This window comes from Pinus tabuliformis, chromosome 5_2 (assembly GCF_031772625.1).
Source record: "Pinus tabuliformis cultivar Carrire ecotype Pingquan chromosome 5_2, CPIR1, whole genome shotgun sequence".
Taxonomy (NCBI): domain Eukaryota; kingdom Viridiplantae; phylum Streptophyta; class Pinopsida; order Pinales; family Pinaceae; genus Pinus; species Pinus tabuliformis.
The window spans coordinates 671,963,735-672,035,823 of NC_142306.1; the positions used below are offsets into that span (position 1 = coordinate 671,963,735).

The 72,089-nt window shown below is 35.5% G+C and overlaps 1 protein-coding gene across 1 annotated transcript; it reads right to left on the reverse strand.

Annotated features, from left to right (window-relative positions):
* Window positions 1-13,647: 13,647 nt before the first annotated feature.
* Window positions 13,648-41,890, reverse strand: LOC149160883 (plasma membrane ATPase 2-like). Its single transcript, XM_089434730.1, has 11 exons — window positions 41,771-41,890; window positions 41,612-41,683; window positions 41,437-41,511; window positions 18,106-18,159; window positions 15,232-15,282; window positions 14,799-14,918; window positions 14,564-14,686; window positions 14,332-14,436; window positions 14,083-14,227; window positions 13,827-13,991; window positions 13,648-13,715 (listed from the first exon to the last, which is right to left on the reverse strand). Exons 1-11 carry the CDS (start codon window positions 41,888-41,890, stop codon window positions 13,648-13,650), a joined length of 1,098 nt encoding a protein of 365 aa, XP_089290856.1.
* Window positions 41,891-72,089: the final 30,199 nt, after the last annotated feature.

Below are 72,089 nucleotides of genomic sequence, written 5' to 3' on the forward strand. Positions count from 1 at the left end.
GGGGAAAGCCCCGCCCAACAAGAAAAGAGTGTACTCGACAACCCCTCAAGCATCAACAGTTATGAGGATTCGAATACCGCACAAAATAAATCTTCATTTAACAGCAAAGCAGATCTCCTAGACCAAACTTCTTCTCTGAATATCTTCAAAAGGATGAACACAATAGATGGCGAAGCTAAGACATCAATGTCCCAAGAACCAGAAGGTATGAAGGAGATGCAAGATAAAGAAAGTTGGAAGATCATAGAGAAAAAAAAGAAAGCTACAGCACCAACCTCGCTAAGAAAGACGAGGAGCCAGACAATTAGAAACTAAGAAAATTATAGGTCCGATAGACCAATTTGGTCTCAGTGGACCTTAACCACCACCATCATCATCATCACTAAAATAAACATGGTTGAATTAGTAAAGCCTATGAATCATAATAATAATAATAATGATTATTTTTTTTCTATGTTAAGACTAACCTAAGTACCCACGGGGGATTTGAACCGGTGACCTATCGCAAGGAGTGCCTTAACAAGGCACCCATTCACCGTCAATCCAAAGCCCCGTGGGCAATAATAATAATAATAATGATTATTATTATTATTATTATTAATTAATTAAAATTACTAATATTATTATGAGTTTATATTATTATAATAATATTAATATAATAATAATAAATATATAAGAATATCGTTGTTATTATTTATATAGTTATTAATTATCATAAATAGTTGGTCTTTAAATAATTACACATAATAATTCATTTATCACAATTCTAATTATTATTGGATCATGGTTGTTATTATTAGCTAATATTATTATTATAATAATAATTGAATATAATTGTGATTATTATTATTTTATATTATTGTTATAATAATATAATAATAATCATAATATATTATTATAATAATAATAATAAAATAACATAATAGTAATTATTATTATTAATATAATAGCTATTATATTATTATTATTATTATTATAATAATTATATTTATATATTATTATAATAATATAATGATATTATAATATTATTATAATAAGATATTATTATTATTAATTATTATTATTATAAATATTTTTTTTATTATAATAATAATACAATATAATTGTTATTATTATTTTTATAATTTTAGAGTATTATTATAATAATATAATATTAATTATATTATTATATTTTTTTTAATAATATAATGATAATCTATAATTATTATGAGCTATTCTTATTATTAATTAATACTACTTATATTATTAGGAGTTTATTTTATTAATATAATATTCATATAATAACATATATAAATAATCTGGTTGTTAATATTTATATAGTTATTGATAATCATAAATAGTTGGTGTTTAAAAAAATACCCATAATAATTATTAATGTGGTTGATATAAATCTATGGGCTTATATCAACCACATTGGAAAATGTGGTTATATATATGTTTCATATAGACTTATCTTGCCTTTTTCAACCACATTGGTAAATGTGGTTGTACTAGTTCTATAGTGATGGAGGCCTAAAGAGAGAGGTGGCACTTCGCACTACGGGTTGAAGAACATCATGTTGCGGATCACAAAAGAAGAAATCGTCAATTTTAACATTCATATCCTAAATTTGTACTGCAGAGACACAGTGTTTGAGTTCCAATAATTAAATTAGAAGTGAAATTAGATGCTTCGCAATTGGATGTCTCTGCTCTAGAAACTCGTCGCGTCGTATTGGTAGTCCGAATCCTAATCCCGTGGGGCAAACAACAGGAGTATGTTAAATTAAATAGAAGTAAATTTCTCTTAAGTACATCGCGAGCTATTGACGTGACAAAGCGAACTTTGGATACCAGTTGATGAGATTTTAGGCTTTGTCATTGGGTATGGCTAGTTTTTCAAGATGGTTCAAATTTCATTGAACTCTCTCCACATGCCTGATGTGACCACGCGTAAATCCATGTCGAATCCATACAGCCAAACTGAGTCCAATAATGAGTGTGCCAAGAGGACTGATACATCTACTTCAGTGTGATAGTTCTTGCGGGCCAACTCATTGTTTAGCTCATTAAATCTCACCACACAGCAGGATTGAAGGGGAACCGGATTGCGGAAGAACCTGTTTGTGGGAGAAGCGCGTGGAGCTGTAGCCGTAGTTGACGTCGCCCAAACATCTGAAATCTCAGTTTCATTGAATCCACTCCACCCGCGCCATATAAATTCTAGCTGTGGATAATGCTTCAGACGAAGCATATTCCCAGCACATTAAATCTTCCACCCTTGACTTCAAAAGTCCATGAACCCTGCCCCAGCTCAAAATAAATATTACATAAAAATAGCCTAAAAAATTGTTTCTATAAAAAAAAATTATAACACATAAATAAATTTGTTTTAAAAAATTATAACAAATAAATTAATTTGTTTTATTTTTAAGAAAATAATAATAATAATAATAAAACAATTCAGGGGACGTCATCCCTATGTTAAAACTTATTTTATTTTATTAAAAAAAATCACCACCAAACATAAATACTACGTTGAGTAGATGTAACATCACCCCATTAAAAGTATATAAAAATATCTTAATTGAACTCTGAAACAACAATTATTTCTAGCAGACAGTGGAGGTAAAGGGTATAATTTTATGAGCATATTCTTTTTGTTACTTATTTATTTTTTCTTTATTCCATTACTAATGTTGATGCCCTTTGGTCTTGTTGTTCGCATAATAAATATAGTTGTAGCTGGCGCAACTATAATGCACATTATTTTATATATATTATAGTTATTTAACCCTATAAAAGTCATTATATGTTGTTTTATATAACTTTACGCGGCCTAACTGTCTCGACATTTCTAATATTACCCTGGTTATTTTGGCTAATGCATTAATCACACTTGGAACTATTACAACGAACCCTCTGGATATCCTAGTTGTCACGAGTGTTCCGTCCTAGCACTATCTAGGTGTTGGCAGACCTTTCACTTAGCTCATTAGGGTTTCTATCTGACGACTAGGAATGAGCGGGGCTTGTTTGGGGTAACTACCCCCTCACTCTGTTGCGCTTGCAACTCTTACTTGCAACTTGTCGAGCCACTGGCTGGGCTCTGAAATTGGTGCTCAATAACTTTGATATGATTCATGGCTACATCGCTTTAGCTGTCGAAGAAAAGATGGTATAGGTAAGACTTATTAACTTCCTTATTTTTTTTTTCGTGCCTTTTATGTACAACTTGGGACATAATTTTTTAATCGATAATGTTTTCTTTCTAGGTTCTCAATATTATAAGTTGGAAATATATGGTTTCACCGTATTGTTCGACAATATCAAAGAGTTTGCGTTGCCTCCCATTCTACAAAGGTATAAGAGAAACCTCTCTTCATACTTCAATTTTGTTCTAAGGGTTTCTTTTCATTTTATTTCAATTGCAGTTTCTTCATTCGCATTGATGGTTGGCTATTGTTGTTTTCTTAGCATGGAAATAGATTTCCCTTGGGTTCTGCAATGTCACTACTAACTACAATTTTCATCTCCTATTCATCAGTGTTTACAGTCTATTGTGTTTCTTACCCATGCAGTCTATAATGTTATCTTGACTCGTTTCAAACCCTTGCAGGTAGTGTTTCCACCCTTGTGTCTCATACTTGATTGAAAGCACGCTTCCGAATTATGGGGTTTATTTCTAGTTCTTTAACTAGGTTCTCACAATTCTTCCCTATCTGCTTACAGTTTTTTAATTAAACACATGATGGTTTACCCATCATGGTGGAAACCCAACACATTCTCGCTTCTTCCCGTGAAGAAAGTTTACGACCTTCAGATCTTAGGTTACCTATTAAAGGTTTTGGGCTTGGAAGAAATGAGTGTCACATCTTGCCACTCAACCAATCTATAGTCTTCTCTCGTAATGAAAAACCCTTCAGGCGTATCTTTTTTATAGCATTCCTTCCATGGTTCTCTCAAGCGATAATCTATGTATAGTTTTTATGTAGATTTTTGTTGTTGGACTCTTCTAATGTACACACACATTGTATGGACCCTTGCTTTTATTTACATTCGTTCTCTAGGGCGATTAATACTATACAATGTTGATAAGTATGAGTTAGTATTATGAAACTATAAATATTGATGTTCTTTTCAAGTCTTCTACTTCCTTCTTATAAGTTTTATTAAGCAACCCTTCTTACTAAGGTTTCATATTTCCTTTTTAAAGTTCATTACTTGAGATACAAGTCTATACTATATTTTGATAATGAACCAAATATATTTCTTTTCGGTTGTATTTGTATTCCTTCTTCTCGCAATTTACAATGAATTTTGTTATTAGATACAATTTTTTTAGTATGATTAGTGGTTTTTGTCAAATATTTATACAAACTCATTTTAGGTATAAAACAATAATTACTTGTATTGTTTTTCCTCTTATATACAATCATACCTATTATTCTTTTTACCTTTATATACAATCATAGTTATTATTATGTTTATTAATTTGTTCTGGAGTAACCAATGCAAGCTTGTACTTGAGGATTGTTATTAGATACAATATTTTTTATATAGCCATTGGTGTCTTTCAAATATTCATACAGGCTCATTTTAGGTATAAAACAATAATTACTTGTATTTTTTTTCCTCTTATATACAATCATAGTTAATGCAAGCTTGTACTTTAGGATTTCCTTACATCTGTAGTCCTTTCCCTCTTGAGTTCAAAACAATTTTCCCTCTTCAGTTCAAAACAATTTCTAGGTTGTTGGTTCTCAACCAACTTTGTCTGGAAGCTAATCTTACTCACCATATAGTGTTAATTATGTCATTGGTCCTTTGTGTATCAAATTAGTACTAATTGTCTATTAGCCTATCTTTACATAAATTCATAGCAGTTACTTTTATATATTGATTAATTTTGTTATAGTAAGTCACCGTAGTTTACTGTCCATGAGCTATTAGTTCCATTTCCATGGAACATCCCACAAGAAAAGGGACAATATGTGCCTTCTCCTCCCCTTCAAACTTCCCATACACAACTTCAATTCCTATTGAGCACACCATTATTTTGTGAGGGAGATAAATGGGAAAAATACATGATTTGGATTGGTTTTTAAGCTTAAACGCAACATCAATAACTTCCCCTCCTCAGATCTTTGAATCCATGTCCACTCCTCCAAGTCAACCATATTTGCATTTTTACATTTATTAACATAATAAATATACATGGGACATTTACATGGCGGGTAGAAAAAAGGGTTGTTATAACACTCCTCTTATGTGACTCTCCTCTAGTCCCCCCTTTTTTTATGCTACACTTCCAATGCTCATTTCCTTTTCTAAGAATTCTAATGTTCTCTTGCTATGCTAAGATTCATTGCTCTTCTCCTATGTTTGTATCACACTTCTATCTATCCTCACTCTACATCCCCCATCCCTTACCTTTGTTTGGCTTATCCCTCCTTTCTTTCTCATTTTCATCTTATTCTACCTAATCAAATCCTTAATCCCGACCCTTCTCATGGCTTTTTGCTCCTTTCTTACCTCGACTCCTATAGATCCATATCTAATACTTATTTTAGATATTATTTCATATTTCCCCCATCATCCCCACCCACCACTTAGAATGGGGTTCTACTATTCCATTTAGGTGGGCTCCATGCTCATCAAGCCCATATCTAGAAATAACATCTTAATCCATAATAGATTGCTATCCAAAAACTTTCCTTAGGGGACATTGTTGAACTTTCTCTCTAGGTTGCATAACAATTCAAAACATTTGACTAATAATTCTGTCAAGTAACCAACTTTAACTTATTCGAACCAAAAATAGATATCATTAATACATGTTTTGTTCAATATCTTTAACCAATTAACCATCTCTTGGTTCCAATTCATCGGTTCTTAATTTTTTTTTGATAAATTACTAGTTTGTTATAGCTTTTTGGATATTTTTTACGTTCGTATTTGGTGATTTTTAGCATGAGTGTTTTCCCTTTAGCGATATTTTGGTGCATGGCTGTTTTCCCCATGGTTTTTTAAATCAGGTCAAAGGAACAATGGTTGTATTATAATCTAGGATAGTCTAGGATTAATGGTTTGGGGGCTTGTGAATGATATGGCATATATATATTGTATTCTGCTATTGTAAAGTGAACATATGAAAAGTCAAGCTGGTTTTTTCAGTTTTTCATTTCCGAGATAAAATCTGGGTGTTTATTTGTGTGTTTTATATTGCATCTTTCTATTTTATTTAATAATAAATTTGAAACAAATTATTTTGTACAAGGTTAAAGCCTACACAAAGAAAATATGGTGAATATCAATGTAAATATACCTTTTCCTACACCTTTCAATATTAATCCTTAATTTTTTGGTTCCTTGTTGAGAAAATTATTCTCCCTAAAAACTAATCATGTATAACTTCTTGTGATGGTTTCCACTTCATCAAATCATCCTCAACAAATATCAAAAACTTTTACATTCCAATAATGGAACCATTTTTTGGCAAGTATTTTTCCCAAGGTTTGAGCTCCTTAGCAAGCAAAACCTCTTAAGCATTAGTACTTTTAATCTCCAAAGGTTTGAGAAGGTATCACCTAAGACACTTACAGGAATTGCAAAACCAACTAATCATGATCTGGTGCAAAGAATTCATCTTTATAACATGGAATCTAGACATTCACATCTTAAACATTTATGTAAATATGGTGCTAACATCCTAACAATTGCAAAGAACATCACAGGGAATACTCATAGAAGTCAAACTAGAAATATATTTCATCAATTCATTTTAGAGCTAGGATATTTAGATGAAAAAACACTAGATACATTCTCCAACAAAACTTGATATATCTACAAAGACACCTCAAATATTATAGACTCTTATTCTCTACTAATACATCGATCCAGATAATCATTATTATTCGATCCTTTTATATGTTTTCCTCATGGGTATTGTACTAAAACATCCCAAATTAAGTTGCATAACAAACACAAAAAAGATTACCATTCATTTCAAGTGTTGAGTCTTCTGTGAATGCTCACGCAATATGCTCGATTATGGTGAATGGTGTCTTGTGCTAAGTCTCTCCACTTGTCATGTTGACCTTGGTACTTGGTACATTCTCCTCAACTTAGCATAGTGTTCTTTGACTTGTCAAAATCTTGGCCTTGTAAAAAATGTGGCCCTCCCCTAGTGCCAGTAAATGTAAGCTACCCATTTTGCAAATGAAAAGAAATAAACAATGGATGCATGAATTTTTTTTTTAGTTTTATAGGAATAGTAAAATTCTTCCATTATTAAAATTAAAGTTTCCTTTAAAAGGTTAGGATTTCAATTCTAAAATAGAGAGATTTTAATAAACAATTGTTCTCTTCATGCTCTAACTATTAAATTTGTTCATAGTTAAATTAGTGTGAGATAATAATATTATTCATTTAAAAATACCATGGAAATTTCTTCCAACTCTATGAATTTTCATTTAATCATATAACTCGATTTTTTTGATTTGAAGTAAACAAAAAAAATGAATTCAAATTAGTGTGGCATGGGTAGGTTTTAACCCTATACATAAATTACCTGCAAACAAATTCTTAAAATAGAAAAATATACATTGGTGAGAACATAAAATATACATAGATAGTTTCTCCAGAACCCAAACTCGGAAAACCAGATTGATTTTTTATTATATTTCTTTTAATGTTACAAAACATTATATACATGTTGAAGCATTCATAAACACAAATCCATTAACCCTATATTAGAACATAATCATAGTTTCCATAACCATATGTGCAAAACACGATGGTCAAAAAACCATCATGATCAAAACTATATGCAAAATCCATGGGTAGGTCCACCCACCATCCTTAGGTCTGCATAAAAAAAAAATCCTAGGGCACTACCCCAAAACTTGTGAAGGGGGTAGTAGCCCCCTACAAACTCCCCGACAAGGGGGGCTTCCGCCCCCCCCCCTTTTCGCCCGACATAATGTAACAACATCTACTACTAGTCATGGAAATACTATAACACATACCCAACATTCTCTCACTTGTTGTTTTATTTCCACAGAGGGGGCTACAAGAGTGCACAGTCGTTGGTCCCTAGCTACAACATCCATTGTTTCTCTACACCAAGAAAACTTCTCCTTGCTCAGAGGATTTGACAATGCATCTACAACATTCTTCAAAGTGTCCACCTTTACCAGCAACACCTTTTTTTCTTCAACCATATCCCTCACAATGTGATACTGAACATCAATGTGCTTTGTATTTGAATGATAAGTAGGGTTGTTTGATAATAAAATTGCACTTTGGCTATCACATTCTATCCTTATAGATGTTTTTACCAACCCCACACTTGAACACAATCTCTGCAACTAAAATATTTCATTTATTGCATGACTAGTGGCCATGTATTTGATCTTTGTATTTGAAAATGCCACGAAAAATTGTCTCTTTCCCATCCAACTAACTACTCTTCCAAATAGGTTAAACACATACTCACTTGTTGATTTTATTTGATCCAAGCCTCTAGCCTAGTCTATATCAACAAAGCCATGTATGTCCAACACTCTTTCCAATCCTATTCTTCCTTGGTGGCATAAACCATAGTCACTAGTGCCACAAAAATACCTAAAAACACGTTTGAGTGTTGTCCAATGATCCTTCCTTGCTTTTGACATAAGACTACACAATACTCCCATTGAATGTGAAATGTCTAGTTTTGAACATACAATTGCATACATCAGGCTACCAGCTGCACTCGCATATGGAACATGGGACATATCCTCTTCATCTTCATGTCCCTTAGGACACTATTCAAGAGATAAATTTTCACCTATTAGAATAAGAACCTTCATTGATTTACTGTCTTGCACATTGAACCTTTGTAATATCATCTCCACGTGCTTCTTTTTAACCAAGGCTTCCCCTTTACCAAATCTCATTTAATTTCCATGCCCAAAATATATTTTTCAAAACCAAGATCTTTCATGTCGAATTTAGAGGGAAATTAGGCCTTAAAATCTTGGATAATTTCTTTTTCATTTCCGATTAGCCATATATCATCAACACACAAGAAAAAATAAATAACAAGGTCACCAATTAAATTAAAATACATACATTGATATGCTTTTCTCCTAGTGAAGAAAATTCCTCATATATATGTATCAATTTCTTTATACCACATCCTTGGTGATTACTTTAACCGATATATAGACCTTTTTAACCTGCATACTAGTTTTTTCTTACCATTGATTTCAAAACCATTTATTTGCTTCATGTAGATATCTTATTTTACATCCCTTTGAAGAAATGGTTTCTTCACATATGTCTTTTCTACCTCAAAATCAAAAGAAATAACCACAGATACAAGTAATCTACTAGAAGCTAACTTGGAAAAAAAAGAGAGAATGTCACCAAAATAAATTCTCGGCACCTTGGAATAACCTTTTTCTACCAACCAAGCTTTTTATTTCTCCACCTTGCCTTTTGCATTAATCTTCTTCTCAAAGACTCATTTCATGTCAATGTGTTTCCTTCCAACTAGCAACTCCACTAGATCCAAAGCGTCATCTTTATCCAAGGGTTACATTTCTTCAACTATTGCCTTGTTCCAATGTTTTTCATCCTCTGAATCCAATACCTCCCTAACAGTTCATAGATCATCATTAGTAATAGATAAAGAAATTTTTTGAAACAAAGCATATGGACTATACCTCTTTGATTCCCTTCTCTCTCGAACTCGTCTCCTCAAAACTAGAGTGTGTGGCTCTTCCTCTTATGATTCTTGTTTTCTTGTAAAGTCTCATTCTTTCTCCTTCATTTCAAAATCTATTTTCTTTGGTTCCTTTTCTTTTGGTAGGATTTTGTGTTTCATAATATCTTTCACCTCTCTAAACACCACATCTCACTTATACAAAACCTCCGTTGCTTTTGGGTTCCAAAGCTTATAACCTTTTGAGCCATCCTTATACCCAATAAAGATGTGCCTTTCATATTTACTATCCAACTTGGTTATTTTTCCCTTTGGAACATGTACATATGCACGGCAACCAAATACCCTAATATGTGAGAGACAGGTTTTCTTACTAGTCCATACCTCATGTCGAGTCTTGTACTTCAACGTTGATGACAGTTATATGTTAAACAATTAACATGAAGTATCCACTTCCTTTGCCCAAAATTCTTGTCCTACTGTGACACCACTTAGCATGCTTATTTCCTTTTCCATCAATGTATTGTTCATTCCTTTTACAACTCCATTTTACTAAGGTGTGTATGGAGTAATATTTTGTGGTGCTATACCACACTTCTTACATATCTCTTCAAACTCCTTCTTGTAGAACTCTCCTCCATTATCTATTGTTAACACCTTAATCTTATTATCTACTTGGTTTTCCACTAGAGCCTTAAATTCTTCAAACCTGTCAAATACTTCACATTTCTTCCTGAGTAAATATATCCATGTATTCCATGAGAAGTCATATATAAATTAGAAATATTACACAAACTTACCTAGACATGGAACTGAGACAGGTCCAAACACATCGGTGTGCATGAGATCTAATATCCCTTTCGCCCTCTTAGCACCAAAGGGGAAACTCACCAAATTCTGCTTCCCATATACACAATGTTCACAAAAATCAAAATCCAAAGAGAAACTAGACATTCCTTGTATCATACCATTATCATGTAGTATTTGATGTCCCTTCTCTTCAATATGTCCAAGTCTTTCATGCCACAACATAGCCTTTTCTCCAGAGGCCACCAGATTTTTTGCTTCACATTCAGGAACCACATAACTATTGCACCCATCAATTACAGTGTCATCCATAATCTTATACGTAGTTCCAATCTGAGCTTCCCACATCAATACCATTACTCCCCAAGCCATATTGAAGGTGTGTTTCTCAAACAATGTTTTTACACCTCCATCATCCATCTTGCTTATAGAAATTATATTTATTTCCAATGGAAGAATGTGCAGAACACTAGGAAGTGTTTGCATCCTTTCACCTTACAACTTGAAATTTATTTTTCCATGTCCTATGATTTTTGTCTTCCTATAATCACCTAGGAAGACATCACCACCATCATATTTATTGTACTCACAGAACCACTCCCTATGGGGAGTCATATGAAAAGATGCACCTAAGTCACATCAACTATTCCTCATGATCTATGTGTGAAGTTAAAGAATAAGCCAAGTACACATCCCCACCTTCATCTGAGGTGGTTTTCACCTTTGTAGAAGGAGCATCATCAGATCCCTTTCCTTTCTAAAGAGTTTTAGGTCTATAATCCATTTTGTAGTTCCCTTCTTTTATGTGTTTCCATCATACTTTTACAGATGTCTTTGGAGATTTAGATCTCCCACTTAAGTACTTATTTTTGTTTCTATTCTTGTAGTGCCCTCTTATGAACAATACATCTCAATTCTGGCTTTCCACATTTTTTTGTCTCATCTCCTCTCACAACAAGAATGAGACTATTTCATCAAAATTCAAGATAGTTATATTTCTACCTATAGCAACAACCAAACTATCCCACATGTCTGGAAGAGAAGACAACAAAATGATGCACTTATCTTCATCTGAAATTCTAATATCAACAAATGACAACTGACTTACAACAGTCTTGAAGGCATTTCTTTTTTCATAGAAATGGTTTGTTCACCAAAGAATTAGATTGATACAGAGTCCCTAATGTCTGCCACAAAGCATTTTTCATAGCTTCCCCTGATACATTCAACAATACTGAATCGGAGAGGCAAAATCATATTGTGCTTTTCACTTTCTGATATAACTTTTCCCAGTTTTTTGCCAACATTATTTTTTGCGTTGTACTTGGATCTACAATGATTCACTAATCTATATCCACCAACAAATCCTACATCTTGAGCTTCCACAACTCAAAGCTTTCTCCATTGAATTTCTCGATCTCTATCTTTCCATTGTTCGCCAACTCGTTTCACCGCAAGAATCAATCATGTAGATCTCTCACTATAACAACGTCTACCAGAGGACTGAGAAACAAACCCCTTAGAAACAAAGGCGTCCCCTTGAAAGAAAAAACAACTCTAATACCAAATGTAGGTTTTAACTTTGTAGATAAATTACCTGCAAATAGATTCTTAAAATAAAAAAAAGTATACAATGACGAGAACATAAAATATACAAAGATATTTTCTCCTACAACCCGAACCGGGAAATGAGATTGATTTTTCATTATATTCCTTTCAATGTTACAATATATTATATACATGATGAAGCATTCATAAAAGCTCACTCTATTAACCATAGATTAAAGCATAATTATAGTTTCCTTGACCGAATCTACCAATATACTTAATAAAAAATTAAATTATTTAAAAAAAATAAACTACTAACCAATCAAGTAATTAAATAATTTCTAGTTCCTTAGGTAACGAACTCAATGATATTAATTGAAATCCAAAAATATTAAGAAAATAAGCACATTTATGATGTAATAATCAATTAATAAATGCAATGTTAATTAATTACTATAACATGTCATACATTTTAATCTTCATCTTAAGAATCTTAGTATATCAAACACCTAAAATAACAACTGCATGAGTTGAATTTATCAATATTTAATCTCCCTTAAGGTCCCTTGTCGCAACATCCTATGGATATATGACTACTTTGTAGTGAAAAAAATATCAATCTATTAAGAAAATAATAAACCCATGAAACACATAAAATAAATAAGGAATGTTAGGATTCCATAATGCATACAACTTCACAATTAATCATTCTAACTTTCCATTACATATATTAAAAATCACAATAAGTACCTATTGTGCTTATCGTACGAAGGACCATTAAACTAATGATGTATAATCCTATGATCTGATCATTAATCAAAATGGAGGTGTAAAGGAGGCATGTTTGGATTCCATAAAGGATACAACTTCACAATTAATCATTTTACATTTCAATTACATATACAACAAGGAGCCACTGTCGTGGCGGTAGTCCCTGCCGAGGACTGCAAGGAAGTGCAGAACTTGGAAAAATTGGCTTGGCGGAAATTGTTCCAAGTCTAGAAAGGATGGGAGGCAGAGGTCAAGGAATAAATGGAGTGAACCACAAATAAGTAATTAATAAAAGTCGTTGAAGGCGGGCAAGTACTCTCAGCCATAAATCATTTCACAATGGATGCAAATATTACATAGTAACAAAATAGCTATGGGGCCAGTTTGTTGACTGGCCTACATGCTACAGAGCAGTGACCATTTGCATCCATCTGTCCAGGTATGACAAGAACGATTATGAACTTAAAGAAGCTTTATTTGAATGAAGATGCTAAACAGAAATGCAGAAAATGATTTAGGAACAGGGTTTGGAGATACAAAGTGATCCCTTTCAATAATGCTCAACCACAAATAAACATTCTGTTCAATGTTGACTGAAAAATTAATTGCCTAGACTGAAAAATATCTTTAAATCTTAAAACCAATAATTCATATAAATCGATGTTTAAACCTTAAAACCAGTGATTCATATAAGTCGCTCAAGGCAAGCAGGTACTCTCAGCCGTAAATCATTTCACAGTGGATGCAAATATTACATAGTAACAAAATAGCTATGGGGCTAGTTTGTTGACTGGACTATGTCAGAAGCACTTCTTGTTGCATGAGTTGCATCAGCAACAACAATTCCTATGTCTGCCTTTTTTAGCCTGCAATCGTTTAACAATCTTGTACTTATGCTCTGCAATGACCAGTCAAAATCAGGAAGGATATGGAATCAAACACTAATTAAGGAAATGAAAAAATAAAAGTATCTGAAAAAACACAGAAGTAAAAGATAATTGTTGCTCACCAGGGAAAACACCAGCAAAACCATCAGCCTTCTCTATCAGTTCATCAACTGGCGAAGCTGCAATTGATTCATCTTTGTCCTGACCTAGTAAAGAGGATGATGGATACATGTTTGTACCCATGTCCAGTCGGCAAGCTGTCTCCTTGGCAATAGCCAATTGATCTCCTGATGAACATTTGCAAGTAAATAGTTAAATGTTGGCTCGTTGCATTACAAAAACAGTAGTGAAACTGATGACAGCATAACCTCACCATACCTGTGATCATTTTGACATTTACACCAAGATTAAGAGCCCTTGTGATTGTTTCAGCATTGTCATGGCGTGGGGGATCAAAAAGAGGCATCAATCCAATAAAATGCCAGGGCCCTCCTGGACTCTCCTTCCTGCCCTTTGGAACTTGCTGCAAAGATTTTGAGATAGCTATAAAGATATACATAATCAACAAGAAGAACTTACTGGGAAGATTCAGCCCACGGATAAAGCAAAAGAAGCCATATTATTAACCTGATATGCAACTGCAAGAGAGCGAAGTCCTCGTTCAGCAAAGTTGTCAATAACTGTATGAACTCGCCGGTCAATTTGTGGCTTATTATGTGCGAGGTTAAGAATCTAGCAGAAGGTATTTGGTCATTTCAGTTTTAATAAAATGTGTACAAATAAGTTTTGAAGCACTTTCTAAACAATACAGCCCATTACCAAGTCTAATGAAGAAGGTCAAATTTCCAAAGAATAATACCTGCTCTGGAGCACGTTTACTAACTTGATGCATTTTCCCTTCATTGTCAATATAAGTGAGAGTTGTCCTCTTGTCAGTTGGATTAAAAGGAAGAAAATAGAGCTCTTGAATGGCTGCCCGCGCCTTTTAGATGCATGGATGTTAAAAGCCACAACAAAAGATACAAATCAGTAAAATAAGCATAGGCCTGCTTATCAACTAAAATTTAATATGATGACATAAAAAAAATACTTGCCTCCTTAGGATCCGTAAGCATGCCAACAATTGCTGCATCAATGGCATCTTGATTCTCTGTTCTGGATGCTCTTGCAGCCATCAGGACAACAGCATCCTTGTCATATCCTTTCATGAAAACCTATTCATGACAACAATTAGTAATTGATACTTGTTTGAAGGAAACTAACAGTACTGGATCATCCAATATTACCATGGACCCTAACTAGCCAATTTGGTACAACTGCAGTATCACCAAAAATTATGTATTTATGAAATAAGAGAAAGGACAAAAAAAGAATCAGAAGTCCAGAATAAATACCAACCTTTTGGAAGTGGCCAACTTGGTTTGTACTGTTGACAATATGTGCTGGTTTACCAAAAAAGGTATGGACCCCAGTAGCAATGACAACACATTCAAGTTCACCTTGTTTGCAAGTAGAGCTAGAATAGACCCCATTGCCAGGACCCTTTGTTACTGGTAATGACTGACCACTGAGGGCAGACTACACACATTCAAAAATATTGTCATAAAACGTGGGTTAGGAGAAGTACCAAAACAGTCGAAGTTAATCCCAGAAACCATATAAAAGCATACCGAAAATTCCAGTACTTGTAATCAGAAATAAGAAGTAAACAAAAGGATTGGATTAAGACCTGATCAATCTTTAAAGGATCTCCTTCAAGAAGACGTGCATGCACAAGAACTATCACCACAATTAGATGTCATTTGCTTTGCGATTGTTAATTCATTTAAAAGCATATTCTCTGCAATATGCATCCAGTGGCTTTCAATATCTTTGCAAATAGGTGACAGGTAGATATTAGACTGGCTGCAAATGCATATTGGAAACTTTTGGTAAACCAATGGTTCATAATGACCACTAACAGGATTTGCATCATGAAAGAGAATGCAATATGGAATTGTATTTTCATGTTGATTAAAAAGCAAATATCTTGTTTTTCTTGTCAATGACCAAACTGCAATTGATATATCTATCCATTTAGCTAACCAACGTATGCAAAAGGTATCACCCCATAAACCTTGGTCAGACTCCTTTATATTTGTAGATGCAGAACAACACATTTTATGAAGATATGTACCAATATCATTAATACCATGTAACTCATATAGGAAGTCAGGTGCTAGTTCATACTCATATGACTCTATTGCTTCAACATCATTGTTGTTTAAGCAAAAAAGAAAGTGTTCTATTAACCCATTTCGCAGTTCATTTGAAGTATAATGAAAATGTAGAAGCATTTCGAATAAGTCAAATAGACAATCTCCTACAGCATATGAAAATGCATTTAGTCTAAAAAGACCATTTCTTTTTAATACAATATCAATATTGTCAGGCAAAATGCATTGCAATCTGAATTTGTAACGGTCAACATCTATTATTTCTTCCATCATTTGCAATTGCTTACCAGAGTTGCCTTCTGCAATTGTCTTCTACAGCTTTGCAAAAAATATTGATCAAATTAGCAAAAAGTGAAGATGATTGTTTCGAACAAAATATATATATTAAAAAAATAGGATCTTGCATTATGTTGCCAAACAAATATCAAATTTCTAGCAACAAGTCATATTTATAAATAACAAAGAAATTGGAAATGGAAACAGTGGAAAGACATAATGAAAAAATGCAGCATAACTTTAAGAATATTTCTGCAAGTTAACAAAAGGAAGCAGTGGAAAGACAAAATGAAAAAATGCACCATAACTTTAAGAATATTTCTGAAAGTTAACATTATTGTTGATTGCATTTGTGAAATAAAATAACAATAGATTGTCTATTGAAATCTATATTTTACTACTTAAACATGTTGCCCAATGTTGTATATTGCCTTTATAACATCACTTGGATTGTCATGAGTTATGAGCACTGAAAAATAAGCGATAGAACAACAGGAATTTGAGAAGCTTCAAGAAAAGATGTGAGATGTGAGTTAGCTAACATGCTTGCTTTTAATTTTTGACGATTGACCAAGCAGAACAATATAGGAACTGTTCGTATGCTTTAATTTGCAAATTACAAAGGAAACAAAATAACATAAACTTGATGAGCGGATACCTTAACATTAACAGAGAGTTAACCTGTTGTGTGAAATTAAGAAAAAACATACCAGAAATTAACAGTATTGAGAATCATATATCCTGAAAACAAAAATCTTGAACCTCAAAAACCTAATCTGAATGTTGACAAATTACTAATATTCATGGCAAAAACCTAGTCTGAATGAAAAGTGTTTCTGAAAAATAATACTGTTTGTCATTCTGCAAACAATTTGAGGGCATAATTGGTACAGGCATCAGACAATCAGAGCATGATCTGTAAAGATTTGATAGCCTGGAATTTTGCCCAACTATAATTCCCCTGTAATCGTGGCACACAGCAAATCCCGTCCATAACAACCACAGATCTAAACCAGAAACGACGGAGCCTAGGCACAGAAAGAAAGTTTTGTTTACAGTGATGCATTATGTGATGCCAAAGAGAGAAATGTTGTCACTAGATTTATTTTTCAACACGAAAAAAACTGTATAATTGTAGTGAGCCAGATAAGTAAAACTATCTTATAAAGTGATTTAGAAAATCTGTTATGTATTTGTATATATATATCTACATGTCGAAGTTACTAGACTGAAGGAAATTATATATCTTCATAAATAATTATATCTACAGGTCAAATGCTCTTAGAGTGTAGAAAATGACAGATTACCATGAGAAATAGTAGGGTAGTCTACAAATAACTTTTATGAAAATAAACAGGTAGAAGGATAACAAGAAATGGTAAAGGTAGCAATTAGAATGAGAAAGCTTGTAGAAAGAAATAATAATAAACAAAATATAGAGTTTGAACGTGGGAATTCCAACATTAAGAAAGGAAAACAAGTTAGATTATACTAGTATTAGAAATTAGGTTATCGAAGGTGTAAACTCTGTAATGAAAACCATGCAAGTATAAGGGAACAAAGACTTATTCATCCAGAATTACTTTTTCTTTCCAGAATTACTTTTCTTACGGACATTAACACAAAAACTCCGGCTAAAGTAAACAAATCCTGAATAGTAGTAGGGTCATAGAAGAGCAACCATATGGTTGTATAACAGTTAGCTGAAAGCATTCACTATACCATAACAGTCATACAAATACCACACATATAAATATATTCTAGACAGTGATGAAACCCTGAGTTTAGGGGAAACAAACCAAGACAAACAATCTTCAGAAATTCCTTTTGTTTAATCATTCTGGGTAATGCGAAGGAACAAAGAAAAGGAAATTATTGAATAAAAATGCTCTAAACAAATTATGAATACTGGAACAACTACAACATGGCAAACGCCAACCTCAGAAGTCTCGGATAGGCATTTCTGCAAGGTCAGAAACGAACAATATTATAATACTCAGAACGAACAATATTATAATACTCAGAATGAACAGTTGCGATATAAAATGGAAAACACTAAATAATCTTCATAAATTCCTTTTGTTTAATCATTCTGGGTAATGGGAAGGAACAAAAAAGGGAATTTATTGAATAAAAATGCTCTAAACAAATTCTGAATACCGGAACAACTACAACGGCAAACGCCAATATCAGAAGTCTAAGTAGGCATTTCCGCAAGGTCGGAAATGAATAATATTACAATCCTAAGAATGAACAGAGAGTTACAGTTGCGATATAAAACGGAAAACATTATATTTTCATTTAGAAATCCCCGATGGGGTTATCAAAAAAATAATTACGGTTAAAACATCTGAATATTTCAAATAGTGGCTAAGAGTCAATATCGAAGCCTAAAGACTGGCCTCTAGAGCATATCCGCGAAGGCCGAGCCAGATCACTCTGAGTCCATTAAAAAGGACAGAGACGAACAGGCCTCGACCTCGCAATGTCTTTCCTAACTCAAATACATACCACCATTATGGGTTGGCAAACTTTACATTCAAATAAGGAATTAAGACTACAAATAAATAACAAGCATGTTTAGACAAAATCGTTCCGTGGAGTCGAAACTCATCAGCCATAAAAACTTGATAGAAAAACCCTAGACTAGTTCAAGTACCCGATAAAGGGGCTGAACTTCCAGCACGATACACGACGAATTGAGCAAGTGTTCCTCTAACTCTTCATCCCAGAGTCTTCTTTGCCTGCAAAAACCTCCACCCTAACTGGGAGGAGTCCACAATTAGAAGTTCGCATTTTAAAAACAATATACATGTATAAACCGGGAGTTTGCACCTAACAATGGAAATTAACTTTCATAATACCTGTATAAATGAAAGTTCCCAACGTTGTCGAACTGTTGAAGCATAGAAACCTGTTTGACCATCAGAAGAACCATAATACAACAACAAGGGACCAGTAAAGTAGCTGACATTGAAGAAACTTGAGCCATAGCCATGCGATCTGGTACCAACTATTAAATTGGTGACAGATGAATTGAATGACAAGGGTTTGGATTCGTGGCGATGACGACTTACGACAAACCAACTTGCCGTCCTTTGCATCGAACAACGTGAATCCGTAATAAGACTCCAATTATTTTCCGCACCAAAACTTTGCTTAGACTTAGGTTAAAATGCCAATATACTAAAAATATAACGGTCAAACTACTCGGTCAGTGATCAATCGATTGCCAATAGTCCCAGGCAGGGACTAATAAGAACCTATTGTGCTTATCGTACTAAGGACCATTAAACCAATGATGTATAATCCTATGATCTAATCATTAATCAAAATCGAGGTGTAAAGGTCGTTGGGGTTGTTGAGCTTTGACCCAATCATTGGTATTCTACTCAACAAATTTAATTCGATAAAAAAAAAAATGGTTTAGTATTTTCCATATTTTTCATAAAGTAATCAAAATAGGATTGTCGAATAACTCCAATTTTCCATTGTTAACTATTAAAATTTGACGTAGGTTTTTTTATTAAACATGAATATTCAAATTTGACGTATATTTTTTATAATACATGAATATCTATATTGTAGAAGTCCCTCAATTATTTTCCATAAATATTTCAATAATTTTTTTTTTTGAATTTTTGGAGTTTCCCAATATATGTTTCACAAAATACTAACTAATAGATTCATGTTTTTACCCAACTACCTTCATAAATATTACCCTTCAAATATGGCTTAAGCTTGAAATGCAGAGAAGTTTAGCAAAAATACAATATTTCTACAAATAACTCACAATTATAAAAAGTTTCTCACTGATAACTAATCAACCTCTATGTGGTTAATAGCCTCTACTCTACAACAACTCCAAAACCCTCATAACATGATACACTAAGGTCTTATTACCACCCCTTTTCCTAACAATCACAACCACACAAAGTAGTGGCTCCATGTAAGGGTTTACTCCCACCTTCACCCTTAGTGCATGTGATCACATTTGATGGAAGTATGCCAAGGAACAAAAAAAAAAAAAATATAATACAAGTAGCCAAGCACAAAATTAGCCCCCTATTCTCTTAGTTCACTCAAATGAAGCTAGGAAATGCAATAATATACTTAAATATAGAATTCAAAATAATTTGTTTCTTTAAGGGAATTGGAAAAATCTCAATACATCCATGATTAGGTCATCGAAACCAAGAATCCATTCAAAGAAAGTTAGGCAATACAATAGGTAGAGTATAGAATTCAAAATCATATATTTCTCAAAGGAAAATGGAAAAATCTCAATACATCCCCATTAAGTCATCGAACCCTATAGAGAATCCCTTTGTAATCCTTCCCAAATGTAACATCATTTCTAATATTTGATTCTTAGCCTTCCAATTTCGTTTCCTTCTCATGCAAGAGTAAATTTCAGCGTAAATATGAAATTACCTTCCAATTTCCTTTCCATCTCATGCAAAGTAAATTTCAGCATAAATATGAAATTACAAAGGTAAAAAATAAGTGAATTTTTTTCTCCTTCCCCAACTAAGTGAGTTTTAAGATCTAAAATAAGTGATCTTTGTCCATATGAGATTCCTTGTTAGTCATCGAGCTTCTAGACTTATCAACTACCTTTTGTGACCACCTTTTTTACACATTCAAAATCAAATTTTATTTTTGTCCCACATCTCATTTGACAATATCTACATATGGTCCAAAGTGACCTAGAAGTCGACCATGCATATGAAAAATCAAAGAAACAAAGGATGGGTAAAAGAAAAATTCTTCATGACACCTAGCTTTAACTAAAATCACTACTTTCTACGTATTCTTTCTTTTGCAAAATTCCAGCATAGGTCTCTATAAATGCCATGTAAATGATTAATAACTGACTAAACAATAGAAGATAATAAAAGCCTTTATACATAATATGAAATTGAATCTATCTTTTTGAGACATTAATTACAGGGTTTATTACATGATATGATAATTGAGCTTAAGTTTTAGGGTAGATCTCAAGTTTAAATATGTAAAAATTTAACATGTCAATTTTTAATGTCATTTTTATTTAAAAATTAATCTTATTATTATTATTATTATGTATAAACATAAAATAAATTTAAAATATAAAAAGGTTTACTAAAACTCAAAAAAAGTATGGAAAATAAAAAAATAAAACCTTTTTTTATATTTACTCCGGAGGTATGGTAACTACATAAAAATATAAAAAAACTAGAGGTATGGTAAATAAATAAAACCTATTTTTATATTTATTCCATAAACTTTTTTATATTTAGGAAAACTTAAAAAAGAGGTTTTGTTTAGGTGAAGCTTATGGATTAAATACCATGGGACAAATTATTATAATATCATGGGCCAGATACCATATTTATAAAAGAGATATGGTAAATAAATAAATATAAGCAGTATATAGAGGAATGGTAAATAAACAAAAATATATCAAATAGGATTAGAAATCAACATCTAATTATATACCAAGCCTATGGGCCAAATACCGTGATAAATAAAAGAGATATCATAAATAAAAAAATAAACCAGAGGTATGGTAAATAAATAAAATCTATTTTTATATTTACTCCATAAACCTCTTTATACTTAAAAACACGAAAGATGAGGTTTTACTTAGGTGAAGCCTACGGGCCAATTATTATTAATACCATGCAAAAAAATATTATTAACCCAAACATTAGTATTAAAATATTAATATTATTATTATTATTAAATCTAATAGCCATATTAATATGTTATAATATTAATATTATTAAATTTAATAACTTTGAGTTAATACAATATTAAGTTTTATTATATTATAATATGTTATAATATATCATGATATGCCTTAACTCTATATATATATGGGAGGGAAGAAGAAAGACATAGAGTGATATAGGCGGAGTGATAGGGGGACTGAAAAGGGAGAGATGGAGATAAACTAGAGGAGAGGGGAGAGGAGGAATTAAGGGAGGGAGAGGGAGAGATAGATGCAAATATGGATGCGGAAGAGAGAGAATGAGAGAGGGAGGGAGATAATGAGAGAGTATAGAGAGAGAGAAAGATAGGGGAAGAGGGAGGGAGGTAGGAGAGAAAGGGAGAGAGAGGAATTGAGACAGAGGAGGAGAGAGGTAGAGATAGAGAGATGGAGTTTCAGTGGGAGAGAGGGAGGGAATAAGAAGGACATAGAGAGTGAGAAGTGGAGTGAGAGAGAGAGTGACAAGGGAGATATTGATGCAAGGGCATTTAGCCCAAGGAAAATCATTATAAAAACTAGACATAGGGGGTCATGAATTTTACGAAATAGTTTTCCTAAGTTCCAGGTCAATGTAATATTTAGACCTTTAAGTGTGATTTAATTATATAATGGGAGAATATGTAAATGCTTTGAAAATAAATAAATGAGAACATGAGTGGTAGAAATCAAATCCAACTCTTAAACAGTTCCACGATTCTAGGAACAAGAGAGAGCTTTTAGGCATTAAATGGGAAGCTGATAAGAAGACTTTTCTATTTTGAAAGAGAGGAAAAGATGGAATGGATGAAGTCTCAAGGAGACTTTTCTGCCACATGTGTATGCATGCAGAGAGATTTAGGGCTTTTGTTAGAGGGGTGATCGGATCCTCCAATGATCCAATCCAATGCATTCTTATAAATAGTGAACCTGCGCGTTCAATAGGCAGAGGCCACAATAGTAGAATCTGGCCTGTGTATGTGTGTGAGTGAGACCGAGGAGTCTCAAATGTAATCGTTGTTTTTAAATTAATATATGCAGAGTTGTTTCCTGGCTGTGTTAGAATATTGAAGTATTCCATGTATGAGTTTACTGTGAATTCATAGGATCTGCAACAAGTCGCAAGCAAAATTCTGAAGGACACAGAGGGACAGAGTGATTCAGAGGAATCACAACGGATTTCGAGTCCAATTGAAATAACAAAGCGAAGCTTAGGAGAGATAGCAAGTTGAGCGTGCAAGTCTAAGCTTGGAAGAGATAGTGTGTAGTGAAATAGAAAAAGTCTAGAACCCTTTGAAAAAACCATATCACAGAGGAAATGCTGAAGACTTAGCGTAATGTCTAAGAAAAAGGAATAAAGATAGAAGTGCAAGTGACGCTCAGTAGCTGTTAGATCTTATATATCAATGACTGTGATGAAATCGCAACGATGGAAGACCCTTTTAAAGTGATCAGAATGAGCCTTGGAGAATTGCAAAGAGCGAGCAACGATTAATTGCAAACCATTGCATCGTGGCTAGATCAACGGTCATGATTAAATCGCATATCGGTGATCGGAGGCGCCAAGGGTCAGCAGTTTAGGAATGTTGCGATATCGTCGACAGTGATATATTGGCAATCAAAGGTTCAGAGATCAAGAATCAGTGGAGGTGGCACCGGAAGTGTTCTGGAGCAATAAGTTGTGGACCTGACAACATTTACAAGTGTCGGTGCATAAGATTTGAAATCTGGCGTAAGGGTTCGGAGTGGGAATTCCTTTGTATTCCCAAGTGGTTAACATTTTCGATAGTTATATGGTGTGATCCTTTTAACACAAAAGCATGTGTTATCGCTCCGATATTCGGAGATTGGAGTCGGAGAAGGGTGATGGAATATATATGTATGACCCTTGGATATTGCGATGGCCAATTGCGATGAGGTTTTAACCTCAAGGTCTGTGCAAAAGTCGTAACCAAGGGCGAAAAGATATGTTGTGGAGTAATTCCTTTGTAAATGTATTTATAAGGGAATTGCGCGGTTAAAGGGTTATAAAGTCCCGAAAGGCAGATTTGAGATAGCCTTTAATAGAAGAGGCTGAAGTATGCTTATAAGGGTAGATTGAGTCCCGATAGGAAGTCTTAGGTGGGGTGATTGAGTTCCCATGTACAGGAACTGTTGATAAATGGGTTGTGACCATTTATGGTCTGAAGATTTAACTCCATTATAGAGTTAAATACTTGGGATAGTTGTGGATGCATTATTGATAAATGCATACTATGGGTATGTGCGGGTGTTATCCTGGCATCAGTTTGCTAAGTACAATTATATGTCGGGGAAAACCCTGCACCATTAGTGGTATCAGAGCATAAGTTTTATCAGAGTAGATTTGTAATCTGTAAAAGGAGAACTTTTGAAGTTCTTGGAAGATTGTAGCAGTTCCAGCAGAGGCTTGGAGTAAATAGGAACAGAGGATTCCTTGAAGGAATGAGAAAGAAAGATTGCTTAATGAAAGTTCTGAAGGAAATATGACCTAGAAACCAACCAGAGGACAATCCATTCAAAATGCAGAAGAATGGGTGAAGCAAGATCATGTTGAGATCTTGAAGGAGAGGTAATATGTTATGTGTTGTTTTAAATTAAGAATGTGTGTTTTTATACTAATGCATAGGTGACAACAAGAGAAGCTGTGAGAGAAGAATAGGTGAGTTCTTGAAGACAGAGTAAGGAGAATACTCTGAAGAAGAAGTGCCAGTGAACCTGAGGAATCCAACAAGAGATTGGACAGAGAGGATAGTTGAAGTGTTCTCAAGAGAGAGTGAGAGATTGCAGAAGCCTAGAAGGACGAAAGGTGTTGCTCAAGGGGAGGTTCTAGATAGAGGACTGTGCTTACCAAGAGACTGAGTGAGGAGAGCTTAGTGAGGTAAGATTGTAGCCAGGAGGACTAGTTGTTGCAAAGGCTTGTTGCAAAGGAGCTCATGAAGAAGGAAGAGAAGAAGATGACTACTAATAGTCATAGCAAAGGTTCAGAGAGAAGCCACAGTAGAGGATATAAGAAAGAGGATGCCAAAGAAAATGGCAAGAGGATGAGTCAAGAAGAAATTGACAAAGAGGTTGCTGAATTAAAAGAACAACTCAATGCATTAAGGAGAATGCTTGAGGAAAGCCAGAGACTAGGATGGGTCTTGAGGAAAAACCTTGTGAAGTGGCATGAAATATAGAGAAGGCTACAGCAAAAGCAAGTAAAGTGGCTGAAGGAAAAACTCAAGGAAGTTGAGTTAGAAATGGAAGAATCCATTTGTGAACCAGAACAAGGAGAATTTATGGGAGAGACTGAAGATGAAGACTTGAAGACTGAAACTTCAAGTGAGACCAAAAGGTCTGATGATTTTTCTGACAATTTGTGTATGCTTGCAAGTGAAGGACAATTGGATATTATTGTCATGAAGAAGGAAGAAGACCAGCAGAATCTAAATTCTGTTCTAGAAAAGGATGAGATAGATAGATTTCATATACAGCTGGAGAAAGATATCAAGAAACTAAGTGAAGGGCTTGAGGAGATTGAAGAAGAGATTATCAAAGAATTTCTGAATCATATGAATGATTTAGAACAACAAGGAGTTATGATGGATGAACCATCAAGTGAGACCATAGGGTCTTATATTTTTAAAACTGATAGTTTGTGTATGATAGCAGATATTGCGGGAGAAAAGCAGCCATTTGAAGATATTGTCAGAGGAGATAAACAGCAAGCGATTGAAGGCAAACTTGAGGAAGAAACTATGTTACCTAAAAACATAGTAAAGGATAATCAATTCACTATGATGATAGGCACAGTGGAGATGGCCATGGAAACTGTTGAGACAGGCAGTAGGGAAGAAGGACATCTACTGAAAGATGTTAAAAAGGAGGAACCCTATGCAAAGGATTTAACCTTGGGAAAAGGAACACTAACAAAGGAGTGTTTTGAAGAGGATGGACAGTCTTTTGAAGATGTCGAAAGTCTGGAGGAGTACTCTAGGAGAATAGAGTATGATGAAAGAGACCTCTTGAATGAGGGAAGTAGTGATTTGCTACAGTAGAAATACCTTGAGATTACAAGGGTCAAAGGAAGACAATATTTTAATACTATAAAACAACATGTAAAGGATGAAGCTGGAAGAAGAAAGCATTATGATGAAGTGCTTGCTAAGTGTGAAGATGAAATTAAATTGTTGGAGAAACTGATGAGAGAACCTGATGGTAGAACAGAAGCTGCAGTTACAGTTTCTGAAGAAGAAGATGTGTTTCAAGTAGCCATGGAGACAGCAAGATGCAATCATTTGTTTGCAGGTTCATTAAAAAGCATGAATGAGTATGAGTATGTGATCAAATAGATTGAGCAAAGGTTGTTTGAAGATGGTAAAGAGGTGGTAGGAATCAAACAATTTCAAAGTGAAGATAAACAACAACAGGTTAAAGGAGGAAGTTCACTATTGTGAACCCAAGCAGGAAAGCATCATTAGAACAGATGGTGTGAAAGAGAGACTAACTGATAGTCTCACAAATTCTGCTAAGAATTCGAATCAGCATACTAATATGCTGATAGAGAAGGAGAAAACAGAGCGTCAAACTAAATTGATGCCAAAGGGAAATAAGGCATAACAACCTTATGTTTTTAATTTTAACAAGTGTTTTGAGTGTGTAGGTTTTGTTTCAAATGCTGGTGGAGATTTGGCACAAGTGAACAACCAAATAAAAGTGAAAAAAGATAATTCTATGGAAGAATTCAACCCATGGAATGGAGAAATTAATTTGCTGGAGAAAGTGTTGAAAAATCATGATTCAATCATGAAAAAGGGTAAGGATGGTAGGGAGGCAGCAAGTAAACCAAAGAATGAAGCAAGAGTTAGCATAGAAGACAGCAACAGTAACCTGGAACAAAGAAATATGAAGCAGAACATGGACCAGCCCAAAGATATGTTGGACATAGAAATTGAAGAAAAGTGGTAGCAGATGATGAAGCAGTCCAAATGGAGGAACATGGTAGCAGCAGGAAAGATGATCAATCAGAGTTTGAAGTTGATTGACAAGAATAAGAACATGGAGCAAAAGACAGCATACATACAGTAGCAGCAAAGGTACAAGGCATATGGACAGTTACAGAACAAAGTGTGGGATCCAGGAAGACAAAGACCAAAAGACACATGATCAGGAGATCATGAATATTTCATACTTTGGGAGTCTGATGCAGGAGCATTCAGCCCAAGGAAAATCATTGTAAATAGTAGACATAGGGGGTCATGCATTTTAGGAAATAGTTTTCCTAAGTTCCAAGTCAATGTAATATTTAGGCCTTTAAGTGTGATTTAATTAGATAATGGGAGAATATGTAAATGCTCTCAAAATAAATAAATGAGAACATGAATGGTAGAAGTAAAATCCAACTCTTAAATAGTTCCATGATTCTAGGAACAAGAGAGAGATTTTAGGCATTAAATGGGAAGTTGATAAGAAGACTTTTCTGTTTTAAAACAGAGGAAAACATGGAATGGATAAAGTCTCAAGGAGACTTATCTGCCACATATGTATGCATGTAGAGAGCTTTAGGGCTTTTGTTAGAGGGGTGATCGGATCCTCCAATGATCCAATCCAATGCATTCTTATAAATAGTGAACCTATGTGTTCAATAGGCAGAGGCCACCAATAATAGAATCTAGCCTGTGTATGTGTGTGAGCAAGACTGAGTCTCGAATGTAATCGTTGTTTTTAAATTAATATATGCAGAGTTGTTTCCTGGCTGTGTTAGAATATTGAAGTATTCCATGTATGAGTTTATTGTGAATTCATAGGATCTGCATCAGGTTGCAGGAAGAATTCTGAAGGACACAGAGGGACAGAGTGATTCAGAGGAATCACAATGTATTTCGAGTCCAATCGAAACAACAAAGCAAAGCTCAGGAGAGATAGCAAGTTGAGCGTGCAAGTCTAAGCTCAGAAGAGATAGTGAGCAGTGAAATAGAAAAGGTCCATAACCCTTTGAAGAAACCATGTCACAGAGGAAATACTGAAGACTTAGCGTAATTTCTAAGAAAAAGGAATAAATGGAGAAGTGCAAGTGATGCTCAGCAGCCGTTAGATCTAATAGATCAACAACTGTGATGAAATCGCATTGGAGTAAGACCCTTCTAAAGTGATAGGAATGAGCCTTGGAGAATTGTGAAGAGTGAGTAGTGATTAATCATGGACCGTTAGATCGTGGTCAGATCAACGGTCACGATTAAATCGCATATCGGTGATCAGAGGCACCAAGGGTTAGCAATTTAGGAATGTTGTGATATCGCCAATAGCGATATATCGATGATTCGAGGTTCGGAGATCAGGAATAGGTGGAGGTCACAGCGGAAGCATTCTAGAGAAATAAGTTGTACACCCGACGACATTTATAAGTGCCGGTGCATAAGATTTGAAATCTGGCGTAAGAGTTTGGAGTAGGAATTTCTTTGTGTTCCGAAGTGGATAACATTTCCTATAGTTATATGGTGTGGACCTTTTAATGCAAAAACATGTGTTATCGCTCCGATAGTCAGAGATCAGAGTCGGAGAAGGGTGATGGAATATATATGTATAACTGTTGGATATTGCGATGGCCAATTGCAATGAGGTTTTAACCTCGAGGTCTGTGCAAAATCCGTAACCAAGGGCAAAAAGATATGTTGTGGAGTAATTCCTTTGTAAGTGTATTTATAAGGGAATTGCGCGGTTAAAGGTTTATTAAGTCCCGAAAGGTAGATTTGAGATAGCCTTTAATAAAAGAGGCTAAAGAAGGCTTATAAGGGTAGATTGTGTCCCAATAGGAAGGTTCATGCAGGGTGATTGAGTTCCTATGTACAGGAATTGTTGATAAATGGGCCGTGACCATTTATGGTATGAATATTTAACTCCATTGTAGAGTTAAATACCTGGGACAGTTGTGGATGCATTATTGATAAATGCATATTATGGGTATGTGTGGGTGTTATCCTGGCAACAGTTTGCTAAGTACGGTTATATGCCGGGGAAAACCCTGCACCAGATATGGAGATAGAGAGTATGTTTAGGGGTTAGATAAAGAGACAAAGAAGGAGAGATGGAGAGAAGGGGAAGAGAAAGAGAGATAAAGAGAGAGGGATGGATATAGTAACATAGTTGGAGAGAGAGAGAGAGAGAGAGAGAAGAGGAAGAGAGATGATTGAAAGACAAACGAGAGAGAGAGAGAGAGAGAGAGAGAGAGAGAGAGAGAGAGAGAGAAGGGGGAGGGGAAGAGATACATGACTTGAGAGAGAGGAGGAAAGTGAGGGGGGAGAGAGAGGATTGGAAGGAAAGAGAGAGAGAGAGAGAGAGAGAGAGAGTGATGGGGGAAGAGAGAGGGAGGTAGGAGAGAAAGGGAGGGAAAGTAAGGACGAGAGAGAGGGCTTGAGAGAGGAGATGAGAGAGGGAGGGAGAGAGGAGGAAAGAGGGAGGGATAGAGAGATGGATTTGGAGGGGGGGTGAAGGAGGGATGAACAAAGACATAGAGAGTGAGAAGTGGAGTGACAAAGGGAGTGACAAAGGATAGATGGAGAGAGAGAGGGAGTGACAAGGGATAGATGGAGAGAGTGTGTATGTTTGGGGTTGAGATAAAGAGACAAAGAAGGATAGATGGAGAGAACGAGGAAGAGAAGGAGAGATTATGAGAGGGAGCGATATAATAACAAAGTTGGAGGGTGAATATAGAGAGAGTGAGAGAGAAAGAGAGAGAGGATGTGAGAGAGTAGAGAGAGGGTGGGAATGAGAGATGGAGTTGGAGGGGGAGAGAGAGGGAGGTAAGAATAAATAAATAGAGATATAAAGGTAGAGAGAGAGAGAGGGAGTGATAAGGAAGATGGAGAGAGAGTGAGAGAGGACATCAGGAGTGAAGAGAGATAGAAGTGGGGGAGAGGAAGTGAAGGGGAAGAGAGAGAGGGATAGGTGGAGGGATGGATAGATAGATAGATTGGAGAAAGAGATTGTAAGTTTTAAGGGTGATATAGAGAGAAAAATGGAGATACAGATATAAATGGAAGGTGAAGAGATGGAGGAAGAGAGAGATGGAGAGAGGGAGGGAGGGACAGAGAGATTGATAGGTACAGAGTGAGAGAGTATGTATGTTTGGGAGGGTGAGATAGAGAGAAGAATAATGAGAGATGGAGGGAGAAATAGATATAGATTGAGGGGGGTGAGAGAGGGAAGATGATTTCTTTCACTAGATGCAATGATTTTAGTGTAGATGGCGATTTCTAATCCTATTTGATTCATACACTATATGAATTGATTTTAGTGTAGATGTTGATTTCTAATGCTATTTGATTACTTACACTAGATGCATTGATTTCAATGTAGATGATTTCCAGTCCTATTTGATTGTTTTCACTAAATGCATTTAATTCAGTGTAGATGGCGATTTATAATCCTATTTGATTGCTTGCACTAGATCCATTGATTTCAATATAGATGTTTGTTTCTAATACTATTTGATTGCTTGCACTAGATGCATTGATTTCAATGTAGATGATTTATAATCTTGTTTGATTGTTTTTTATAAATGTATTAATTTCAGTGTAGATGGTGATATCTGATCCTATTTGATTGCTTGTGCTAGATGCATTGATTTCAATGTAGATGTTGGTTTCTAATCCTATTTTCTTACTTGCACTAGATGCATTGATTTGAGCGTAGATGTTGATTACTAATCCTATTTAATTGCTTGCATTATATGCATTTATTTCAATGTAAATGTTGTTTTCTAATCTTATTTGTTTGTTTGCATTAGATGCATTGATTTCAGTGTAGATGTGGATTTCTGATTTCATGTAATTGGATGTATGATGGGATATTAATTTTAAAGTGACTGCATTAACATTGTGCATTGATTTCATTATAAGAAAAAATAATTATTGACTACGTACATTAATTTTTGTGTTATAGTAATTCAACCTATTAATATTAAAGGGAAAGAGAGACAAGGTATGATATTTACTACAGCATCTCGAGCTAAAGATTTGAATAGCTTATGATTCCTTTTCATATAATCGATATGAAAATATGACAAAAGTAACAAGGGTGAAAATAAGAATAGTAGAAGAAAATAGTTTGATATTAATCATAATGAAGACTACTTTTAATTGACTACATTCTTATTATTCACAATTTCTATCATTCAACACTACTACATTGTCACTTTTCATTCAAAATGTGTATTCCATCATTAAAATTATGAACAATATTTATTATCTCAACAAACTGAGGTAACTAAGAAAATTTAAAATTAAAATGACCAAATTAATCTCAGACATATTTAGCATATTTAAAATTATTATATTAATATTAGATGTATTTACATATTATTAATAAATTAATCATATGTTCGATATATTTTCCTTGGATGCACACTATTAAAACCAGCATAGATCCATCTTAAATCTGGATCTCTATCAAGCACCGAGAGGGATCAAATCTCTCAAGGTGCAAACCTTTCGTCAAATTTTACACTCAAAAAAGAGGTTTACACCTCAAGAGATTTGATCCCTTTCGGGGCTTGATAGATCCCAAGTTAAGATGGATCTAAGGAGGTATTTATAGAAATGACCAAAAAAAATATAATTTTATTGTGTATAATATTTTTTAAAATATATATAATATTTTATGAAAACAACTAGTATAAAGCAATTACTTATTTCAAATGTTTAAATAAAATAAAATATTTATGTTTTATCATAAAAGTAGGAAAGTCGTTTTCTTTATCTTTTTCTTTATCTCACATAGTGACAAATTTTCCCCTTGGGTATATATATTATATCTATGAATTTTGAAATAAAGATGCATGTATAATTTGTTATCCTATCTAAAAATATTTTGCTACTAGTTATTTAAAATAAATAAATACTTTGACTATCTCAGACTTTATTTTCACTATAAAATATTTAATTTAATTAAGTAAAAAACTTTAATCACATGTTTAAACCACTTAAATAATTTTTATTTTATTTTTTTTAATCAGACAATAAAGGCCAAATATTAGTAAAACATTCATTGAAAGCAACGAAACCATCTTTTTTCAGAGGAAAAAAACATTAGATTCTATTATGTAAGAGATCAGTACATATAACCAAAACATATATCAAAAATAAGTTCAAAAGGAACTACATTCTAAGAACATGGGTCCATCCTTATGCTTCATTTGATTACAACTATTGATAGACCATATTTTCTGAGATATATGAAAAGGAGAAACTGTAAAAAATATGCTATAAAAAATACACAACAAAAGTCTTTGAAATACATAACCAAAAAAATCTAGGGAGTATAATTCCAGGTATCATGTCACTCGATATTGAAAACCCATTCATCAATGATCAACCCTCTTTCCACTAGTATTGGATAATACCAAGAGGAGAATTCAGTCCTTCCTTTGATAAGAAAACCACGAGCTCATTCCAGACCTTGAAGATATGTGAGAATGTGATTTCCATGAATGACTTAGTCAAAATAAATATGCACTCTAACCAATTGGACAAAGAGGTATTGGAGACACTAGCCCAACCATTTACAGTCTCAATAATGACTTTATAATCCCCATATATAACAATATGACAAATATGGATATGTTGAACAAATTGTAACAGTCCCCAAAGTGTCAATACTCCGAAATGAGTATTGGAACCAACCCCACAATTCCAATGAAAAAGGTATATGGTATGAGGACTGATCCTAATCATAACTCTACATCCACATTTTCCAGATTGGGTAGCCCCGTTGAAGAAACCTGCAGGAAACAAAGATTGAAATGATATGTCAGGTGAGGTTTGTAACTATGAATTAAATTTTGTTTTTCATTAAGAGAGAATATGAATATATGCAAGGAGAGGTAGATCATTAGGTTTCATATCCCAATGTGTCTTCGTCTTCCCACTTCCTTTATTTTTCTATTTACAATATTTACATATATTTTTATAATCCCAAAGATTAGGTGTCAACATTTATCCCCCCTTAATCTAAAGGGATGTTGGTGATCAGTCCAAGTTGCATCATTTTGAATCTTTCAAACTTTTCTCTTCCAAGCACTTTGGTGAATATGTTTGCAATCTGCTCATTTGCGGAACAATGTCGTAGGTGGACTGTATTGGCCTCAACATGATGTTGAATCAGATGGTATTTTGTATTGTTGTGCTTCGTTTGATCATGGAAATTTGGATTCTTGGCTAAATTTATTGCAGAAGTGTTACCAATCAAAATAGGATTTGAATGCGCTTGTTTCACCTGCAAGTATTCCTAAATTTTCTTGAGCCACATAATTTCCTTTGTTGATTTAGTTGTTGCCATATATTTTTCCGTAGTTGTGGAATCTGCTTTAACTGATTTTTTGTGTGACCTCTAAGAGACAAATTTTGATCCATGATTCATAACATAACCTAAATTAGATACTCTAGTTTCTTTATCTCCATCTAAATTTGAATCACAGTATCCAATCACGCTGAAGTCGCCCACCTATGTATACTTGATTCCAATGTATTGAGTTCCCTTCAATTACTTTAGAACTCTTTTTATAGGAGACCAATGACCCTCACAAGGATTTTACATAAACCTTGAGAGGATTCCAAAAACAAATGAAATGTCTGGTATGGTAGTAGTCAGGTAGTTGAGACTTCCTACAAGTTATTTGTACTTTGTTGCGTCCTCTAGTTATTTTCCTTAAGTGGATGCGAGCTTTAAATTTTGTTACATTGGAGTAGTCAAAGGATTGTACTCAGCCATGCCAAACTTGTTCAATAGATCTCCAATGTAATTATTTTGAGAGAGGAATATAAACTTCGGATGTTGGGTTACTTCAATACCAAGATAGTAGTGAAAGTAACCAAAAGCTGTCATTCCAAAACCTTTTCTCAGTTCTTCTTTTATGGATGAAATCTAGTTCTTATTATTCCCAACCATCAAAATATCATCTACATACACCACAAGATATACAAATGTTTTTCCAAGATTCTTGAAAAGAAAAGTTGCATCATCAAGTTCATAATGCTTGAAATTGAGTTTCAGAAGATTCTCATTCAATTTCTAATACCAGGCTTGCAGTGGTTGCTTGAGGCCATGCAAGGATTTTACAAGCTTTCATACTTTATGTTGTTGGCCCTTCACAACAATTCCTTCTGGTTGGGACATCAAAACATTTTTCTTCATATCTCCATTCAAGAAAGAAATTTTTACATCCATTTGATGGAATTTCCAACTGTTCTGAGTTGACAAGGAAAAGAGTTTCGGGATGGTAGCCCATTTTGTTGTGCGGGAAAAAGTCTTTGCATAATTGACCCCTTCTTTCTATGCAAAACCTTTTTCCACAAGCCTAGATTTATGCTTGTCAAGTGATCCATCTACTTTATCCTTGTCCTTAAAGACCCACTTGTAGGTTATTGGCTTGGTTCCCAATGTAGGATCAAACATTTAAGATGTTATTCTTTATCAAAGAATAATATTCCTTTTGCATTGCTTATTTCCATTCATAATGAGAAGTAATTTTTTTGAAGGAAGTTGGTTCAAAATATGTAGACAAATTAAGTTCACAATCATATGAAACATCCATATAAACAAGTGAATCAAGATCATTTACATCACCTCCATTTTTTCTAACATAGATTCTTGTTCCTATCTTTCCAACCTCATCTTGATGAACATTTTGAAGTGTTTTTCTGAGATGGCCCAAACTACTCAGTTGATTGAAATGTGGTTGAATCAATAGTTATCCTCCCAATTATGTCAATCACTTCACTCAGAGTGTCATCTTCATAACTGGTTAGAGCTTCATGAGGGGGAAAGAGTGATTCAAAAGGAGATTCCATAGATTTATCCAGTATAGGGATCCCCCCTTCAAGATGTGGAATCTCATTATCAAATTCTTGAAAATACTTTGCATGTCCAAATCTATCTATGTAAGTTGTTGCTCATCAACATTTTCAGTCTTGGAAGAATCAAGAAAGATCACATCTCTCGATATTATAAACTTCTTATTAAGTTCATCATATAGACATTATGATTTTGAGGTATCTGAGTACCCCAAGAAGATACATTTACAACTCCTTTCACCGAGTTTGTTTCTATGTTTCTTAGGTATCAAGGCATAACAGGTGGAACCAAAAACACTAAGATGCCTCACTGAAGGAATGTGACCATACCACATCTCATGGGGAGTCTTGTTTTTTATAGCATGAGATACACACATATTCTTTATATATACAACACATATAACTTCATCAGCCCAAAACATTAGCTCAAAATTCTTGAAAAACATCATCGAACGTACCATATTTAAGATTGTCTTGTTCATTTTTTAAGCTACTCCACTTTGTTGGGGATTATAAGGCACGATTTTTTGATGTTTTATCCCATTTTGGCAAAGATAGTTTTCAAATTCATTTGAAGTATATTCTTTTCCATTATTAGTACAAATAAAGCCAATATGAGATTGTGCATCATTTTCAATCCATGTATGAAAGTTCTTGAATGTTTCAAAATCTTCATATTTTTTCTTCAGTAAATCAACCCAACACATTCCGATGTAGTCATCAATAAATGTCATCATATATTTATTAACATTTGCAAAAGGAACTAGAATTGGGCCACATAATAAGAATGATAGAGTTCAATTTTTATATGTGCTCTAGAATGAGAATCATGAAATGATTGCTTTTTGTGCTTTCCTAACATACAAGCATCACATTACTTAAGTTTTCTAAGAATTGTAGGCAAACCAGTAACACCATTTTTCTTCAAAATATCAAGGTTTTCATAGTTCATATGTCCAAATCTAGCATACCATAAAAACCTTGATGGAAGTATACCTTCATCATAGTTAGAACTGTATGAAACTTTTTGTGCATGAGTAGGGGTTCGTTGCAGCTTCTATAGTCTTTCTTCATCTATCGCATTCATGAAAATTGATTGATGTTATGGTTTTATGACCTCAACCTTTCCATCAAATATACGAATGGAGTGTCCTTGTTGGCGGATGTGGACCAAAGATAACAAGTTTCTCATCATGTAGAAGAAATTCTGGAAGACCACACATTTTGATCCTGATGGTGCCAAGCTCCGATGTCTTGAGTTTTGACTTGTTTACAAAGTAGGTTTCTCCATCAACATTGTCAGTGAATTCTTCAAAGAAATACCTTTTGAAAGCCATATGGCAAGTTGCTACTGAATCAAGCAACTAAACATATTGCCATGAAGCAATTGAAGCATTAAATAAGTCTTCAGTTACCACAATTTTGCAATGTACCACAACATTATGAGAGGACTCAGGTGCTTTTCCTTTCCCTTTACCGAGTGTTTTACCTTTTTCTTCATTTACTTCCTACTTGATTTTGTCCCAAGGAATCTTACATGTTAAATCATCATGTCCATTTCTGTTGCATCGTATACAATAAATATCAAACTTTTCTCCTTGGAAATGTCTGCCTCACTTCTTTTAAAATTCTTCCTTCCTCTTCCTCTTCAGCCACCTCTTCCTCTAGAAGAATCTTGTCTTTGATTCTTCTCATTTTTGTAAGGAAAGCAACTTCTTCAAAAGACTTAGGAGCTCTCTTTTTCCCAAAATTCTTCTCTCTTTTAGCAAAATTATTCTCAAGGGAGTCAAAAGAAATCTTCTTAATTTTGCGACTTGCTTGCAATGACTCAAGATAATGTGGATAAGCGAGATATAATGCCTTGACATAGGCTATTATAGGAACATATATTTCAACACCAGTGGCTTTTACGTCATGCATAATCGATCTTATTTATAATGCTAAGGCAAGTGAGTCATCATTTTTCAACTCAAGATTGAACGACTTGATCATCAATCGAGCAACTTCAAGCTCAAAGTGTGAGTCATATAATTCCTTCAACTTCTTTAAAGCTTCAAGGGCATTTAAAAATTGTGAAATATGATGACTCACCTATTCATTTACTAATTCTACAATCAAGGCATAGTCCTTGTTGTTTTTGTTTTACCAAATGGAAAGCTCCTTGTCAGAAGTGGGCTTCTCAAGTTCATTATCTCCTTCTCCTTCACAAACTACTTTCCACACTCATTGAAATGTAGATGTGTTTTATTTTCCTAAACCACTCATGGTAGTTCTCTTTTCCAATAAGAACTACTCCCACTATAAAGATGAGTGAATGCATTTCTATAAAGCATTTGGACTAGACCTTGAATGTACAAAAAAAAAAATGCACCAATAATCTTTATATTTTTTCTTAAAAATCAAATAGTTCGATGTATATATATATATGAAAAGAATACATAACGAGACACTCCACATGTAAACTTTAATATTATATTATATTCAGATATATTGAACTCAAATGTAATGAGCACATAAAAAATATTCACCCTCATTCAATTCCATATAACCCATATAAGGCTTTTGCTTTAAACCTCATATAAACCCACCATACAACCCTTTGTATATGTATATACCATGTCATTGATGTAATTTTCACCATTTAAAAACACCATTCATTCTTCATAAAAAAGATATATTTTCACCATTTAAAGACACTATTCAGTCTTCATAAAAATGGATAATGCCAATTTACCAACACATGTAATGGATTCAACAGAAAAACCCAACGCATGGTACTCGTCACAGAAACCAATGCATGGCATATTCAATGCAACATAAACAACCGACAGCAGAATTTCGATATAGATACTCCACGTTCACTGCATCACAAAAAATAATCATATGACCCTGTGTAATTGACCATACAATGCACGATTAAAAAGGAACATAGATGGCTACAACACTAACACAACAACGCACAGTCTTCACAACTAACATATATTCTTCAAAAACGAACCAACGCACATTTCACAGATATGGTCGTAGCCTTCGTAGAAGTGTATACAGTTCAAAACTTTTCAACGGACCATATAAATGACCATACACAGTAGTCATGCCATCAAGGCACATAGCATTTTAAAACATAGATAATTCACCGCACCAAATTTATAGTATTCCTTACGCAACCATTACACGGTCTTTCTGGAAGTGCTAGGAGCTACAATTTTCAGAAAAAACACAGAGGACCAATGCACCAAAATTGGGAACATTATGTAGCAAAGATTGATAAGAGTTACAACCAAAAAAATTAAATTTGGGTCTGATATATTAATATGTATAAGAATATGTATAAGAAGAGGGAGATAATTGAGTTTCATCTTCTAATATGTCTTCGTCTTCCAATTTCATTTATTTTTCTATTTACATATATTTTCCTAAACCCAAATATTAAGTGTGAACATGATAGCTCACCGTGTCTGGACGGAGATGGAATTGGAGTTTCCCTACATGAAAAATATAACCAAGAAATAATGAAAGAACATACTCTATATAAAAGTGGGGAAAAATTGTCAAATATTAATCAATTCATCCATTTATAAATCTACCAAATAGTAAAGAAGGGGAGCGTTTTGGTGTTTCCTTTCTAAGCAGCCCACTAGGAAAAGAAGGAGATGATTGAGGAGAAGGATGGCAGAGTAGGGACTCGAAAATGTGCAATAAGATAACTCTAGACAAGCTTAGAGAAGAGACATAGTATGAATATGCGATTCAAACACTTCGAGGACCACATTTATAGAACGAGAACCAGCCGATGAGACCACATTTGGAGAGATCATCCCATGTGAGAATATGGTTGTGCCTGACAAGCCACCCAAATGACATGATCTTGAGAGGTAGCTCCCATTGCCAAAAAGAGTAGAACCAACAACGACCAGGACATGTATCTCGTAATCAAGAAATTTTTTTTATAGGTATTAGCTACAATAAACACCCCATATCGCAATAAACCACCCCATCTTATGGGGTTTCCACTCCGTTTCCTCCATAAACCGGCCATTCAAAGTTGACGAATATATGCATTTCAATTCACTTCATCCACATCAGTGAGTCCAAGAGTAACAACCTCTTTCCAAATAGGATACATGACAAGGAAAAAAATATTGATCTTGTTGAATCTGAGCCAGATGTATAATTTTGTTTTGGTACCCAGTTCGGAAATAAAAGTATATATACAATTTATGAACAACTTTTCTACTACCGAGTGTCGTTCAATTCACCTACGTTGCATTATTGAATTTTCCAAAGTGGTTCCACATTGTGCTCGATTTTCAACAACTCCTCATTTTCATTTAAGCCAACCAAACTATTAATCTTTTGTGTGCTTCAATTGTTTACTTGATGAGCTATTTCAGTATTTCAGATCATTATTTGCATATTCCCACAGTCAACTTTTCTGATGAAAGTCGCATAATTTTTTTGTGGTGGTTGAAAAACAATCACATGGAATCACATTGTAGTGAAAAGTCATGTTGCGATTCATTTCCTCCACCGTTCCAATTACTGATTCTTGTCCACAATCCACTTCCCAGTTGGAATTTTTTAAGTTCTTTTCTTCTGCTTGTCTCCTACTCGTGTGTGAACGACATCCTAAATCCATTGAAACAACATTGCAACTCATAACCATGATTTCCTCCAAAACTTTTGTGACATTCTATTACATAATCATAGAGATCTTCATGCCACTATTATATCCAATTTCCACCATGACAATTTGTCTTGAATTTGTTAAAACTAACCAGTGGAGATATAAATGAAATCAATTCGAATTGTATGTATTTCTCATCATTAAATACACTTTACAATGGATCAAGAATTTTCCAGAGTTGCCTAAGATTAACTATTTATAAAGCTTTAGCTAGGATATAAACACTTTGATCAATTCAAAAACTAGTTTTACTTCTGGATACTCACAACTCTACATTGTACAAGCTTTATTTTTTCTTTTGCTCCAAACTTTTTATTTGTATACTTCTGTTAATTTTTAATTTCGAGTTTACTCTGGTTATCTCATTTATTAATTTTTCATGTTCAATATGATTTCAGTCTGATTCCTCTTCTATATCCACTTATACCTCAGATTGTTTTAATTGAACTTTTATGTTGACTTAAGTAAAATCAAAAGCAATATCTTTATGTTCTTTATCTCTTTTTCCATTGTCGCAAAAGCTTCAACAATTTTAATGGTTTTATTTGTATTTTTTCTTACCTCTATTGTTGTAATGATACTGACTTCTCCATACATATTTTCATCTCTATCATATTTTATCTTTCAAGACACTCTTTAAGAAAACGTAATTAAGCTTTATAATCAAATTAAACTTTCAAATTCAACTTTCACTACTAGGTTGTTCTCATATATTGCTAATGCAAAAGTAGTTTGAGTTACATCATCTTTAAGTTCAATTTCATTTTCCACACCTGTACTACATTGTGGGCTTCACTTTTAACATCATGCTAATACTTTTCTTTTCACTTGTGCAAGATTTTATATGATTTGTCCAATTACTTATGAGATATCGAAATATTTGGCTTCCCTTTTACATTAACAAATTGCAATGTTTTAGTAAATGGTTGCACCATTCATTTTGTTCACGGAAGATTGATCTTTTTAATCTTATGCCATAGTATAGTATACCAGCTGACTTGAGGGTTAAGCATTTATCCCCTTCATCTTCGAAATAACTTCAATCCCCTTTTTCTTGTCAACTACAGCTTCTAAACACCCACTTATTCAGATGTGGCTTACTTTATTCCAGCGAGAACAACTCCTTTCAATGATGGCTTTGGCTTCTTTTTTCCAGATTCCTCTCGATGGTGGTAACTTTGCAGAGTAGTAATCCTGGCTAAGCGACAATGAATTTGCAAATAGAGAAGGTTGCAGGGTTTAATCATAAAACAAAAAAAACCAAAAACCTCTTATACTTAGAAGCTTAAATATTTTCCTTCAGATTCTTCATGATCGAAAATTCAAATCCTAAATCTTATAATATGCTTTCCACTTTTTGAAGAGGCATAATCTTGCTCAAAAAAATTGGAAAGACGTCGGAGCCTTTACAATGCACATCCTTCGTAGCATTAAATATACGTTATAACATATTAGGAGATTAACTTTTAAGTATCTAGTATTTAATGTTTTCTAACATACCAAGATTATTTTTAATAGAATTATTAATTAACTAAAATTATGATTGAGCCGAAAGGTTCATTCTACAATTAATTGAGGGCAATGGAAAGGTTCATTCTACAATCCACTATGACGATAATGTGTAATCCTATTGGTAGCTTAACTTATATTTGATTTGTGTTCTTTTAAAAAATACTTTAAATGAAGAAATATTGTGGACTATAATAAAAATATAAATGATTATACATAATTGGTTGTTTTTAATTAAAAACATTGTAAAACTCATTCTCATTGTGCTCACTTACTTAGTTGATATTTCATTTTTTTTTTTTTTTCTTAAGCAAGAGTCGTGCCTTCTGTTTCATTAAATCAAACATAATTTACAATATATATACTTTTCCACCCCATTGAGTGGTGAAAGATACTGAAGAAAGATGTCCTAAAGAATCTTGGCCCTCCAACCTCAAAAAGTGCTCGCCAAACACATTTGAGTACAGTCAGAAACAAGCAATGGGAGACGTAGGGCCCATGTACCCTCCCTACGAATACCCGCGCCGACAAACCCTTAGCCTGCCTCAAAAAAGCTATCGTTCATGATCCTACTTAAACCCAACGGTGGAGATGCGTATCGCTCCAACAAGAAGCCAGATGTTTAACCCCCCGGCCCCACCAAACCACTCGCCTCATCCTGATCGTTGATCGGGCTTGCAAGGATCGGACGGCAGCGCTGATAATCGCTCGCCTGAAATAACCAAAGTTTATTGTGTGATGAGGGTGGTTTTCAGACCCCGCCCTCATCCATGTGTCAATAGTTGTGTGGTATCGCTGCCTCGAATTCGAAACCGCCTTCAGCTTGAACGTTGTGCGATCGCACCAAAACCACCCGAGAAGTGGTTTTATCTCCCAACGCTGGAAAAAATGGGAAGTGATGCCGCCCGAACAGGGCCATCGGTTATTCTTCTCATCCTTTCCCCTGGCTGTGAGAACCAAACTCCCGCCTCCGGGGATTTTCGTTGTTATGGTACCCATAGTTGCTGAGGCCGCCCCTGGCGAGCAAGCTACCGTAGACCTGTCTAACCAAAAATGCAAGTCCTGCATCAATCTGCTCATTGCGTATTGGCTTCCTTAGTTTTCTCCTGATATACTCTTTTATCCTCTTCCGCCTGGTTATGGCAAAGTTCTTTTAGGCCGCTTTGTGGCATTGCAAGCCAACCCCTCGAAATTTTGTTGTCCTTGTAGGTGACACCTTGGTTGGCTAGAATGTCCGCCAATTTGTTGGCCTTTCTACGCACATGGATGAATCTAAGTGTGCGTAGTCCCTGAAGATGATCCTGAATTTTATGGAGCACTCTTATTAACCTCCAGTGTTTTGTGACTTTTTCTGGTCCTGTTCCATGACTAATTTTCTTAGCTACGTTGATGACTAACTCTCAGTCAGCTTCTATTATCACATTTTGGTAATTTTCCTGTTTCAGAAGTTCTAAGCATTGCTCCAATGCCATTAGTTCCACCATGTTGTTGGTGGCTTTTCCTAAATGACAATGGAAAAGGGAGATGATGCTTCCATTTTCATCTCGAAGAACTCCTCCAAAGCCAGCTATACTCGGGTTATTTTTTGATGCTCCATCGATGTTATATTTCAAAAAGCCTTCCATGGGGGGATTCCAGAATTCTTTACCTTTTTCCTTCATGCTTATTTTCCTATCCAGAGCTTGTGGAATGAGCCCCTGCATGTCTAACTGCTTGAGTATTCCCAACTCTGTTTTTGAGGGAGGATTCTTGGGGAGATCCCTAACTGTTGTGCTTACTGTCTCTTTTAACTGTTTCAAGATCTGCTCCAACAGGCGAAGAGAGGAATTCTTCTCTTCTTTGAAAATTCTTTTGTTTCTTTCTTTCCACACATTCCATATTATGAAACTTGGCAAGAGAGCCCAGGCAGAGTTAAGAACTTCATTATCCGAAACATTATTCCTCCAATTGTTTAGGATGTTGGTGATACTATCTTTGTCTCTGTCAGACTGCTTGAAGAGGGTGGCAAAAAAATCCCATAACCTTGAGGTGAAAATGCAGTTGTTGAGAAGATGTTCCATTGTTTCCTCTTGTGCTTCACAGAGCTGGCATTTGGAGGGCCCCAGCATACCCCTCTTTCTAATATTGTCCCAGGTTAGGATTTTCCTATGGTGAACTAGCCACATAAAGAGTTTGATCTTCATCCAACTTTTGCTCCTCCACAGCTTCTGCCAAATTCTGACCAGAGCTTGGAATTCCAGCCCTAGGAGAATACCTTTTGCTTCCTTAATATTGAAGTTTCCCTCTTTGTTGCTACCCCATCTTAGTTGATCCTGCCCTTCCGTTACAAGAATCATCCTCTGATCCATCATCCGCTTTAGGGTCTCTCCTTTACTATTGAGGGTCCTATTCTCTCTACCATCTATTTTCTTCCATGTTCTCCATTTTCCTGTATTGTGAGTTTGATACCAAAAGTCCTTTACCTTTACCAAACCTTGGTTGTCTATTTCATGCTTGAGGCCCATAAATTCCTCTTTCAAGAGTGTTGGTTCTTGTTGCCATTTATTCTCCCAGAATAGTGCATGATCTCCTTCTCTGATTTCCCAGAAATTGTTTTTCCGTACCACCCCTAGATTATCCCAAGCCTTGTTCCATATGGGAGAGCCCTTTATATTTCTAGACATTTTTATTAGCTCAGAAAAATGCCAGGAGTTGGCATATCTTTCCTTCCATATGCTTTCCCATTGAGCCTTATGATGCTTCACCCACCGCCACCAAAGCTTGGCCCCAAGAACCTTATTGAGAATCTCTAGATCATCCAATCCTAGGCCTCCTTGGTTCTTGGATTTTCAGATCTTTTCCCATGAAACTAAAGCCTATTTTCTCCTAGTTTCCTCCTTGCCCCAAATAAAATCTCTTTGCATATTTCTAAATTGCTCTAAGACTTCTTTTCGAACTAGGAGAGCTAATAGCATAAAGATTGGGATAGCTTGGAGCATAGCCTTTGTAAGGACCAGTCTACTAGATAGATTTAAAGACCTGATTGTCCATTTTCTAACCTTATCTTTCATCTTGATGATTAAAGGTTCCCAAATGCTCTTATGAAAAGGTTTGGCCATTAGAGGAACTCCTAAATACTTAGAGGGGAGGTACTCTCTTTGAAAGCCAAGAATTCTGGAGACATTTTTCTGAATGGCAATGTGGGTGTTGAAGAAAAAAAAAATTGATTTGGAAAGATTGACCTCCATACCTGTTGCCATTGCAAAGTCATTCAATATTTGTTTTTAAGCAAGCACTTCCTTCACTGTGGGGATTCCCTGTAACATGGTATCATCTACAAACTATTGATGGGTCATAACTTGACCATTCTTTGATAATTGGAGTTCAGTTGATATTTCACTTTCATTCTTAAACTAATAAATAAATTATTTCAATGTATATATTAAATAATATAATTTTATGTAACTTTAGAATTATAAAGTAATTAAAAAAAAATTATATTTCTCTTATAAATATTTCAATATATAATTTAAATAAATTGTTTGAATATTCATGTTGATTAATATATTTCAATTTTAACTCTCTCTCATTCTATAGATAATGTGTGTTAATGTTAACCTTAGTGAAATGTTTCGAAAGGAAAAAGTAATTAAAGGTAAAATGATTTAGTTACTTTCTAATGAGAGGAAAATGTATAACTCATTCAATTTTTAATATAAAATATTCATAATAATAAACTATTCAAAAACATAATTTAAACACTAAAAAATTACACATGGTCTACATATAGACACATAAAACTACTATGGGTCTATCTTAATTATGGATTCATTAAGAAATAAAAGAGGTTAAACCTCAAATGTAAATATTTTTTCTAGTTTTGCATTCTAAAAGGTGGTTTCCCTATAATGAGTTTTGATCCCTCTCTGATCAAGAAGAGACTCATTGAGACCACAACTCATTGTACAATCTAGTATGAGGGTGATGTGTAATTTTGGCCGTGCTCAACTTGGAGTTGACAAGGTTCTCTTAAAAAAACACATCTCTTTAAAAGGAACTCTTTAAATGAAAAACATTGTCAACTATAGTAAAAATATAAATGAATTAGTTTTAATTAAAAGCATTATAAAACATTATAATCCCATTGTCATTGTTCTCACATGGTGAATTGATATTTCACTTTCACTCTTCAAGTAATAAATAAAATATTTCGATGTTTATGTTAAATAATATAATTTTATATAACTTTAGAGAGATAAATTAATTAAAAAAAAAACTTGTATTTATCTTATAAATATTTCAATATAGAACTTAAATAAATTGTTCCAAATATGCATCATATATATCTATATCTATATCTATATCTATATCTATATCTATATATATATATATATATATATATATATATATATATATATATATATATAAGTGTGTTAATGTTTACTTAGTAAAATATTTCAATGTTCAAAGTTATGTTACTTCTTCATAGGAGGAAAATGATTAGCTCATCTATTTTTTAATATAAAATATTAATAATAATAATTTATTCAAAAATACAATTTAAACAATGAAAATTACACACGGTCTATATAGCTAGAGAGACACAAAACTACAATAGATATATATTAAACATGGATTTATCAAGCATTAATTTCTCCATAGAGATCCGCTTCATAGGATTTCACACCATATAGAATTAAATGCCACAGGACTTGACTCAATACCTCTCATAGCATGTTGTTTGAACACTTAACACACACACCTCAATTCCATCACTATTCACCCATAAGGAGCCACACCAACCTCTGATACCAAATTAAAAATAATAGATCATACATTGAAATTACTTACAACCATGAGAAAAATGCTCATGGACCACACCACATCAATCCAATTGATCATCAAACACTCACATTTATAGGAGTATTATAGGAGTATCATATTCTTGAGAAGTTAGAACAAACTCCTAAAAAAATAGGATCTAATGCCAATTCAATCCTAAACAACCTCCAACCACACTCTATAAATATTTGAATAATTAATTTCTCCATTATTTCTCCAACATTTATTTACTAAATTACAATGTTTTTGTATCTTCTCTCCTTAGCCTGTGTTGTGGCACTCAACTAACAAAATAATTTACATGTCAAACTAATTACCTATCACTATATTTAATAAATACGATAAAAAATGTCGATGCCTATATTTACGATACAATTGACCAAGGGATTGTAAGGTGAATAAGTAAAGAAAGGAGGTTATACAATTATACATTGACCAAGAAAAGAATATAACTAACAGTAAAACTGAATGCACACACACAAGAAACAACACAGGATTTACATGGTAAAACCTTGACAGGGTGTCAAGGAAACATCCACGGGGCAAGGGATTGGAATCTCTATTCAATCAATAATGATTCTCCATACAATAGTGTGGGCATTCATTTGGTTTTATATGTGCCTCCTTAGTTACATAACCGAAGATTCGGTATAAAACTAACTTGTTACATTTTACCCAAATTTACATAATTAGTTGTCAAACTTCCAACAAACTCCACCTTGACAACAATTTTCCTAATCCCTTACCTGGGCCCATTAATCATCTTTTCTGCAATCCAAGAGAAGCTAAACACCATCGCAGCTTCTCTACTGTAACTGGCTTTTTGAATATGTCTGCACAATTCTCTCATGTATGGACCTTTCGAAAAGCTACTTTTCTGCCATTGATCACATGTCTCAGAAAATGATACCTTACATCAATGTGCTTGGTTCTGTTGTGATAAGCAGGATTTGTAGCCAAATGAATTACACTTTGACTATCACAAAGTACATTCACTTTCTCCTGCATCATTCTAATCTCATTAAGTAGACCCTTTAACTAGATTGCTTCTTTGCTAGCATCTGAAGTAGCTATATATTCAGCTTCAGTAGTGGACAATTCAACTGTTTCTTGAAGCTTTGACATCCAACTAATTGCTTGACCTGCAAGAGTAAAGATATAGCCTGCAGTAGATCTTCTTTTGTCCAAATCACTATGTCTGCACAATTCTCTCGTGTATGGACCTTTTGAAGAGCTACTTTTCCGCCATTGATCACATGTCTCAAAAAATGACACCTTACATCAATGTGCTTGGTTCTGCTATGATAAGCAGGATTTGTAGCCAAATGAATAGCACTTTTACTGTCACAAAGTACATTCACTTTCTCCTGCGTCCTTCCAATCTCATCAAGCAGACCCTTTAACCATATTGCTTTTTTACTGGCATCTGAAGCAGCTATATATTCATCTTCAATAGTGGACAATGAAACTTTTTCTTGAAGCTTTGACATCCAACTAATTGCTCCACCTGCAAGAGTAAAACCATAACCTGTAGTAGATCTTCTTTTGTCCAAATCACCTACATAATCAGCATCTACATATCCGCAGACTGATCCTTCACTACCTATAAAGATGATGCAATGGTCACTTGTGCCTCTTAGATATCAAAGCACCCATTTCACTGCTTGTCAGTGTTCTTCACTTGGATTTGCCATGAATCGGCTGACAACTCCAGCTATATGTGAAATGTTAGGTCGTGTAGATACCATCGCATACATTAAGTTGCCTACAGCATTTTCATATGGTACATGAGACATATACTGCTTTTCTTCATCAGTTCTAGGACTCAAAACTGAAGAAAGCTTAAAATGGGAAGCTAATGGAACATTAACAGGTTTCACATTGTTCATACAGAACTTTTCAAGTACTTTCTCCACATACTTCTACTGTGATAACCAAAGCTTACCATTTTTCCTGTCTCTGTGTATCTCCATGCCCAAGATATGTTTTGCTACTCCAAGATCCTTCATATCAAATGTCCTAGAGAGCTGAGCCTTTAACCTATTGATCTCTTCCATGTTTTTGCTTGCAATAAGCATATCGTCAACATACAAAGCTAAGATAATGAATATGCAATTGAAACTTCTAAGGTATACACAATGATCATACTCACTTCTTATAAAGTTCTAGCTCACCATGAAGGAATCAAACTTCTTGTACCATTGTCTGGGAGACTCCCTCAGACCATACAATGATTTCCTGAGCTTGCAAACTAATCTTCTGCTGCGACCTTGTACAAAACCTTTTGGTTGTTCCATATATATCTCTTCATTCAAATCACCATGTAGAAAAGTTGTTTTAACATCTAACTGTTCTAACTCAAGGTTAAGTAATGCAGTTATTGCCAACAAAGTACGAATAGAAACAAGTTTTACAACTGGAGAAAAAATCTCATGAAAGTCTATAACTTCAACCTAAGAATACCCTTTTGCTACCAGTCTTGCCTTATACCTTTAGATACTTCCATCAACTTTTCATTTCAGTTTGAAGACCCACTTGCATCCAACAACACTTCTCCCTTCAGGAAGTTCTATAAGATCCCTGGTATTGTTCTTGGCTAAGGAATCCATTTCTTCTTTCATAGTCGTTTTCCATTTTTCGCTATCTGTATCATCTACTGCTTCCTGATAACAAGAAGGTTCCCCATATTCAGTAATCAAAGCAAAAGATGAAGCAGAATCTTCATACCTTCTGGGAGTTTTTCTTTCCCTTGTAGACCTTCTTAGAGTGACTGGTTGCTGAACTGGTTCAGAAACTTGAACTGGTTCAAAAACTTCAACAACTTCCTTTGTATCTTCAACACCATTTTATCCAGAAGTCTCTCCTTTTGTTTAAATGTCACCGAAAGGCCTAGCCTCCAACTGAACTTGTTGATTTGGCGATACCTATTCCTGTTCAGTTCTTTTAACATTCGATTTTAAAAGAGAAGTTTCATCAAATGTTACATCTCTATTAATGACTATCTTCCACAATTTAGGATTCCACAACCTGTATCCTTTCACTGCATAGTCATACCCAACAAGGACATAACATTTTGATTTTGGATCTAATTTTGAACGCTGATTTTTAGGGATAAGAGAATAAGCATCACAACCAAATATCCTTAAATTTGAATAATCACAAGACTAACCTGTCCAAACTTCTTCAGAAATTTTACAATTGATTGCTACTGAAGGTGATCTGTTAACTAAATAACAAGCAGTAGATACTACTTCTGTCCACAACTCCTTTTGCAAGTTAGCATTGATGATCATGCTTTTGGCTCTTTCCATAAGAGTCTGATTCATACGTTCAGCAACACCATTTTGCCGAGGAGTATAAACAGTAGTTTTGTGTCTAATGATTCCTTCATCCATATAGTATTGTTCAAATTCTATTGAAGTGAACTCACCACCATTTTCAGTTCTTAAACATTTAATAGATTTGCCTGTTCTTTTCTCTACCATTGCTTTAAATTGTTTAAAGACATTGAATACATCAGCTTTCCTTTTTAGCATAAAGACCCAAACTTTACTGGAGAAATCATCAATAAATGTTAAAAAAATATAGAGCACCTCCATATGATACAACAGGGGATGGTCCCCACAGATCAGAATGAATATAGTCTAAAATATCTTTACTATTATGATTTCCAATTTTAAATCTCGGTTTACACTGTTTTCCATACACACAATGTTTACAGAAATATAACTTCAAAGATTTCAGATCGAGAAGAGATTTACATTTCATCAGTATCTAAAGACCTTTCTCGCTCATATGACCTAATTGTTGATGCCATAGACGAGTACCTACTTCTTCCTTTTCTGACACAACCGCTACTTCACTAACTTGAGTACTTCCTTTTAACCTGTAAAGATTTCCAACCTTTTCTGCTTTCATAACCACTAGGGCTCCTTTAAAGACTTTCAACACGCCGTTCTGACCTGTAAAATTCTAACCATCTGAATCCAAAACTCCCAAAGAAATCAAATTTTTCTTCAAATCAGGTACATGTCTAACACTAGTTAATGTTCTAACTGTGTTATCATACATCTTAATCCTAATATTTCCCATCCCAACAGTTTGACATGACACATTATTACCCATAAACACAGAACTACCATTTAAATTTTCATATGAAGTAAACCAATTTCTGTGTGGACACATGTGATGAGAAGCACCAAAGTCTAACAGCCAGTGTTCTAAACCTTGAGAGACATTACATTTAGGTGAAGTTTCATCTATCATACATAATCCTTCAGCAGATAAAACTTCGTCTATCATACCTGAATCGACCTGATTCATTTCCTTCTTCGGGTTATTGGATTCTTTTCGTTTCCAACAGTCTTTATTCAAGTGTCCAATTTTATTGCAGTGCCAACATTTTGCCTTACACTTCATTCCCTTAGATTTAGATCTGGAAGACCCCCCTTGGTTTTTCTCCTCTTTCCTTTGAGCATCCTCTAGCTACCATGGCTTCTGATGCAGCTGTTTCCGTACTACATTTCCTTCGTACTTCTTCAGACAAGAGAGCTAACACGACTGATTCAAACTTCAAAGAATCAGTAATGCGTAAGCTGATTGAAGTTATGAAGTGATCCCATGATTCAGGCAGAGAACACAGCAAGTTTATGGCTTTATCTTCTTCCTGAATTTTAACTTACATATTTGTTAATTGGCATATAAGTGTATTAAAAACATTCAAATGTTCTGCAACTTTTGAACCTTCTTTTGTTCGAAGACTGTACAACTATCTTCTCAGATAAATTCTATTGGTCAATGACTTTTTCATATAGAGTTTTTCCAGTTTTTCCCACAATCCTGAAGTTTTATTCTCTTCAACAATGTTCAAGAGAACCTCATCCGCCAGGCATAACATGATGGTACTGAGAGCTAGGGCATCCAAGTCCTCCCAGTCAGAATCAGTTATAGTTGCAGGTTTCTTAGTTGCCCCACCCAATGCCTTGTGGAACCCTTGTTGCACAAGCAGATCTCTAACCTTCAATTTCCAAAGAGCAAAATTGCTCTTTCGGTGAATTTCTCCACCTCGAATTTCGCATTCGACATATTGGCCATTTTTCTAGGATTTCAGTCTTCCAACTATCCCTTTCTTAAAAAAAAAAACTTTGGTTTCCCTTTCTTTAAAAAAAACAAAGCCCCCCTTTTTCAACAAACAAATTTCTTTCTACAATTTTGAGCCTTTGTTTTTTATTGATGGTCTGCAGTTCTTTTTTTAGATAAACCCTTCAACAAATTTTACTGAAAAAATAAAACTTGTTCTTCTTAATGAAACCCTGCTCTTTATCAATTTTTGACAACTTTCTTTTCCACTGGTTTTTAAGCCCAAACCAAATATTCTGGGTAAACAAAAAATTGTCTTCAACAAAGATTAAATATTTTTTTTTTTTTTAATTTACCCATATCTTACACAAGCCAGGCCTCTGGCCTCACGTGGGCTTTGTTCTGGCAGCAGTATTCAAAAAACAGTGACAGGCTATGCGTTCCATCACGATCTCTGCTCCAGCAGCAACTCCAGCACGCAGAGGGTAGTGGCTCCAGCATGCAAAGGATAGTGGCTCCTTCACGCAACAAAGCCTCCTTCACACATAGAGGATAGAGGGTACCTTCACGCTCTCAATTACACAGGGACTATCCATGCAGAGACGGGTTGCGTACTCCTCAACGCAGAGAAAAAACAAACACGCCTTCCCAACGTAGGGCAGAGGGTTTGCACTCTGATCTTCACGGCTTGTCTTCATAGAATATATGACACAATAGCAGCTTCCCTCACGCAGAGACAACAGCAGCTCTCGCACGCGACAGCTCCGCGGACAAAGAGAATACATGGCACAACAACAGCTTCCCTCACGCAAATTGATAACACGCAGATCAGTGCTTGGCTTTACCTTCACGTAGAACGCTGGACAGTAGCGATTACCTTCATACGCGCAGGCTCAGTTCCTCACTGGACAACAACGTTTACCTTCACACACGTAGGCTCTGCCCACCTTCACACAGAAAGGAAGTCGTCCACACGTAGGCTCTGCTCTCCACGCAAGTGGATTTCTTATCTATGGTTTTGATACCAATTTTAAGGTGAATGAGTAAAGAAACGAGGTTATACAGTTATACATTGACCAAGAAAAGAATATAACTAATAGTTAAACTGAATGCACTCACACAAGAAACAACACAGGATTTACATGGTAAAACCTTGACAGGCGTCAAGGAAACATCCACGGGGCAAGGGATTGGAATCTATATTCAATCAATAATTATTCTCCATACAATAGTGCGGGCATTCATTTGGTTTTATATGTGCCTCCTCAGTTACATAACCGATGATTTGGTATAAAACTAAATTGTTACATTTTACCCAAATTTACATAATTAGTTGTCAAACTTCCAACAGTGATTGCTTTCTTAAAAACAAATTTCGGATGGAATAGTTATGATGTACAAATTGTAAATGACAGAGGACTATGTAGGAACAAGGGTAATAGCTGCATAGCAACATGGTCCCTACCTCTTTGTGCAAGGTCTGTGTTTTATCATTATTTGAGAAAGCTTCATTTCTGCAATTGTTTCTATGAGCTACACCTCCACAATCCTCCCTCTACTGCTAATTAAATGATAAATGCCGGGTCTTCTTTTTGTAGCATATTTCTTTTTTGTAATCATTCTGCAAGTCTAACCTCTACACTGCTCCTTCTACTAATAATTAAATGATTAAGATAATGTGGGGTATGCATTTTTTTTTGTTATCGGAGAACACTTTGTCTTCACAATTTGTAGTTATTCCCTTTTCCCCACTTCACGAAAATATTAATATTTTCATATTGTCTCCCTCCCACTCCCAATGTTGATACAATGTGTGGAGTGAGGAGTTGCAAAAGAATCTTTCATCGTTAAAAATGCTGGAGCGACCAGGTATGGAGGAAAAAGTCTCTTAAGGTCTTTGCAGCCCTGATTTTTCATTTTAATTAAAGCTTTGAGATTTCTAGGGGTCTGCCACCTAGGATTCACTTTATCTTTATCACGTTGCTCTATTTTCAACATTCAAACTATTGACCAACCTTACCATCATAAATTATATATAATTATTTATCAGTTAAATGTATTGTCAAGACTGATTTTACATTATGTCAAAAATTGTTAGGCGAATTAGCATAATCAATTCACATTCCTTAGTAAAATTAGTTAGAAAGGATTAAATTATGAATTTTCAGGTGAAAATTATCCCACTCATATATGAAATTCATAAATTATGTAATATGAATGAGAGTACTATATCCTAGTTTCTTGTGTGAGACGACATTATTAAATAAAAAACAGCGTAGATAAATGGGATGTTCTTTTACCCACCATTCTAGTTAACTCATAAGTTGATGTCCACCCTCTAATTATTGTTCTAGTCGTAAATCAAGAGGCACAGAAACAAAATTCAAATGCCAAGAGTGGAGTATTCACATTACACATTTACAGTAGCTTTAGTAATTCATGGAAAGAAAAAACCATGATTTGGTCCCTATATTTATAAATTAACACGAAGATATGTATCTAGCCTGTCTCTCTCGTTTTGTTCCTAATTGGTTGAACCAGTTTAGAGGTTCAGTTTAGAGGTTCAAATATAGCCAAAAGTGACTCTAAAAAATATATAGAGAGGCATAAACATTCATTTTGAATGATTGGCTTCCACATATGGAAAAGTTGAACGAAGAATTATATTAGAGAAAGTGTGTGCATCGAATGTAGGTGGGAACGAAGAATCGAAAAGTGTGGGCAGGGAATGCATGCGGGAGGAAGGGACACCATTTCCCCGCACACCCTTTCTCTTCACTCTTAAACATGGAATCTAGAATTCTACAACATTAATAATGTTTATGGTTCCATTAGTAACATTTAATTATGTGTATGGTGTCCTAAAGCTTGACCTAAAACTAAAAGTCTAGCTAGCCTGCAACAAGGGTGAGTGTTATTGTTTTCTTTGTTTAGATTTACATCTTGCAACATTTATAGATTTTACAGAATCATTGCAATTAACGCGATTGCTTGCTTGTGCAGGATTTGAATACAATGTACATCTAATTTCTCATAAATCATTTTTTTCCCATTCGCTACAAAGTTAGAATTGAAGAACAAAAATATATTATATTTGCGGCTAGATCTATTATAAATTGAGGCCATCATCCGCAAGAGAGCATTCCTGGTTCGTGTCCTGTACAAAGTCTGGCAGAGCAGAGAACGATCTAGTTCATGTAACATACAAATTTTTGCGGCCCAGAGCTTCAGATTATGCAACGCGGAGTTTCCATTCTTATCAATTGTAATAGTAATTGTAACATGGAGTTTCCATTTTTTCCTTTCATTTTCAATTTGTTCTGATCAATAATGCCCATGGATTAGTTTAGATGATATTATTAGTCTATTCCTTTTCTATTCAGTGAAAAATGAAACATGTGCTAACTTAACGAGAATATGGGAATCCATGTTGCCCTGTCACGGACCCAAAATGAATTTTAATGTTCACGTCAAGCCTTTAAAAACAAAAAACAAAAATGTACGCATGGTTTTCAAAACATTAGACAGTCTAGGAATCCGGTCGATGGTTGTATACGACTATGGAAGGGCAATTCCATCCTCAGGTGTAGAATATTGCAGCAACAAAATCGAGAAACATATGCTGCCTGGTGGTTATTCGAATGACAGTATGACGTTCATTAGCATATTCGATCATAGCAATGTCAATATGATCATGAGAAAGATTGATTACTTGACATTGTTACTGGGACTATTCTGAGCGCTTGACATTCATGAGTTTCAAATGTGATTGTTTGAATAACTATTCTGAGTGGCCAGTGCTAAGGAAATTATCTAGCAGACTTTGAAACACTGTCTTTGATGCTAAAAGAATGATTGGAAGGTGATTTAGCGATTCTTGTGTACAGAGTGACATGAAACACTGGCCCTTCACTATTGTGGGAGGTCGAAGCAATGGCTAGACCACGATCCATGTGGATCACAAAGGCAAGAGTGAACTAGAGTTGCAATAGAGCATATGTCTTCTGTTACTGAAAATGAAAACAATAGCCCAAGAGTTCCTCGGCTATGATGTAAAAAATGCAATGATCACTATGCCTACCTATTTTAACAATTCTCATAGCATGGCTAGTAAACATGTCACTAATGTTGTTGGTCTTCGTGTAAGGATAATTATTATCGAATCCACTATTGCAGCTATAACGTATGCATTTCACCCAGATGCTTATTCCTCCAATGTAAGGAAGACAATCCTAGATTTTGACTTGGGTGCAGGCAGCTCAGATGTCTCCGTTCTTGAAGTTCATGGTGGTAAATTTGAGGTGAAGCAGTGGGTGGGAACACACATTTGGGAGGCGACGATTTCACAACATATTACTCAGTCACTATGTTCAACACTTCGAAAGAAAAACCAAGCAGTTGAGCACAAGTGCCAAAGCTCTTCGGGGACTCGATTCATAACGCGAGAAGGAAAAGAGAATTATATCTTTCGCGATGGAGAGTGAGAAAGCTATCGATACTCTCTATAACGAATTATATATCAACATGAAGATCACAAGAGCTAACTTTAAAGGGTTCAATGCCAGTTATGGATCCTAGCGAAATCGTTGGATATGGTGCCATAGTGTGGGCGGCTACATTGAACAATGAAGAAATCAACATAGACATCCACGAAGTCATGCCTTTGAACACTGAGGATGTAATGTCTGTAGTGGTTCCCAGAAATACTATGCCTTCCACCTGAAAGGAGGAGATGAATATCACTATAGCTATACAGAACTTCCCACACTCCCGCACTTCCAACCTTAAATAACTGACTCATTCAATGCCTCATGCTGTCTTAACTGAGTTTTTCAATAACCTAATTTGCATTTGATATTGAAGCACTTTTTTGAATGAAGGAAGGTGTAAGTTCCTTTGTTACTTATGAAAAGGGCGAGTGATTATGTAAATCAGACCTTGCCCATCCAGTAAGTTGTAATACTGCCTAATAAGTTGTAAGACCGTTTATACATGTTATTAATGAACATATATCAAGTTTTCCTTTGCTAGGAAAATTTGATTAACTAATATCTGGCTTGGCATGGCATAACAAAGGAGTTTTGGGTGAAAAAATGATCATGTTCACATTAGTTAAGTGGACATATTAGCGTTATGAAGTTTTTTACTCTGGTAGAAACCTTACAAATGTGAACATTATCAAAATGAAAAAGAGCCTATCTCTCGTTGATATTTTTTTAATTATTTTATTTTATTCGTATTAAACATTTTCCATGAAAATACTTAACTCTACCCAAGGGAAATGGTTTCTGAAAAATGAAACTTATCGAAATCGTGTTGACTTTGGAGGTGATATGTTGGAAATTTCTGTTTATTTCAAACACAAAATAAATTTGCACAGAGAACAACGCTCTGGTTTTCCACAGGATCTTTAATCATATAAATAATAATAAAAACTGTTACAGAATTTGTCTTCCTCGACTCAGAGGGATTTACAACAGGAACTTCAGTTCCAGAATTTGATTCCACTATCTCAGAAAGTAATCTTCAGCACTGCTGTGCGTTGCAGAGAAGAATGAGCTCTTCTTGCTAATACTCTCTCTTTTTTCTACACTTGCATTTTCTTTTTTTTATATCGAACAACACAAAAATATCTTTTACAATACGTGTTGCTTTTCCCCACTTCCGTGAAAATAAAAAATAGTAAAATTTAAGTTTTCACCTACATTTACCAACCCTAGTAAATATCATTTATTACACGGTTGAAAATATCTTGCTGGAATTTAATGCATGGCTTATCACACCATCGCATCGCAAGAAGAGAAGGATGTGCCACCGCCTCTATAACCTTTAAATCATGCGATCTGCGATCGCATCGCAAATATCGCATCGCAGACAATCAAGCATGCAGCGAAGGGTGACGAGGGAAAAAATGCGATATGCGATCAGATCGCATCGCAGGGAAAGTCCAATCGTTGTTCAGCTGTCGGCAGATTAAAATTATCATTCCAACACTCCCCCTTAATTTTAACTGCTGGGTTTTTCTGCATACCCAGGCATTTCCTGAAATGATCAAAGCTTTTCTTTGCCAATGGTTTTGTCAAGATATCAGCTAGCTGATCCTCTGTTCTGCAGTGCTGCAAAACAATCTCACCATTGTTAACCAATTCACGTATGAAGTGAAATTTGGTGTCTATATGCTTTGTTCTTTTATGAAAAACAGAATTTTTAGACAATGCTATTGCTGAGCTATTGTCGCAGTAAATGGGTGTGCCGTTTTCTTGTTCATGACACAAATCTCTGAGAACTCTTCTCAGCCATACTGCTTGGCATGCTGCTGCTGTTGCTGCCACATATTCTGCCTCTGCTGTTGACAAAGCTACGACTGGTTGCTTCTTGGAAGCCCATGAGATGGCTCCCGATCCCATATGAAACACATATCCTGATGTGCTTTTCCTATCATCAACACTTCCAGCCCAATCACTGTCAGTGTAACCTGTCAACATGAAACTTTCAGAAGAGGAGTATAAAATACCAAACCCCTTCGTTCCATTCACATACCTTAGAATCCTCTTGGCTGCCTGCCAATGAGTCTCTTTCGGTCTTTCCATAAATATGGAAATTAAACTTACAGCATGCATAATGTCCGGCCTAGTCGCAGTTAAGTACATAAGGCTGCCAACTATGCTCTTGTATAATTTTGGATCAAAATCCTTGCTGCTGTCTTCTTTGGTCAATTTCAACCCCACTACAGTTGGAGTCACAGCTGCCTTGCTGTTCTGCATGTTAAATCTCTTTAACACCGCTTCTACATATTTATCTTGAGAAATGAAAACGCCATTTTCACTTTGGTCTACTTCAATTCCAAGAAAATATCTTAAGAAGCCTAAGTCAGTCATTTCAAATTCACTTTTCATGACTGCTTTAAAAACAACAATGAGTGAAGCATCATTGCTTGTAAAAATCAAATCATCTACATATAGAACAACGATAAGAATCTTACCGTCATTCTCCTTTATGTAGAGTGTGGGTTCACCATCACACTTGTCAAACCCATTCTCAATCAGGTAAGCATCTATTCTGCTGTACCATGCTCTTGGAGCTTGCTTCAGCCCATAAAGAGCCTTCTTCAGTTTACAAACTTTATGCTCTTGGCCTTCAACTTCATAGCCTGGAGGTTGTTCAACATAAACCTCTTCTTTTAACACTCCATTCAGAAATGCAGATTTAACATCCATCTGATAAATCTTCCATTTGTGTTGTGCTGCAATAGACAACACTGTTCTGACTGTTTCCATCCTTGCTACTGGTGCAAAGGTTTCATCATAGTCTTTGCCTTGTTGCTGCTTGTAGCCTTTCACAACAAGTCTTGCTTTGTGCCTGTCAATCTTGCCTTCAGCATTGCTTTTGGTCTTATAGACCCACTTAACTCCAATGGCATCTTTGCCTACAGGGAGGTCCACTAACTCCCATGTTTTACTCTTCTCAATTGCACCAATTTCTTCATTCATTGCTTCAATCCATTTATCTTCATTTACAGCATCTTCAAAATGGACTGGGTCATCAACATGACAATATAAAGCGAATAATGAATTCAGACCGGTATTGTTACTTACCTCTCCTTGTTCATAAATCTCATTCAGATTTCTGAATCTTGGTCTTCTTGGTGTACTTGGAGTTCCATCCGAACTTGAGGGTATTTCTGATCCCTGTGGTGTGCTTGGAGAAGCACTTCCTTGACTTCTTAAGGCTGTTCGAATTCCAGTTTGTGGTGTGGTTTGTTGTACTTGCTGTGGTGTAGGAGGGGCCACCAAGGAAGGATTATTTGTTGTTGTCCCTTCCTCTTCTTCTTCGTGAGACACAATTGTCTTCACATTCACTGTCTTCTCTAAGCTTCCATCCCAAGCTTCATCTTCAATGAACTGCACATCTCTGCTTACTATCAATTTCTTGGTAGATGGATTATAGAGTTTGTATGCTTTTGACTCATCACAGTAGCCAATAAAGACACACTTCTCCCCCTTACTATCAAGCTTCTTCCTTAGTTGATCCAGTACATGTGCATATGCCACACAACCGAATACTCTCATGTGAGTGATAGTTTGCTTTTGACCACTCCATGCCTCTTCTGGTATTCTGTTCATGACAGCTTTAGTTGGGCATCTATTCAAGATGTAAACTGCGCAAGTGACAACTTCTGCCCAATACTCATGCGGCAAGTGCTTTGCCTTCAGCATACTTCTGACCATGTCAAGAATGGTCCTATTCTTTCTTTCAGCAACTCCGTTTTGCTGAGGTGTATACCTCGTGGTGAACTACTTTTGTATGACATTCTCTCTGCAAAAACGCAGAAAGTCTTCGGAGATGTACTCTCCTCCTCTATCTGTTCTGAGCACTTTGATATAATGCCCACACTGCTTCTCAACAAGAGTTTTGAAGTGACGAAATTTCTCAAACATTTCACTCTTCTGTTTCAGCATATACACCCATGTCTTTCTAGTGTAATCATCAATGAAAGTTAAAACATATTTATTTCCACCAAATGATGGTGTTTGCATCGGTCCACACACATCAGAATGAACAATTTCCAATGGTGCTTTTGCCTTTATACTCTTTCCTGTTGGAAAGCTTTCTTTGTGTTGCTTGCCCAAAATGCAGCCTTCACAAAGGCTGTCTGGTTTCTCGATCAATGGTAATCCCTTTACCATTCCCTTTCTGTGCAACAGATTCAAGCCTCCGAAATTGAGATGTCTAAATCTCAAATGCCACAACCAATTCACATCTTTCAATTGTTCCTAAAAGACTTCTTGTGTTACAGCCGCAATAGTTCTGCCTTCCTTCAAATCTGCCCTGAGTTTGAGAGGAAACATTCTATTGCTGGTCATCTGCACCTGTGCAATGATCTTCTTACTTGGAGGTATGTCTCTGATTGTACACAAATCATCTTTGAAGAACACATTGTAACCTTTGTTAATGAGCTGTCCAATGCTCAAAAGATTACATTTCAGACCAGGTACATAGTATACCTCTGGCACAATCATCTGTTCTCCATTTGTTGCTCGGATACTGACTCTGCCCTTACCCTTGACAGATATCGTATCATCAGTCCCTGTTGTTACCTCAGATTTCACATTTTCATCCAGATTGGCAAACATTGCAATATTTCCAGTCATGTGATTACTACAACCTGAGTCTAAGAACCAAAAATCTTCTTGTTTGTCTTGTGCCATGTTACATGTTAACAGCACGTTCTTTGGGTTCTTATCTTCTTCATTTGCAAAATTAGCATTTTGCCTATTATTCATGTCACTTTGCTTTTTCCTACATTCATTGGCATAGTGCCCATATTTCTTACAATAATGACATTGGACTTGGGATTTGTCATACCTTTGTCCATGAGCTTGCTGTTTGCTTGAACCTTCATCTTGGTTCTGATTGCAGCTCCTTCCGCTTGTGCTTGCAGGATAATTTCTGCCTCTGTTTTGGCTTCTTCCACAACCTTTGTTATTTGCTCTGCCTTGACCTCTACTTTGGACAAAAGACATCTGAGTCTTGAATGCTTGCTCAAAAGAGGAATCTGTTCCTCTACTCAGTCTATGTTCATGAGACAACAGAGAAGCACTCAGCTCATCTACTGTGAACTGTGAGAGATCTTTTGTTTCTTCTATTGCTACCACAATAGATTCAAACCTTGAGGGTAAACATCTCAAGATTTTCTCTACAATCCTTCTTTCTTCAAGAATCTCACCATGAGATCTTATCTGGGTTATTAGGCCAATAACCTGAGTGAAGAATGAATCTATTGTTTCAGATTCCTTCATGCTGAGATTTTCAAAGTCTCTCCTCAGCATCTGCAACTTTGCAGTCTTCACCTTCTCCATGCCTTGATAGGCAGTTTTGAGAATATCCCATGCCTCCTTGGATTTTGTTGCTGCTGCAATCCGCGGAAAAACACTTTCATGTACTGATTGGAAGAGGAAAAAGAGGGCTTTAGCATCCTTCTTCTTGTCGCCCTTCAACTGGTCTCTTTCTGCTGCTGTCAAAGCAGCCAACGCTGTTGCATCTGCCGGTTCAGCATAGCCAGTTTCAACCAGCTCCCATATTCCTTGAGAAGCAAACAATGCTTTCATTGTTATGGACCAATAACTATAATTTTTTCCATTAAACTGTGGCAGTTGGGGATTTGTCAACCCAGTTCCAGCATCTGCCATCTTAACTTGTGAAAAATAAAGAAGAGATACTTACTGTAAAAAAAACAAGCAAAAACTTTTCTCTGCTGAAAAAAAAATGCTCAATAAGCTTCTTACAGCTCCTACAGTGAAAAAACCACCTCTGTTTTTTTTTTATTCACTGAGTGCCTAGACTAGCTCTGATACCATGTTGGAAATTTCTGTTTATTTCAAACACAAAATAAATTTGCACAGAGAACAACGCTCTGGTTTTCTACAGGATCTTTAATCATATAAATAATAATAAAAACTGTTACAGAATTTGTCTTCCTCGACTCAGAGGGATTTACAACAGGAACTTCAGTTCCAGAATTTGATTCCACTATCTCAGAAAGTAATCTTCAGCACTGTTGTGCGTTGCAGAGAAGAATGAGCTCTTCTTGCTAATACTCTCTCTTTTTTCTACACTTGCATTTTCTTTTTTTTATATCGAACAACACAAAAATATCTTTTACAATACGTGTTGCTTTTCCCCACTTCCGTGAAAATAAAAAATAGTAAAATTTAAGTTTTCACCTACATTTACCAACCCTAGTAAATATCATTTATTACACGGTTGAAAATATCTTGCTGGAATTTAATGCATGGCTTATCACACCATCGCATTGCAAGAAGAGAAGGATGTGCCACCACCTCTATAACCTTTAAATCATGCGATCTGCGATCTGCGATCGCATCGCAAATATCGCATCGTAGACAATCAAGCATGCAGCGAAGGGTGACGAGGGAAAAAATGCGATATGCGATCAGATCGCATTGCAAGGAAAGTCCAATCGTTGTTCAGCTGTCGGCAGATTAAAATTATCATTCCAACATGATAGACATGAACATCCATATATTGATTGAGTCTCATTAGGTTTAGATATGAATAACTTAAAAAATCAACCTCGCCAACTGAGACTCAACGATTGTTTCTATTTTTTTGTTGAAATTATAATTTCCAACTACAGCGTACTATTTCACAAAACCGCCGGTCTTCGATCGCACCGCTTTTCATCGAGTGGGGGATAACATCCATCGACTGACACGTGCATAGCAGTTTTACCAAAGCAGTTTTTTTCCTGGAGCATAAACTTCAGCAAATAGAGCCGTGTGATATGGATGGGCAGCTGTCGGATTAAAGTGGGCCAGATCTACGGTCATGGTATATGGATTCCGTGGTTACCATAGCAGACTTGGCGTGTGATCGGGAGGAAGAATTATGTGACAATGGTTGTATGAATGGGTCTCATGAACCAGAGGGGAAGGACAAGAAATCAATTAATCTACCTGAAGTAGTTAATGAAATTTACTACGGTTGGTATATGTTGGTAAGGTTTTTAATTTTATCATTTTTAAATTCATGGGAGTAAGTCTTTTGTTTTACAGCACAAGTAAAAACGTTATGTTATGTTCTTTTGTTTTAGTGTTGAATGTGTAATAAAACGCACAACAGTGTGAAGTAACAAAAAAGGGTATATGCAGCAGCATATGTAATGTAATGCAAAGAGAAACTCGCCGCAGTGAAGTAAGGAGAATGCTTCCAGTAGGTTGAATCTAATACACACAGCAGTGTGGATGAAATGCAAAGAATACGCAGCAGCGTAGAATTGCATATGTAAGGGAAGCATGCAGCAGCGTGAAGTTTGTTTTTTTGTTGTTGAATGTGAGAGAACATGAAATGTAATGCGCAGTAGCGCGAGAGCAATGTAAGAAGTTGTTTTATGCACAGCAGTGCAGTGATAGAGAGGTGATGTGAGACGCAGCAGCGCACAGGTATTGAAAGTTTTACACACAGCAGTGTAATGTTTTTCAGTAAAAGACAAAGTCTATAATGCACAACAGTGCAAAGATATTACAGCCTAAGCACCATTGTGAAGAGCAGGCAATAGCAAGAAAGAGAAGAAATATTTGTACGCACAACAGTGCAAAAGTAAAAAGAAGAAGAAGTGAAATGTTTTTCACATAGCAGTGGATGTAAGAAATATTTACACACATGAGTGTAAATAAATTTGTAAGCTGGGACAGAGTAATTGTTCCAGAAGAGACAGAGTAAATTTTTTTGTGTGGAGCTGAAGCGTTCTTGGTGAAATCCCTCTGTAAGAGGAAGATGTTTTTTTTGTAACAACAGTCTTTTAATGAATACAAGTTTTTATGTGTGTGGGTAAAACTCTGTTTTCTAGAAACATTTTTTTTGTTCCGCTGTGTTAAGATCGTGTGATAAAACAGAGCATTATTCTCTGTTCAATTTTGTTTTGGAATTAAACAGAAAATTCCCAACATGGTATCAGAGCTTGTCCAGGCTCTTTGAAGGTGTCAAAGAAGCTGAAGGAAGGATTTCTTGCTGCAGCAGCTTCTCCAGCAGAGTGAAGGCTCAGTCAAGAAAAAAATCAAAGCTTAACAGCTCGAAGGTCGACGTTTAGAACACAAATGGCGAGGTCAAGGAAGAAAGTCTCCAATCCTCCTAAGGATGTGTCTCCCTCTACTATTAAAATAGAAGACAATCAATTTGATGAGGCTCCAAGGTTCAATGGGAACTTTAATATATGGGAAGCAAGAATGAGGACTTTCTTACAGTCTCAAGGGATTGAATTTATGGAATCAGTGATTGATGATAGAAGGATGGATAGAGAATCCAAAGAGTACAATGCAAAAGTAGCAAAGACAATCTTGAATGGGCTACCTGATTCTGTAAAGAAGAATCTAGGAAAACATTCATCAGCAAAAGATATATGGGACAAAATTCATGACCTTCACTCAAAAGGAGCACTGACCATGACCATCAATCAAGAAGGAGATCCTGAACCCATCATAGAAGCTGAAAATGAGAATGATGACATCAAGGCTGAAGCAGACCTAGAAGATGAAAAGAGTGAAAAGGACTTTGTAGAAGAACTCCTCGCTCAACTTATGACTGCCATGGAAGAGATTAACAATTTGAAAAAGGAAAATGAGGCACTTAGGAAGATAGCTCTAGTTGGTAACCAAGATCAAACAAGGAAGAAAGTTGACCTCATCAAGCTTCAAGTACAAGAAAGGGATGAAGAGCTTGCCAAACTTAAGAAGGAATTTCATCAAAGCAAAAGGAAGCATCATGAACAATTCATATCTATGAAAAATCAATTGAATAAAGCAAAGAAGCAGGAAAATACTTTATCCAGTCAACTTGAACAAAGGCGCAAGAGTGTGAACAAACTTGAACAAGAGATTGGTCAGTACAAGGTAGAGATCTCCTCCCTTAAGTCTCAATTACAAGAAGCCAAGAAACAAGCACAAGGAGCTGAGAAGAAAATGGAGTGCAGTCAAGCAAAGAATGAATAAATCTTCAAAATGAAGTCAGATATCATCTCCCTTAAAATAGTAGCAGTTGAAGCTACTCGTAGCAAGGAAGAAACTGAGGAACAACTTGCAAAGAAGAATAATGAGTGTGAAAGATTGGAAGAAGAGATTGTCCTCCTCAGAAAAAAGGTTGAAGGGATGAAAAAAATCATGAAGAGTTCTCAAGCCTTGGATAACATGCTCAACTATCACAGATGTCCATCTAATAAATCAGGACTCGGGTATGCAGGTGAACCCTAAAACAAGAATGAAAATGCTTTAAGCAAAAGAGATGTGAAGAAGCCAGAAAGAAATTGTGACGCTCCTAGTTCCAGCAAAGGCAAGGAGAAAAATCAAGGCTACAATAGAAGAAATCCTATTCCAAGAAGAAATCTTGCTCCAAGTAGAACACTAGCTCCAAAAAGAAATGTAGATGATGTCAAAAAGGCAAGAGGCAATAATTATCATCAAAGGATCTCAAAGCAGAAAGGCTTTAGAAGTACATCAAGGAAACTTCCATCTCCCAGGTACCAAAGTTCATCTTTTGGTTATTGTTATTCTTGTTCAAACTTTGGTCATATGGCAAAAGACTGTAAAGCATCTCATAGAGATAGATGTTATAGTCTCCGACAACCTCCAAGAAACAATTTTATAGGAAGAAGTCATGAAATCTTATTCATGAACAATGTAGAATGCTTCAAGTGTCATAACATTGGGCATATGGCACGTGATTGTAACTTAACATGGGCTCTTACACAAGCTAGAACCATGCAAAAGAAGAAAGTTACACAAGTGTGGAGAAGGAAGAAAATAAAGTCCGAAAGTCCTTTGAGCTCTCCAGCCAATCTAAGCTTTTTTTGAGAAGACTCTGCCAAAAGGAGACGATGCATACAGTTAGGGGGAGCCTGTAATTCTTGATCATTATCGCTGAGAGCAAATGACCCACTGATTTTCCCAGAAAGCACAAGTGCAGATCATGCCCCAATGGATATAGCCAGCTGCAAAGACAGTACTCTGATTCCCCAGAACAGTAATCAGGCACAGTTTTGTGGCTCAGGATTGATTGGAGTGCCTAAGCACAGTGGTGAAAGCAATGAAAGGAAAGCTGATACGAATAGGTAGAAAAGTTTTGAATTTTTGAGGAAATGTCTAAGTATGACTGATAACCTAGCAGTTGAAATTAAATGGGAGTGTTGAAATTATAATTTCCAACTGCAGCGTACTATTTCACAAAACCGCCAGTCTTCCATTGCACCGCTTTTCATCGAGTGGTGGTTTTCCTCCGGAGGGCAGCGATAACATCCATCGACTGACACATGCACAACAGTTTTACCAAAGCAGTTTTTTTCTCGGAGCATAAACTTCAGCAGATAGAGCCGTGCGATATGATGGGCAGCCGTCCGATTAAAGTGGGCCAGATCTACGGTCATGGTATATGGATTCTGTGGTTACCGTAGCAGACTTGGCGTGTGATCGGGAGGAAGAATTCTCTGACAATGGCTGTATGAATGGGTCTCTCGAACCAGAGGTGAAGGACAAGAAATCAATTAATCCACCTGAAGTAGTTAATGAAATTTACTACGGTTGGTATATGTTGGTAAGGTTTTTAATTTTATTATTTTTAAATTCACAGGAGTAAGTCTTTTGTTTTACGGCACAAGTAAAAACGTCATGTTATGTTCTTTTGTTTTAGTGTTGAATGAGTAAGGAAACGCATAGCAGTGCAAAGTAAAAAAAAAGGGTATATGCAGCAGCATATGTAATGTAATGCAAAGAGAAACTCGCCACAGCGAAGTAAGGAGAATTCATCCAGCAGGTTGAATCTAATACACACAACAGTGTGGATGAAATGAAAAGAATACGTAGCAGCGTAGAATTGCATATGTAAGGGAAGCACGCAGCAGCGTGAAGTTTGTTTTTTTGTTGTTGAATGTGAGAGAACATGAAACGTAATGCGCAGTAGCGTGAGAGCAATGTAAGAAGTTGTTTTATGCACAACAGTGCAGTGATAGAGAGGTGATGTGAGACACAGTAGCGCACAGGTATTTAAAGTTTTACACACAGCATTGTAATGTTTTTCAGGAGAAGACAGAGTCTGTAATGCACAGCAGTGCAGAGATATTACAGCCTGAGTGTCATTGTGAAGAGCAGCACAATAGCAAGAAAGAGAATAAATATTTGTACGCACAGCAGTGCAAGAGTAAAAAGAAGAAGAAGTGAAATGTTTTTCACACAGCAGTGGATGTAAGAAATATTTACACATAGCAGTGTAAATTTGTAAGCTGGGATAGAGTAATTGTTCCAGAAGAGACAGAGTAATTTTTTTTTGTGGAGCTGAAGCATTCCTGGTGAAATCCCTCTGTAAGAGGAAGATGTTTTTTTTGTAACAGCAGTCTTTTAATGAATACAAGTTTTTATGTGTGTGGGTAAAACTCTGTGTTCTGGAAACATTTCTTTTGTTCCACTGTGTTAAGATCCTGTGATAAAACAAAGCATTATTCTCTGTTCAATTTTGTTTTGGAATTAAACAGAAAATTACCAACATTTTTCCATGCAGTAATCAGACTTTGATGAACTTTTAGATTCTATGAGCGTTATCATTATTATATTATAATTCAACCTGATGTGGAAGTGTACATGTGCAGGATGTCTCCACTTCCCACACCTCCGCACTCCCACACCTTCGTGCTTCTGGTTTAACTCTCAGTGAAGTTTTTCAACAGCCTGCTTTGCTTTTGATATTGAAGCACGGTGGAAGTGCCTTTGTTACTTATGAAAAGGGTAGGACATTATGTAATTCAAACCTTTCCCATCCAGCAAGTTGTAACATTGCCCAATAAGTTGTAAGACTGTTTATACTTATTATTAATGAACATATTTCAGGTGTTCCATTGCGTTAAAAATTTGATTAACTAATATCTGGCTTGGCATTGCATAGTAAAGGTATATTGGGTGAAAAAATGATTAAATGTAAATTACATAGGTAGATTATGGTCGTAAAGTTTTGTAGTCTTTTACAAACCTTACAAATGGGAACTTTATCAAAATGAGAGACAGCCTATCCCGTTGATATTTTTTTTAATTATTTTATTTTAGTTGTATTAAACATTTTCTAAAAAAATATTTAATTATGCCCAAGTTTCAAGGGGAAGGGTTTCTAAAAAATGAAACTTGTTGAATGTGCATTGATGGTTGGACGCATCTCGAATTCCCGAGGTAGAGGAGATGAAATTGGTAGTAGTAGAACCATGACATTGAAAAGGAATGCTTGGGAATATTCTCATGATCAGATCATTGTGTGAAGGTGGTTTTTGTTGATTTTCCAGGTAATTATGGGAAGGATGTTATAAAAGGAAAAAATTAAGATCAAGGTTATGGGACATGTATTCCAAGATGAATGGTGGGAAAATATTATAGTGGACATTACTTGTGGTTTATTAATGGCCATGGAAATTGACAAAGGAAAAGAGGAAATAAATAGCATTTAATTAAGGAAATAAAGGAAAATAGGAGAAAATGAAGGTGAAGAGACACAAATATGTATGCAAGGGAAATTAGAAAGGAAATGAAAGGATGAGATTAGACATCAATGATAAAAAGGCACCTGAGGAATAGTTGACAATTTTTTCTCAGCTTTGGATCAGTTTTAGCAAAGGAGAGAACAAGCAAGGGAGTGCAAAAGGAAGTTTGGAAAATAGCAACTAAATGTAGAAATTAGTTGTGGATTGCATGTAACAATGAGCTTGCGAGATTTAGCATGTTGGGATTCAAATGCATGGTGGATGCATTGGTTTATTGTTTATGTTTGTTGTCACTCACATGGGATTTCCCTTCATTGACAGTGGTTTCAACATTTCCTTTCCATTTTCTGGATAGTCATGGCATTGTGGGTTCCTTGTTTTGGTTTATGCTTTGGATGACCAATAGACTTGGATCCTGGTTGAGGTGGTCTCGGGAAAATTCCCAAGGGTCAAGGGTAGAGATGGGATTTCTCCTGGAACTCTTGACAAATGGGTGGAAACAAGAAAATTCCTTTGGAGATGGTGAAGCAAGTCAGAGGCATCCCAACGTGTTTTGGTATTAGTGATTTTTGTACTGGTTTAGGTGAAATCACTCTGGTTAACGGTTGAGGTCGTTTGGCATTTGGAATCCCTAATTGATTCTATTTTATATTAACCCATATGATCTGAGATTCATTCTTGGAATAGGGAATGGGAGTGATTGGATGAAAGAGAGATTTGGTTCAGCCCAATCTATGGTCGGGTGGTACGTGGAAGTCCCTGACTTGGTTGGCATTTGCATATGTTAATTTGAGTTATTTTCTTATTGTGATCTATGAGCACAGGTACTGATTATTGTGTTGCCCTTATGGCTAATTTTTCATGAATTATATTATTGTTATATGTTGGTTATATGCATGGTTATATGATGTGCTCTTGATATGGATCTTGTTTATGAATAGATAACTTATTAAATGGTTAATGTATGAATGGGATAACAATTGTTGTTGCAACTAGTTGAGAGGGAATTGATCATTCTTGATGGTTCTTTGATGAAGTTGAGAGGGAATTGATCATTCTTGATGGTTCTCTAATGAAATTAAGAAGATCATGATCAGATATGCATTCATGACCTGTAGCTACTATGTTTAACATATCTTTGGCAAAATGTCTAATATATTTTAGGCATGTCTTGGCCAAGATCTATCCTCAGTATTGATTATTTAGACTTGTGATCATCCTATATCTGATTCTAGGAAGTTTTGGGTTGTTTTGGGTAGTGGCTTGTAGGCTAGCCCTCAAAAGGTGGCACTGATCTCACAATTGCAGGCACATAACTAGATAATTTTTGCTATAACCACATGCAGGAAGGCTCATGAGTGTTGTTAGAGCCTTACCACCACATGCACAATGTGTCAAGAGTGTGGTTGGGGTGTAAAGCTGGAGAAAAAGAAGTTCCAACTCAGAGATTGATAACCAGTGGGTTTTGTCAAACACCTGGGTGATATGGTGTCCTTGGGAGGTATCAGTAAGTTTCGGTTTGTAATCCCCACTTCCATAATAGGAACTTGGAGGTTGGGTCATGTCATAGTAACACTCAGCTCATTTTTACCCTGGAGAGTTAGTAAAAGCGGGTAAATGTGGGGTGGGGTGGTTATAGGGTGGTATCAGAGTGAGGTTACAACACTAAACCCCAAGGTAAAGGTAGATTGTTATGCATGCATGTCAGTTGTTTATGTGTTTAACATGTAGTCACATTGGTTATTTATTGTTATGGTTATCATATCCATGTATAAGTTGGTATGCATGGGATGTTGTATCATGATAATTTGGATTAGCCTGTGCAAACGCAATAGCCTCCCCTGAGATACTTTGAGGTATGTTTTTTAGTATGTTTTACATAGCTAAAAATGGCATATTGCAGGAAATAGAAGGCTGAGAGATGAAGAGAAGAATAGTTGAGTAAAGTTCATACAACTCTTCGTATAGGCCTGAAGAGACATTGGTAGTGTAGGAGAGATCAGTTGTGCAGTAGGGAGAATGAAATTCTCCTGGTTTGGGGTACACATTGAGAATTTTTAAGGCAGAAATCATGAGTTGCAAGGTAGAAAATAAGTGGTTGATTGAGGCACAGGAAAGGCTTCCAAGAGTTGAGGAAAAGCAAGTTGAGGTTAATGTAGTTATTGTTTAGAGCCTTTCAAATTTTTAGAAGCAATGATAGTTGGGAATCAATCATGGGGACCAACAAGAAGAAAACAAAAATGGTGCAGATGGAAGTAGGTCTCATAAAGGGCAGAGGATGGATAGAGATGATACAATGAGAGGTGGCGGATCGTTGGATACACCTAACAGGAGGGCTAGTACTCATGGATTTTATTCTAGCTCCATTTATAAGAGACATTATCACCATTAGTGCCAACATCCTTATAGGAGGATTGAGAGGATGTACATTCCAAAATATTTCAAGAAATAAAAGCCTCATACATTTGATGGGAAGAGAAGAAATTAGAAGATGCAGAAGTATGGATGATGGGGATGAAGAATTTCTTTAGATTGTGTGATTAAACAAAAAACATGAAAGCCAAGATAACTACCCTCTGTCTCCGGGGACAAACATATGTCTAATGGGATGATGTTAAACATATCAGAGGCATCACAGAAGAGGAGTTGATTTCGAATGAGTTTGAAAGACTCTTCAGGAATAAGTACATGTTTGAGAGATATTATGATGGGAATACTAAGAAATCCTATGAGCTTAAGATGGGCTCCATGACAGATGAAGAGTACGTGACCAAGTTTCTAGAGCTATTGAGGTATGTGCCCTACCTCAAGGATGAGAAAACCACAGGGGCTTCACTGGGGGAGAAATACAATACCACGTGGGTTCATATTGGGGGATATATAATGAGGAAGAAAAAGACAATGTATTGAGCATACATTAAGTGGTAAAGGGTTTTTATATTGGAAAGTATAAAAAATGGAGCTCAAAGTTAATGAAAAGATATAAAGGGTTATAAAAAATGTTAATGAAAAAATGGATATGTACAATATCTAGTGAAAGTAGGGGTTTTTTAAATTGGGAAGGCATATTGGGTTTATATTGGTAGGGGGGTAAATAATGTGAATTTTAGAGTTATTTTCCAATATGTAGTCAAATTAGGGGTATTGTTTAGTATGCCATGAATGCACGTGATATATCATAGGTTCTTTGAGTGAAGCCCCCGTGGAGAAAACAAAGGTGCAATGGTTCACTACTGGATTTCCTTTAGCATTCTAAAATCAGATTGAGTATGATGAGCCTCGATCATTGGAGGAAGTCATTAGGAAACTGACACATTGTTATGAGTAATCAAAGTGCAATTACGAGTTTAAGCGTGTTTGGAAAGGTAACAAGAAGACTAAAGGAAAATGGCTTGAGAAGCGAGAAATATCTGAGGATTCACATGAAAAGGAGAATGTGGAACCCTATAAGAAATTCAATGCAGTTGAGAGAGGACATGGGTCTCAGCCTGTAGAGAAGTAGAATAAAGGAAGTGGAAAAGAACCATTACAGTGTTGAGCCTGTGCTGGAGACCACCATAGGGAGTATTTCCCTTTGTATCAAAGTGTTGTAGCAAAAGCATGGCAGCATCAAATTTATAGTGTTAGGATGTGCAGATAGTTGGGGATGTAGGTCAAAGTATTCCGCATATCTATGTAGTATTGGATAATAGGCATGTAGGTAACCAAGAATCCATCATTAAGGTGGAAGGAGAACTAGAGGGAGAGTTCTAGGAAGAGGCTGAATGCATATTGCAACGAAAACAACTCATGCTTTAAAACTGAGCAATAGAGCAAGTTAAAGTGTGTGAAAGCACATTAGGGTTGAGGAACCTACTTGGAAGATGGTTGATCAGATGCAGGAATAATATTCAGTTTCCAGTTATAGCTGAATTTGTCAAGGGAGTTGGAATCCTTTGGGAGATGATATATGCAAGTGTTTAGTTTCAAGGCAGTGTGCTCGGTACAATAGGGAAAGGTAACTGGGATATTGTTATATTCATTTATGCACTAAAAATTGTGTGTTTATGGTGGTATGATGTAGGGAATTTCATGGAAAAATAGACTTCCATAGGTATTGAGGAAGGCTCATGTTGGGCTTTCACTCATGAACCTTTGGAATCACTGGGAACCATGGGTTTTGATTCATGTGTCTATTTAAAGTTTTGATCTA

Coding starts and splice junctions, on each gene's coding strand:
- LOC149160883 (XM_089434730.1), bottom strand. CDS start 41,890: ATGGCCCTGTTCGGGCGGCATCACTTCCCATTTTTTCCAGCGTTGGGA. Junction 41,684..41,770: donor AAGGCGGTTTCGAATTCGAG/GCAGCGATACCA, acceptor TGGTTATTTCAG/GCGAGCGATTATCAGCGCTG. Junction 15,283..18,105: donor GCCATGTTGTAGTTGTTCCA/GTATTCATAATT, acceptor GAATGTGTGTAG/TCTGCCCTCAGTGGTCAGTC.